Raw genomic sequence first — 72089 nt, 5'->3', positions numbered from 1 at the left:
GTCAATTTACAGTGAAATTACTCTTTAAGTTACTTGCCTATTTTTCAATTTATGGTCGATGCAGTTCCATGCAGGCAAATTGCTGCACAGCATAACACAAGTTTGGCAGATGTGGTACTGACAATATTGTTCAAAATGCACAATTTAGAAACACTGAAATGCATTTTTTTGAGTGTGTGGTTAATGCATACAGAGTACCAAGGTCAACACCAGTTTAGAGTTTCTGCATGATGTAACATGTAAGTATGTAGCAGGTACACTTTATTTGAATGTGCTTATTCCACTGTATCAAAGAGTAACAAGTGTGTACTAACACAACTGTTACATATACTAAGTTGTGAAACAGCACAAGTGGTACAAGACCAAAGACCGAAGACACTGGTTATCGCAGTTAATTTATAAGAGTTGAGGTATCCCGACCCAGGTACACTTTATTTTAATGTGCTTATTTCACTGTATCAAAGAGTAACACGTGTGTACTAACACAACTGTTATACTATGTTGTGTAACAGCACATGTGGTACATTATTGAAGACACTGGTTATTGCAGTTAATGTGTAAGAACTGTGGTATCCCAGCAGGTACACTTTATTTTAATGTGCTCATTCCACTGTATCAAAGAGTAACAACGGTGTATTAACACAACTGTTACATAGACTAAGTTGTGAAACAGCATACATGTTCCAAGACTCAAGAGGCAGGAGGAAGATTGATGGAAAAGTTTGCCCAGGCAACATGGGTTGTGGTTTCACCCATTTTTCTTGCAGATGTACCCCTTCCCCAAAGAGAGTGGCCACTTTGACAAAGTATTGTAACAAGCATTTCTTATTACAAGTATAACAAGGACCTGTAAGTACACCAAAATACACTAAGTAATTACAATGTAAGTACATGTTATTACTAGGGCCGGACTCGATTAAAAAAAAAAATCGAATTAGAGGCTTTGTAATTAATTAATCGCAATTAATCGCAATTTAATCGCATATAAATATTTGATCTGAGAACAGTGAGAAGCATTTTCTTTTCACATGGATTTTAGTATACCATTGAATGACTGAATACATAAGCTTAAGCATTCAAGGTGGTACTTAACCAAGACCAACAGACTAGGGATGCAAATTATCGATGAATTCATTAATCGATATTTGATACATACAGATTAATGGTCTTTCCTTCCAATGCACTATGATGATTACTGTAGTATTTAACTAGGCTACTTAAATCACAGTAGCATAAACTGATTTGTTGAACTCAGCCTGATGTAAACATTAATAAAACTCAGTAACCAATCACACTGGCAGCTCCATGTTGTCCCTGTGTGATGTTCAGGGACAGGTCAGGACAGTCTGAAGACAGACAGCTCTGAGGGTGAAGTCCTATCACAATGAGATGAGATGCACCTGTGACAGTGACAGGTAATAATAATAATAATAATAATAATAATAATAATAATAATAATAATAATAATAATAATAATAATAATAATAATAATAATAATAAATTGTATTTATAGAGCGCATTTTCACCTGAAGAACAAGTCTCAAAGCGCTTACAATAAAAATTATATAGCGCTGCAGCTGAGCAATTAGCGCTATATAGCGCATTTAGCGTGCGCCCTTGTCTGTGTATCTATGTGCAGGCAGAGATCAGAGATGGTGTTTTAAATGACCATGCTATCGTTTCACCAGCTCTCATCTCTGCCAGTCGGGAACTGCCCATTGGTCCGACCTCCCATTGGTTCGACCTCCCGTTACTCCGACAAAATACCCACTGGTCCGACCTCCCATTGGTTCGACCTCCCATTAATCCGACAAAATCAACCACAAGTCGGACCAATAGGAGGTCGAACCAATGGGTGGTCCCGTTAGTTCGACCTGTCATCGCTACTTTCTGACAAGCTCTTCCATTGATACGAGCATGCAGCTTTCTCTCTCTCTGTCTCTCTCTCTATCTCTCTCTCTGTGTGAGAGAGCAAAATAACGAGAATTACTGAAAGAGAGAGAGCTCTCAGGAACACACAGAAACGCACATCACACACACACGTGGCCCAGAAAGGAGCCAGATCATGTCAGATCGCGCACAACCATCATAAATTCTGATCAAGATGTGTAAACTGATAATCAAAGCCCCCCCTCCCAGAGTACAGAGTAAAAGAAATACACTTTTTTTTATCTCCCCCCCTCCGCTCGAGCGTGGCTGAACCTGGCCGGTTTGAGCTCACTTCACGGGCGCGAGCATGCTGCAGCCGCCGCTCCTGCTGACAGCAGACAGGCTAGAAGCACAATGAGCGTTATATATTATTAATATGAAGTGCTTGTTTTGCACATGATCCGTTTGATCCCAGAAAGGAAAAAAGGATCAATGTGCAGCCTCCGTTTCCTTTCTGATTGCGTCTGTCTGTCTGTTCGGAGTGGTAGAGAGAGAGAGAAAGAAGCCAATCCACCTGTCTGTATACCTGTCTGTAATGTAAGTTTGATTTGATATGAGTGTCATGGTTTAATTATGGACACTAATGAGCGCACAGCAGTGCGTAAAAGTCGTGCGTAATGACAGCTCCTCGTTGGTGAAACACAATAAACTGCACCTCTTCTTCCACGTGTGTCTTATTGACAGGTGGAGCCTATATGAATAATTATATACATAGATGCATAGTGAACGGTAGGAATGGAGAGTTGGACTAATGCTAACTAGTCCAGTTCGAACCAATGAGGACCTCCCATTAGTTCGAACTCTCATTACTCCGATTGTCGGACCAATGGGAGGTCGAACTAATGGGAAGTCGGACTAATGGGAGGTCGGACCAGTGCCATGGACCCTGCCAGTCAGCCTCTCAAACTGCTGCCTCTCTCGCGTGCGGGCGCACCGCACGTAGACACACGTGAGAAAAAAATATATAATAATAAAAAAAATTTTAATAAGTGCGATTAAAATGTGTTAATTTTTTTAACGCGTTAATTTTTGTGTAATTAATTAATCGTAATTAACGCGATAAAGTCCCGGCCCTAGTTATTACATACAGTTACATAGGTAATTACACTGTAATTTATTAGGTAGATACACAGGAACAAGGACCCCTTAAAATAAAGTGTTACCAAAATTAGTAATGTATAATAATTTCCTAGGTTGACCATTTGCATATAAGCCTACATTTTCCACAAATACTTTTTAGTGTACACATCCAATAACATTTTCATCGTTGATGCCACGTTGATTAGGCTGTACTACATAGATTACTCCAGGCCTATGTGGAGTGTGTGTGGCGCTGTAGCGCTGCCACACACACACATAAACACTTCACACAGAGAAGAAGACGGAGAGTCCCTGTTGAAATTCAATAGACGAAGAAGTCCCCCGCTGTCTTCAAACTCAAACATGGATTAAATGTTGACAGAGTAAATATGACCATCAGTGATGATTAAACAGACGTGATTCAGCCGCAGCGTCTGAGCGACCTGACGGTAGTCGGCCGTTGTTGTTGTTACGTCCATAGACTGTCAGTGTGTAGCTGCTGTAGCTGTGTGTGTCTCAGGTTACAGGTAGAGCGGTGGGGGGCATGACATCATCGTTTCAGAAAAAATCAGTTTTGGGTGTCCAGACGAAAACACTGGGGCGGCGTTTTCAGATTTTCCCACTCTGGGACATGTTTAAAAAAAATACCGTTTTCACCCCGATAAAGTATTTATCCGGATTCAAAAAGGCCGTATCCGTCTGGACCGGGGCCCTGAGTGAGTGACAGCGCTGTACGCTGTACTCAGATATGTGTGGCGGCCTGGGAAAACCCTTCACATGGTGGGATTTTGACTTTTTCAGTTTTTGATATTTCCATAAACTAGAAGTTCTCAGCTATTCAGAATTGTTTGAATAACTGAGATAGCCCTTTCAGATCAAAAGTTACGGGCATATTAATCTATTATGACCCAAAAACTTAAAAGTGAGAAAAATGGCTTTAAACCTGAGGATTCCGGAACCAGTTTAGCTCTTTTCACCTAGTTGTTACTACATAGTAATAACCTTATACATCCTATTTTGAACTACCAAGTGTTATATATCATTTTTATCAGCACAAACAGGTGCTATAAGCTATGTAATCAGAAATCACTTTAGGGGACTTTATGTATACCAAAATGGCCACAAAGCTGAACTACCAAACAGATTGCTATTCTGCAATATTCTACAATCAGTCAGATGTCACAACACTTGACCTGTGTGTGTGTGTGTGTGTGTGTGTGTGTGTGTGTGTGTGTGTGTGTGTGTGTGTGTGTGTGTGTGTGTGTGTGTGTGTGTGTGTGTGTGCGCGCGCGTGTGCGTGTGCGTCAAATGATTATGGCACACAAAACAGGTTTAACAGTCGGTCTCTGCTAGAAGTCCCGCCTCTAACCTGAATATCGATCTCCGATTGGCTCTGTCGTTTCTCGCTAACGTACATGTGATTGGCTGTCCCCGCTGTCACTCTGTCTGCTTGTAAAAATTACCTGCTCTTTGGTCGGACGGGACAGGAGGTCACAGTGCTTGAATCTGCAACCGCGAATGTAAGTTGTCAACATGTTCAGCATCTGTTCTGCCTGTGTCACGTTAGCTAGACGGATTTTAACATCAGTGGTGTAATTTACATGAACATTTGTGTTTGTGTCCGTCTGTCTGTCTGTCTGTATGTTTGCGTGCGTGCGTGCGTGCGTGTGCGCTCTGCCTGTGTGTCTGTGCTTGGTAATAAGGATGTCAAAGAAAAGGAAAATGGACATAAGACACTTCTTTATAAGTTAAAATGTAAGTTACTTCAATGGTTTCTAACTGTAGAGCCTCAACAATACAGATAATGAATAAAAGCCAATATTTAAAGGTGTTCAGAAATGGCCGTTTGACCTGTTTTCGCGTGATCCCAGTTGTCGCACGAGTTTACCTGAGTAAGGAAAACGAATTTGATTGGTCGTTATCGTTACCAGATTCCAGATGCTCATGTAATTCTATACATCCATATTTTTACACGTAAGTGTGTGAAAGTAAAAGCCTTTTTTACTCAGGCAATAACTGTACCATCAAGCCCTATGATCATTGTATCCCTAATGTATCTGTTCATGTCATGATGCATCAGCATATTTTTGTCAGGTGGCAGACAGTAGAGAGGCTGGAGGAGATGGAGAAGGAGAGACCAGAGGAGGTAGAGGAGAACAGATGAAGGAGGAGAGGCAGGGAGGGGTAGAGAAAGAGGAGATGGAGGAGAGAGGCTGGAAATTCACAGGTGAGGTTGAATAATGATGGATGTGTTAGTCATGATGATGCACAGTTGACTTCAGCAGAACAGACGTGACAATTCAAATATGATAAATCACAATGAAACATTTTAATAATTATTTAACCATTCATTAATTAACCATTGAACATTTAACAATTTAACAATGTAACCATTCAGTTGAACCACTGAACCACTAAACCATTGAATTCACATAACAATCAGATCAGGCAGGTCAATACAAAACAATACAACAGCAAAACAGGATATGAATTTCATTTACATTAAATAGCATAACAATATCATTTTACATTTCATTCATCTACTCTTAGTTTAGTTAATTTATGTTATGTTTTATTTTTTATGTAAGAAACAATCAATATATAATAATAATAATAATTTACTATACAGTGCTGGGGTGTAAGGGAAGCCCATTCATTCATCCATCAGTTAATTCTCTACTCTTCATCTTGGTATGAAGCCCTAGGTTTCGGTACAGTTGGACGAGGGCAGGTGATATCTTGGGATTCCTCAGCAGTGAAGGGCCGGATCTCCTCATACAGGTACCACTGCCGCTTCGCATCCAGCCCTTTGGGAATGATGATGGAAGGCATTTCAGAGGAGAGGGACACTCCATCTCTGAGCAGATTCTGCTGTGTCACGTCGCTGTCACTGAACTCCTTGATGTTCAACGTGCCTGAGCCTTCAGTAAAGTGGAAGTGGTGGTTCCGCTTGATCCCCACCACTTTCTTGAAGTAAACACAGAGGAATCTCATCCAGTCGAAGGTTGGTACAATGACCTCCCCACCCTCAGTGCCACAGCTTTGTGCTACATTGACATGTGAGGATTGCTCAACCACATGTGCAATGTCACTGATGCAGTCCACCTTCGTTTTTCTGAAGAGGCGCTTCACCAAGCCAAAGCACCAGTCACAGCTGAACTTGGTGTGTCCAGTCATCAAGAAGGACAGTGTGATGTGTTTGTGTTGTCCAGTCAGAACCCGCCACATCAGGTACCACATCATGCAGGAGTTTTTGTTTTGTCCGCTGCAGTTGTCTGCATGGAGATGCACATGGGTTTCTCCTAGCCCATAGTTTTCAAAGAAGTAGTGCAGCATTGATACCACACAGTTGGCACCCTTGCCTGTCTGGCAGCTCTCATCCAGGAGAAAGTTCACCTGCTTGGGGAACGCCTCACATGCAACCCCAAAAAGGCCACACTTCCGGGGACATTTGAAATATACAGGACCAGGCTGCAAAGGATTGGATGGGAAATGAACTTGCTGTGCAAAATCAAAACTGTAGTGCATTTTCCCAGAGAAACTGCAGGGTGGGTGTGGACCAATATTGGCACCAGGAGGCATATATTCCTTGACCTCTTTACATACATTCTGGTAAAGGGATCTTTCCATGGTAGCCCTCCGCAAGTGTTCCTCCATCTCATGCACAGCCTCGCTCTTCTCACTGTCAGGAAAATTTGCTGCACGGGCCAGTTTTGCCACTCCTGACTGACAATACCAGCTGAGATCAGTGGCCGGACGCATGGTGGTGACAAATGGCACTAACTGCTGCCATAGCTTCGTGAATGTTCTGTATGACACAACTCGTTTGCCACCACCTGCAGCAGCACAGCAGTACTGAGTGTAGCACAGTTTGCTGCAGTTGGTCGGCAGGAGTTTGAGGTCAGATTTCCAGTGCCTCGGTGTGCGCCCAGGAAGGATTATGGCATTGACCTCAGCGTAGTTTATAATGAAGTCCACAACAGCTCTGGTGTCATCAAACTTTAAAGCGTTGGGAGGGAGCCTCTTCTTCGACTTGTGGACCCTAGCTTCCACTCCAGATGCCTTGTAGTGCTTGATCAAAGCATTAAGCTTGTCCTGCCCAATACCGTGAATGTACCTGAAGACTTCCCTGCATATCCTGTATCCGTGGTGGTAGTAATCTGTGCGTTGGGCTTTGCGCTCTGTTTGCTTTTTTTTTTATCGCACAGTCTCTATAGACAGATGCATGCCACAGCAAAGTTTGGCCAGGATTGCAATGTCAAGCTCCTCATGAGACAAACCCAAATATTGCAGGCGGACATGAAGTAGCTCTTCCTGGGTAAATTGTGTGTGACAGGACTGGCCCTCATTCAGGTTGCAACAGCAGTTGCATTTAGCGTTGGAATTGCCCACATCTCCACGATCAGCAGGGAAGATCTGATCAGCCAGGTTCTCAATAGGGTGTGACTCTGTGAAAATCAAATTAAACGTTTTTATTTTATTTATTTTTTCATTTTAGCTATGTTTGCCTAGTTGTTAATACATAGTAATAACGCTACAATCCAGTGTATCCAGAACAAACAGTTGCTGTAAACTATGTGATCTGTGTGTGTGTGTGTGTGTGTGTATGAGAGAGAGAGAGAGAGAGAGAGAGAGAGAGAGAGAGAGAGAGAGAGAGAGAGAGAGAGAGAGAGAGAGAGAGAGAGAGAGAGAGAGAGAGAGAGAGCTACAGTGTTTCTGTATGTCTTCTCTTATTTTCAGGACCCAAACAACAACAGTATGAAGCTTGTTGAGCTTGATTGTCCCTAACTTAATTATCTTTTCCTGTATTCACTATGATTGCTAACAAGATATAGGCCTATAGTACCTGTTGAACAGACGTGACAATTAAAATATGATAAATCACAATGAAACATTGTAGTCGATTATTTAACCATGTAATGTGTGTAGTGTATGTCCTAGGCCTACTCAATATAACTATAAATAAACAGTTTGTTTGCCAAGCATCTTGACACAGATTCAATTAGTTAGTAGCCTAATGTTTGGCTAGCTAAGCTCTATAGGCAGTAGGATAAGTGGACGTCATCATCATTATTATATTATTTTAAACTTGAAAAATGGTCTCACCTTGCTCTTCATCATTTGTGATGTTCCCTTCATCCTCTTCGGGCGCTACATTGACATCCAGATGGGATCTCTTGGGAGAAGGACTGTAACGGTTTTCCCCACCACTGTCAGACTCACTATCATCTTCATCTCGCACAGATTGAGTTGTAAAATAATTATCAATCATTTCTTTCAACTGATCTGCCCTGGCTATATTAGACATATTAATAGCTGCCAATTCGTTAAGCCAACTCGCTATATCCTGTGACGCTGCCATCTCTTTTTTTTCCCTCTCACCGGTCGATGTTTTTTTTCTTCTCTCTCTCTCTCTCACCCACTTTGACAGCTAGACACTAACTGTCAAATTTTCGCGGGGTTGGTCATCCCCGAGGAAAAAACAACACGTCACAGCCCACTTTCTCCTGTCTCTCTACGTCCTCCATCCCTATTGGATATGTGGATAGTAAACAGGAAGTTTATGTGAGGGTATCTTTTCCACCCGGCATTTCATGAATGAAATGATGTAGGCAATCATTTTCCTAGTAGCGGATGGCCAGCTGACCAGATCGACAGCTACGTGTAACGTTACTTCAGTCATAGTAAGTTACGATTCATAGCCTACTGTTTAATGCACTGTCTGCGCTGTACATGCTACCGGGAGTTGCCTACCGGTTTGTGGTTTGTTTGCTTGCGTGTGCAAAGGGCAAAGCGGTCAGGTGTTTTCTTAGTCTGTTCGTCTTTTCAGTAAGGGTATGTGAGGGACTACGGAAGCGCATTACATTCAAAGGAAAAAAAATAGACAGTAATAAAGACTTTATTAGATATGCAAGTTATGTTGTGAGCACCAGTAAACCGGGAATAACACAGCCAGCCTGCCCCCTGTTATAACTAAGCTGTTGATATGTAGCTGAGTCATAGCAGCTTCTGACACCACATGGCCACACATTTTTAAATGAAATTTTAATGAGTAATTATGAGTATCTACTGTTTTAATGCTGTTTTATTGTTTTATATATTTTATTTTGGATTCTGATTCTAATTTTATTTTTACATAGGGTCTTTAAGGATCTGTGAAGATGCTTACAAATGGAAATGCAGCGGCACTATGTTGAGAGCATGTGTTGTGAGGAGGACACAGCATGATGTGTTGAGGACAGCTCCAGTTGACTGACTCTGTGTGTTTGCATATGTGTCCTTCCTCTCTGCTCCCAGCCGTTAAGAGGCCAGTGTTGATCAGTGTGTGTCCAGGCCTTTCACAGCCACTGACACCACAGCAGCACAATGATGATGTCTGGGACTCTACTGCTGGCCACCCTGGGGCTCCTTGTTCAGGGTGAGACTCTCTGCTGAAAACTTTGCTTCAGGATGGAACCAGCTTCACCACAATCATCTTCTGCTATGATGGAGAAACACTCCAACCAGCAGCATTCACCTTCTTCCATCTATTCTCCATCTTCAACAAATCATCCTCTTCTGTTTGGATCTTGATCTTTCTCCAAGATGGATTTGTCTCAATAACTCTTCTCCTCTTTTTCATGCTTTACAGGTTCATCAGGAGAAATCACTGTGACTCAGACTCCTGGATCTCAGTCTGTTGTTCCAGGTCAGACTGTCTCTATCAGATGTCAAACCAGTTCAAGTGTTAGTTATGGCCTCCACTGGTACCTTCAGAAACCTGGAGAAGCTCCTAAACTCCTGATTTATGCTGCTGATGACCGTTACTCTGGAGTTTCAGATCGTTTTAGTGGAAGTGGACGTGGGACTGACTTCACTCTGAGCATCAGTAGAGTTCAGGCTGAAGACTCAGGAGTTTACTACTGTCAGCAGAGTGGCAGCTTCCCATTCACACAGTGAAAAAGCGTCGTACAAAAACCTCCCTCAGCTGCAGAGGAACTGATCTGACTCAACAGCTGCACTGAAACTACAACAACACAAGTTGAACTCAAACATAGTTAATAATGATCCACTCTGAACATTTGAAAATCACATATTTAACTAAACACTATTTACTGTTAATACACTGATTCTAATCAAGTTTGAACCAATCTGCTCAACATCAACAAAAAGCTCAGATGAAGTTTGATGACATGAACACTGAAAGAAAGAAGATTGATTTTCCTGTCAACATGGACTCATTTGTTGATGAAATTCATTCTGACATTTGATTGGCCTACAATTAAATATCATATAGAAATGAATATATTTACATATAAAATGAGCTATTATTTGACTCTTAGACATTTGAGTCATGCTGTGTTTTGTATTTCACACAACAAGGAATGTTTCAGACACTTTTTGATTTCTTTCATTGATTCTAATAGTTTCTGCATCTTTGTGGATCAGCTCATCAGCTCATCAACATGTGTCAATATTTAGGATTGAGAAAACTCTGCAGCAACAATAGAGGAGACACATGAAGGCATAGTATTGATACTGATCAATCAATCAATAATGACAAGTTGTGAGTTTATACACACCACAGGACAAACTTACAGTATATATGGACATATATTTGACATCATCTCAGACTTTCTCTGTCAACTCATCACACAGGAATAAGAAGTCGTCATGGAAACGTTGAATGAAAACACATGAAAACAAGTGATGTGATGATGAGATTTTTATTGTGTGTAAAGACAGAAACAACATTGAAACAGTGAGAGAAGCTGCTAAATCTTGTTAGTGAAACATGTGAAATGAGAGAGAGAGAGCAGCAGAGGAAAAGCAGCAGCAGAGTCCCAGTGATCAGCTCAGGACTGGGAACACTGGTCTCTCCTCAGTGTCTCTGAGAGCCCAGTCTGGGAGCCCTGGGTGGCCTCACAGGTCACAGAGCCCAGCTTCCTCCACTGGTCTGCAGGGAGCCTCAGGGTGCTGCTCCAGCTGTAGAGGCCGTCCTTCCCCAGCACCCCGGGGCTCCTGCTCTCCTCCCAGCTGCTGCTGCTGCTGCTGCCGCTGCTGCTGCCGTCCACCTTCCAGACCAGACTCCAGTCTGAGGGGAAGCCCTTGTTGGCCAGGCACATGAGCGTGGCCTTCCCCTGCTGCTGCAGCTCCTCACTGGAGGGGGGCAGCACCGTCAGGGTGGGACGGGTATCACCTAGGAGACACAGACCACAACCTGTCAATCCAACAGCAGCAACTTGGACACCTTTACTGTGAGAGAGCTGCTTTTGTCCTTGAAGGAGTTTCTGTCAGATGTTTTTCTGCTCCACCAGTCACTCACTCACACATTGTTTCACTTCCCTTCAAGAAGCCTGTCATGCACATCAGCACAGAGACAATCATCATACAGTTTGACCTGAAACATATCAAACTAGACTAGAAATACATCAATCTTATTTAGGAAACAATCAGACATTTTCTGTCAGTTTGATTTTCAGGTGCAAACATTTGTCAAATCATTTGACAACGATCAAATGTTCCTCGAGTGGAAAATACTCCTCATTGAACAAACTCTTAAAATGAGTTAAATGAACAATGGAAACTGTGAATCACACGTTTCAAAAGGATCTCAAAACTAATACTACTACTACTAAACAATATATTAAAAAACAAATGATGTTTGACCATTTCTACAGTTCAACTTCAATTCAATCATGGCAGGCATACAACAAGAAAACTTGAGAAAAGAGATTTACATTTAACTCCATGATTAAGAAGGAGAAATAAAAACACAAATATGAAAACTATACTTAAAGCAGAAGTAAGCGATATTTTTGTGTTAATATAAGTCTTAAATAGTTCTATCTTCCGACAGCAATCACTTACATAGAGTGTTTGGACTGAAACACGGGTCTCTCAGTCCCTCTGCTCTGCTCTGAGCCGAGGAGAAAACTTTTCTCGTATCCTACAGTTTTTATCCAATGAGGAGAGAGAACGGCATGCAGGGCTGTGTGTGCAGCCAAGGGATGCGCCTGAATGCGGTGACGTAGGGACGAGGACTGTTATGGTGCATTCAAGGCAACTCTAACTCGTGTTTTTCCGACCTGTGAAGTCGTACCAGTTCGATCTGGTACGAGTTCACGGGTCGGAAGTTACGAGTGGCCGTTATAGTGACTTTCACAGGTAAAACAGGTCGGAAAAACACGAGTGGGTTGCCTGAAACGCTACAAAGTCGTAAGTCGTGACTTGAAGCTGTAATTTACGGTTTCAAAAGCCTGCCTGGAACACAGCATTAGCCAAAACGACCGGATCGCTTACTTCTGCTTTAATAAAATAAAAGATTGTATTTTCTAAAAACAAAAAAAAAGAAATAATCTTTTTAGTATTTTTGCAGAAACTTACTTCCAACATCCAGTCTGGTTCCTCCACCAAAAGTCCACCACAGTGATACAAAGTCATTGAGCCGTCGTACAAAAACCTCTGACTGTAGAGACACGGCTCTCTGACTCTGTCACACTGAACTACTCTTATCTACAAGATTTTATCATCAAACTTTAACATCAATGTTTTGTATCTGTTTCTTTATCGTTTATCCTCTTTATGTTGCAAAATTTGAAGTCATCAGATGTTTTTAAAGGAATGAATATTTTTGGATCCTAAAACTGAAATGTTTTCACTTTCCAAAAAATCAGGAAAGTATGTACTTTTCTTAGCTATTTTAGGATTGAACAAATTAAATTAAATTACATTTAAAAAAACTATGAAATATTGACTTACTTCCAACATCCAGTCTGGTTCCTCCACCGAACGTGTACCACAGTGATACAAAGTCATTGAGCCGTCGTACAAAAACCTCTGACTGTAGAAACACGGCTCTCTGACTCTGAAACAAACAAACTCACCATAATTAGTCTGTTTGTAACATTTTGGCAGCTGATGTGAGAAATGACAACAACACAGTAGAAAAAGGACAACATGTATTGTCAATTTTTAATATTTGTTCATTTTAAGAAAAATCAACATTTTCAAAAATGTTTGATGACATGAGAAAAATATGATCGGAATTAAAGAAGCTCAAGCAGGTAAAACCTAAAGAGCATTTCAAAAAACACTTCCTGATCAATACACTGATCAGCTGATTGATCCATTGATAATCATGATGATGAGACTGATCCCAGTCCCTGTTGGAGTCAGTCAGAGCATTTCCATAGAGAGCCACTTTGCATCAGCAGCACCATGCTCCAGTGCTCTGGGAGAGTTTATAGTCCTGAGAGTTGAAGACTGGATGACTGACAGCTGTCCTTCATGACAACACAAGACACAGAAATCCTCCTCATCAAAAACATGACTTTGGTCTCCGTCCTCATCTGGACTCTCCTCTGCTGCTGCTTCACAGGTAAAGTCCAGAGAATCCAACTCCTCTATCAACATCTGTCCCTCTGAAATGAAGCCCACAAAACCAGGACTCTGTTTGATGTTTCTGTCTCTGTGTCCTCAGAGTCCAGAGGTCAGGTCACAGTGACTCAGTCTGGAGCAGTGAGCTCTGCTGTCGGAGCCTCAGCCACCATCACCTGTAGAACCAGTCCTGCTGTATATAGAGCTGGTAGTATCCATGTCTTAGCCTGGTACCAGCAGAAAGAAGGAGAAGCTCCTAAACTGCTCATTTACTATGCAACTTCTAGACAATCAGGGATTCCAGGTCGTTTTACAGGCAGTGGATCATACTCTGACTTCACTCTGAGCATCAGTGGAGTCCAGGCTGAAGATGCAGCAGTTTACTACTGTCAGAGTCTTCATGTTATCAACAGTCAGAATGTGTTGACACAGTGAAAAAGCGTCGTACAAAAACCTCCCTCAGTCAAAGTGAACAGAAACTGAAGTGACTGCTGCAGCTGGAAGATACTGCAGAGACTGATACAGTTCACTGAGGACACACACACACACACACACACACACACACACACACACACACACACACACACACACACAGCAGTTTCTCTTCCTCCATTAGCCACCAGACCTTCTCTAAAGACTCTAAGGGCGTATTCACACCAGGCTCGTTTGGTCCGCTTGAAACAGACTTTTCCTCTGGTGCGGACCTTTTGAGGAGGTGTAAATACAAACCAGCGGACTCTGGGTCTCGGTTCACTTGTTTGATCTGCACCAGAGTCTGAAACGAACCCTGGTGCGTTTTGTGTACGGTGTGAATGCCAAACCGAACCTTTCCCGAACCAAATGCAAAATCCAAGCGCCTTTTTGGATTCAACAGGCTTCCGTTGTTGTCAGAAAATGTGGAAATGATCAACAATGAGCCGTGGGTCAACATGGAGCTCAGATAGACACGCTGCCTCCTTGATATCTGGTCAGTGGAAAACATTTATCAGATGCTGGAGAGGACGCACCCGTCACCGTTAAGGATGCACATTCTTAATATTTTTTTTTAACTGATAACAGAAAGTCGTTCTCCGATTAATAACCGTCAACAGAAATAAATGTGACTAGGCTTAAATGCCGATCAGCAACGCGGCATCCTGAGAGAATGATTATGTTTTTTTGTTTTGTTTTTTGCTGTGTCGTCCTTTTTTTCTTTCTTTTTTTTAGCGCACCATCCTTCAGACGCACATGCAGACGTCTGTGTGTTTGTTGTCTGACCATCCTTCACAGGGACGGCTGCATAACGGCCACATAGCCTCCAAGTGATGAAGAAGCACAGGACAGGTGCAACTGGAAATACTACCAAATTGAAAGGGCAGCAAGAAACGCAGTCATGACCTCTTTTCATGGAAGATCCCGCTGATCATTTTTATCCAATGATTGAGCGACTGTGGGATACACGTGCTGTTGTTTACAAAGTTGATCTGCTTGTGAAAAAATGCAATGTGAATACAAACCACACCAAGTAAAAAAATTTTAGTCCGCACCAAAGCAAGTGAACTACCGGACTTTCCTGGTGTGAATACGCCCTAAGTCTTTCATTAGAGTAGAATCATTCAAATCAATGAACCAATTGTTCTTTATCATTCTGATGAACATAGTTTTTACATCACAGTCCAAACTTCCCTCCAACTTTCTTCTCCTGCTCAGGTGAGCAGCCATTTTATCCTGAGCCAGAAGAAAGTTGAGGAGTTTTTTTTTTTTTTTTTTTTTATTAAGCACAAACAATATCATTTAAAACATCATAGCTGGGATGTATAAAGGGGAGGTATGAAACCCAAAACGGCGTATATAAAAACATATTCAAAAACCAAATTTGTTACAGTTTAAAAACAATAATATAGGAAAATAAATAAACAATAATAAGGAGTTGACCTTTGACCCATTAGTTTCTTTCTGTAGCTGCAGCCCAAGATGAAGATGTGTTGAGTAAAAACCTCTCCATACATAGAAAACAGCCTGTGTAAAAACACAAGCAGAGGCTGCAGCCTGCTGCAGTCCAGGAGACAATGGTAGAGTCTGTCTGAGGGGACAGAATGGACACCTTCCATCAACACTGGGCTTTCAAACACACACTAAAACATTGACAGCAAGCGGCCCATGTTAGACTCTCCACTGTAGCCTCCAAGCCTTTTAGTTCACATTGCTTTGTACCGTGCTCTCCATGAAGGCTCCACTCCTGGATGGAGAGCCAGGTGGAGCCTCCATGGTGAGTCAGCCCCACCTTTCAGCTTGTCTCTGTCCATCACTTTGACCAGGAGGTTGGACATGACTTTTCCTGCTGTGTTAGAGAGACGTATGGGTCCTGACACACCGTGCTCTAAAAACCAACCACAACAGTCTTTAAGATCCAGAGCCAGGCTCTCTACAGGAAAAGGATCTGTGTCACTGTACATGAACAGCTAGACCTAAATCTGTTTTGTTGTCTTGTTGTCAGGTGACATACATACATGCACGCATCTGAACCTTCAGATCGTGGATTAGAAGCTAATGATAACATTTGTTATTTTTTTTGTTACATTGTTCAATCATGGCATTGTTTATTGTGTCTAGTCGTTTAATCTTTGACACATTTTGATACGTCTTGTATTTGTTGTATCTTATGTTTCCTCTGTGTGTGATGGAAGGATGTGCGTCAGAGCCACTCCCCACCTCTAACGAATTTTCTCTCTTTATTATGGAATACTATAAATATTATATCGTCAATGTTTATTTATCTCTGTGATATATTCGATATGTTTATTATTTATTTTCGATAGTAGGTGTATAGTTTGTTGGAAGATATCTCTTTGATTGGGAGTTGGTGCGTCACTCAGCCACTCCCTAAGATGGCTCTCAGCCACTATCGAATGTTTGCCTGATGAAGGTCATGTAGACCGAAACGTTGCAGCAATAAATATTCTATGAAGCAAGTTATTCAGTGTGCGGGACTCCACTTTCTTTTCATAAACTCTGACCCTACCAACAGCACAGTGACATGAATTTATTGGTAGAAAAATGAATCATGACTATATATCAGAGTGGACTCATTCATCAACATGAACATATCTAGTTGTATCATCTGCATACAGAGGAACCCTAACCCTGCTGTACCATTGACCTACACAGTCCAAACTATCAACAGCTGTGTTGATCCACTGACTGTCTCAGTAACAGCTTCTGATCTCTCAGAACCAGCTCAACTGGCTGCTGTGCTCTCCAATAGGCTGAGTAGAGAAGCTGTGGGATGTTCAAGACTCAACGTTCAACAACACAAATGTTGTTGCTTTGTGATCAGCTCCAAAGATCCAACAGAGACTTTGTGACAGTTGTGTTTGAAATGGAGCAGCACTATGTTGAGAGCATGTGTTGTGAGGAGGACACAGCATGATGTGTTGAGGACAGCTCCAGTTGACTGACTCTGTGTGTTTGCATATGTGTCCTTCCTCTCTGCTCCCAGCCGTTAAGAGGCCAGTGTTGATCAGTGTGTGTCCAGGCCTTTCACAGCCACTGACACCACAGCAGCACAATGATGATGTCTGGGACTCTACTGCTGGCCACCCTGGGGCTCCTTGTTCAGGGTGAGACTCTCTGCTGAAAACTTTGCTTCAGGATGGAACCAGCTTCACCACAATCATCTTCTGCTATGATGGAGAAACACTCCAACCAGCAGCATTCACCTTCTTCCATCTATTCTCCATCTTCAACAAATCATCCTCTTCTGTTTGGATCTTGATCTTTCTCCAAGATGGATTTGTCTCAATAACTCTTCTCCTCTTTTTCATGCTTTACAGGTTCATCAGGAGAAATCATCCTGACTCAGACTCCTGGATCTCAGTCTGTTGTTCCAGGTCAGACTGTCTCTATCAGATGTCAAACCAGTTCAAGTGTTGGTAGCTACCTCCACTGGTACCTTCAGAAACCTGGAGGAGCTCCTAAACTCCTGATTTATAGAGCTACAAGCCGTCAGTCTGGAGTTTCAGATCGTTTTAGTGGAAGTGGACGTGGGACTGACTTCACTCTGAGCATCAGTAGAGTTCAGGCTGAAGACTCAGGAGTTTACTACTGTCAGCAGGGTTACAGCGGGTTCACACAGTGAAAAAGCGTCGTACAAAAACCTCCCTCAGCTGCAGAGGAACTGATCTGACTCAACAGCTGCACTGAAACTACAACAACACAAGTTGAACTCAAACATAGTTAATAATGATCCACTCTGAACATTTGAAAATCACATATTTAACTAAACACTATTTACTGTTAATACACTGATTCAAATCAAGTTTGAACCAATCTGCTCAACATCAACAAAAAGCTCAGATGAAGTTTGATGACATGAACACTGAAAGAAAGAAGATTGATTTTCCTGTCAACATGGACTCATTTGTTGATGAAATTCATTCTGACATTTGATTGGCCTACAATTAAATATCATATAGAAATGAATATATTTACATATAAAATGAGCTATTATTGACTCTTAGACATTTGAGTCATGCTGTGTTTTGTATTTCACACAACAAGGAATGTTTCAGACACTTTGTGATTTCTTTCATTTTTTCTAATAGTTTCTGCATCTTTGTGGATCAGCTCATCAACATGTGTCAATATTTAGGATTGAGAAAACTCTGCAGCAACAATAGAGGAGACACATGAAGGCATAGTATTGATACTGATCAATCAATCAATAATGACAAGTTGTGAGTTTATACACACCACAGGACAAATTTACAGTATATATGGACATATATTTGACATCATCTCAGACTTTCTCTGTCAACTCATCACACAGGAATAATAAGTCGTCATGGAAACGTTGAATGAAAACACATGAAAACAAGTGATGTGATGATGAGATTTTTATTGTGTGTAAAGACAGAAACAACATTGAAACAGTGAGAGAAGCTGCTAAATCTTGTTAGTGAAACATGTGAAATGAGAGAGAGAGAGCAGCAGAGGAAAAGCAGCAGCAGAGTCCCAGTGATCAGCTCAGGACTGGGAACACTGGTCTCTCCTCAGTGTCTCTGAGAGCCCAGTCTGGGAGCCCTGGGTGGCCTCACAGGTCACAGAGCCCAGCTTCCTCCACTGGTCTGCAGGGAGCCTCAGGGTGCTGCTCCAGCTGTAGAGGCCGTCCTTCCCCAGCACCCCGGGGCTCCTGCTCTCCTCCCAGCTGCTGCTGCTGCTGCTGCTGCTGCTGCTGCCGTCCACCTTCCAGACCAGACTCCAGTCTGAGGGGAAGCCCTTGTTGGCCAGGCACATGAGCGTGGCCTTCCCCTGCTGCTGCAGCTCCTCACTGGAGGGGGGCAGCACCGTCAGGGTGGGGGCCACATCACCTAGGAGACACACACACCACATCAAGAAAGTTTTGGTTCAGTTTTTCACTTCCCTTTCTCAGCACAGTAACCATAGCAACCGACAGGCATCACTGCTGAACCATGGCAACAGACAGGTTTCAGTACTAAAGATAAAAAGGTCAAAGTTCCTCTCATGTCTTCATGTTTCATCTGGATTTTTACACTTCAAATATCTATGAACAAATGTCAGAAATGTCAGATTGAAATAGTTTTACAGCGTCTGAAATATTATTGATGTAAAACACTAAAGACTGAGATGGAATCTGTTGACTTTGTTGATTCAAGGACATTATGAGCCACAAACAAGTGAGCAGCACATTTCAACATCACACATCTCTGAATCCAAAAGAAGCAGCTTCATGTGTTCAACAGGAGAAATGAAGAATCAAACAGAGAGTTGAAAGTCATCTGGATCAGCCCAGTGGAAATTGACATCTCCTCCAAATGTTCACACACAAATCACAAGCTGAAGTGATGAGACAATATTGAAGAGTTGATGAGAAACTTCCTTCCAACATCCAGTCTGGTTCCTCCACCGAACGTGTACCACAGTGATACAAAGTGACTGAGCCGTCGTACAAAAACCTCTGACTGTAGAGACACGGCTCTCTGACTCTGACAACAACACACTCTACTTAGCACTTCCTCTTTTTAAAATCTTAATATCTGACAAATATTTTTCTAAATAATAATTGTGTTTAAATATTTATATTTTTCAATGAATTCCACATCAAAGTTGATCTTCTAGCATCAAATACAAACAGACAAAAGGAGGTTTTACAATCAATTTAATTGCAGATTTTAATTCAAATCCATATAAAGTCACATATTTCCAATCAATACACTGATAATCTGATTGATCCATTGATAATCATGATGATGAGACTGATCCCAGTCCCTGTTGGAGTCAGTCAGAGCATTTCCATAGAGAGCCACTTTGCATCAGCAGCACCATGCTCCAGTGCTCTGGGAGAGTTTATAGTCCTGAGAGTTGAAGACTGGATGACTGACAGCTGTCCTTCATGACAACACAAGACACAGAAATCCTCCTCATCAAAAACATGACTTTGGTCTCCGTCCTCATCTGGACTCTCCTCTGCTGCTGCTTCACAGGTAAAGTCCAGAGAATCCAACTCCTCTATCAACATCTGTCCCTCTGAAATGAAGCCCACAAAACCAGGACTCTGTTTGATGTTTCTGTCTCTGTGTCCTCAGAGTCCAGAGGTCAGGTCACAGTGACTCAGTCTGGAGCAGTGAGCTCTGCTGTCGGAGCCTCAGCCACCATCACCTGTAGAGTCAGTCGTCAGGTTGCGAGCTGTAGCAGTGCTTATTGTTTAGCCTGGTACCAGCTGAAAGAAGGAGAAGCTCCTAAACTACTCATTTACTACACAAATCGAAGACAATCAGGGATTCCAGGTCGTTTTACAGGCAGTGGATCTGGGACTGACTTCACTCTGAGCATCAGTGGAGTCCAGGCTGAAGATGCAGCAGTTTACTACTGTCAGAGTTATCACAGTGGGAATGTGTTCACACAGTGAAAAAGCGTCGTACAAAAACCTCCCTCAGTCAAAGTGAACAGAAACTGAACTGATGCTGCAGCTGGAAGATACTGCAGAGACTGATACAGTTCACTGAGGACACACACAGTTGATGTCTTCATGTTGTAGCAGAACTTTTCTTTTCTTTCTCACATGTTTCTACATTGACACTATTTGATGAAACACATTCCACTTGTCTCTGGTCTCTGAAGCAGCTGTCCACAACAACAAACACATTACATCCATTACACTCTCACTGACAAAGTCAACACAGTCAACAAGTCAATACAAAACACACTTGTCCTCACATATTTACATGTTTTCTTTCATGAAACATTTCAGTTTCCCAGGTTAAACTCTGAACCTACCAACAGCACAGTCACATGAATTTATACATGATAGAAAAATGAAGCATGACTATATATCAGAGTGGACTCATTCAGCAACATGAACATATCTAGTTGTATCATCTGCATACAGAGGAACCCTAACCCTGCTGTACCATTGACCTACACAGTCCAAACTATCAACAGCTGTGTTGATCCACTGACTGTCTCAGTAACAGCTTCTGATGCTCTCAGAACCAGCTCAACTGGCTGCTGTGCTCTCCAATAGGCTGAGTAGAGAAGCTGTGGGATGTTCAAGACTCAACGTTCAACAACACAAATGTTGTTGCTTTGTGATCAGCTCCAAAGATCCAACAGAGACTTTGTGACAGTTGTGTTTGAAATGGAGCAGCACTATGTTGAGAGCATGTGTAGTGAGGAGGACACAGCATGATGTGTTGAGGACAGCTCCACTTGACTGACTCTGTGTGTTTGCATATGTGTCCTTCCTCTCTGCTCCCAGCCGTTAAGAGGCCAGTGTTGATCAGTGTGTGTCCAGGCCTTTCACAGCCACTGACACCACAGCAGCACAATGATGATGTCTGGGACTCTACTGCTGGCCACCCTGGGGCTCCTTGTTCAGGGTGAGACTCTCTGCTGAAAACTTTGCTTCAGGATGGAACCAGCTTCACCACAATCATCTTCTGCTATGATGGAGAAACACTCCAACCAGCAGCATTCACCTTCTTCCATCTATTCTCCATCTTCAACAAATCATCCTCTTCTGTTTGGATCTTGATCTTTCTCCAAGATGGATTTGTCTCAATAACTCTTCTCCTCTTTTTCATGCTTTACAGGTTCATCAGGAGAAATCACTGTGACTCAGACTCCTGGATCTCAGTCTGTTGTTCCAGGTCAGACTGTCTCTATCAGATGTCAAACCAGTTCAAGTGTTAGTAGCTTCCTCAGCTGGTACCTTCAGAAACCTGGAGAAGCTCCTAAACTCCTGATTTATAGAGCTACAAGCCGTCAGTCTGGAGTTTCAGATCGTTTTAGTGGAAGTGGACGTGGGACTGACTTCACTCTGAGCATCAGTAGAGTTCAGGCTGAAGACTCAGGAGTTTACTACTGTCAGCAGGGTAACAGCGGGTTCACACAGTGAAAAAGCGTCGTACAAAAACCTCCCTCAGCTGCAGAGGAACTGATCTGACTCAACAGCTGCACTGAAACTACAACAACACAAGTTGAACTCAAACATAGTTAATAATGATCCACTCTGAACATTTGAAAATCACATATTTAACTAAACACTATTTACTGTTAATACACTGATTCAAATCAAGTTTGAACCAATCTGCTCAACATCAACAAAAAGCTCAGATGAAGTTTGATGACATGAACACTGAAAGAAAGAAGATTGATTTTCCTGTCAACATGGACTCATTTGTTGATGAAATTCATTCTGACATTTGATTGGCCTACAATTAAATATCATATAGAAATAAATATATTTACATATAAAATGAGCTATTATTTGACTCTTAGACATTTGAGTCATGCTGTGTTTTGTATTTCACACAACAAGGAATGTTTCAGACACTTTTTGATTTCTTTCATTTTTTCTAATAGTTTCTGCATCTTTGTGGATCAGCTCATCAGCTCATCAACATGTGTCAATATTTAGGATTGAGAAAACTCTGCAGCAACAATAGAGGAGACACATGAAGACATAGTATTGATACTGATCAATCAATCAATAATGACAAGTTGTGAGTTTATACACACCACAGGACAAACTTACAGTATATATGGACATATATCTGACATCATCTCAGACTTTCTCTGTCAACTCATCACACAGGAATAAGAAGTCGTCATGGAAACGTTGAATGAAAACACATGAAAACAAGTGATGTGATGATGATATTTTTATTGTGTGTAAAGACAGAAACAACATTGAAACAGTGAGAGAAGCTGCTAAATCTTGTTAGTGAAACATGTGAAATGAGAGAGAGAGAGCAGCAGAGGAAAAGCAGCAGCAGAGTCCCAGTGATCAGCTCAGGACTGGGAACACTGGTCTCTCCTCAGTGTCTCTGAGAGCCCAGTCTGGGAGCCCTGGGTGGCCTCACAGGTCACAGAGCCCAGCTTCCTCCACTGGTCTGCAGGGAGCCTCAGGGTGCTGCTCCAGCTGTAGAGGCCGTCCTTCCCCAGCACCCCGGGGCTCCTGCTCTCCTCCCAGCTGCTGCTGCTGCTGCTGCTGCTGCTGCTGCTGCCGTCCACCTTCCAGACCAGACTCCAGTCTGAGGGGAAGCCCTTGTTGGCCAGGCACATGAGCGTGGCCTTCCCCTGCTGCTGCAGCTCCTCACTGGAGGGGGGCAGCACCGTCAGGGTGGGGGCCACATCACCTAGGAGACACACACACCACATCAACAAAGTTTTGGTTCAGTTTTTCACTTCCCTCTCTCAGCACAGTAACCATAGCAACCGACAGGCATCACTGCTGAACCATGGCAACAGACAGGTTTCAGTACTAAAGATAAAAAGGTCAAAGTTCCTCTCATGTCTTCATGTTTCATCTGGATTTTTACACTTCAAATATCTATGAACAAATGTCAGAAATGTCAGATTGAAATAGTTTTACAGCGTCTGAAATATTATTGATGTAAAACACTAAAGACTGAGATGGAATCTGTTGACTTTGTTGATTCAAGGACATTATGAGCCACAAACAAGTGAGCAGCACATTTCAACATCACACATCTCTGAATCCAAAAGAAGCAGCTTCATGTGTTCAACAGGAGAAATGAAGAATCAAACAGAGAATTGAAAGTCATCTGGATCAGCCCAGTGGAAATTGACATCTCCTCCAAATGTTCACACACACAAATCACAAGCTGAAGTGATGAGACAATATTGAAGAGTTGATGAGAAACTTCCTTCCAACATCCAGTCTGGTTCCTCCAGCAAAAGTCCAGCACAGTGATACAAAGTGACTGAGTGCTGCTCCAAAAAGCTCTCAGTGTAGAGAGACACGGCTCGGACTCTGTCTGACTCAACTCCAACTACAAGTCCTCAACTTTCTGTCCTCCAAACATCTGATGACATGATTTCTATTCTGGACCAAACACTGACAATGTTCTCATTCATCATTTACGCTTTAAAGACTCAACTCTAGTTTCTGATGTGGCCACAACATTTCAGGGAAAAAGATCAAGTCAATGAAGACGTCAAATCACACATTTTAGTTTCTAGATCCAAATCAAAGTGTGACAGACTAAATATTCTTAGTCACATAATAAAATACATCAAAAATTCTACTTACTTCCAACATCCAGTCTGGTTCCTCCACCGAACGTGTACCACAGTGATACAAAGTGACTGAGCCGTCGTACAAAAACCTCTGACTGTAGAGACACGGCTCTCTGACTCTGACAACAACACACTCTACTTAACACTTCCTCTTTTTAATAACTTTATATCTGACAATTAATCATATTTTTCTAAATAATAATTATGTTTAAATATTTATATTTTTCAGTTGATTTCAAATTAAAGTTGATCTTTCTAGCATCAAATACAAACAGACAAAAGGAGGTTTTACAATCAATTTAATTGCAGATTTTAATTCAAGTCCATATAAATTGAAATATTTCCAATCAATACACTGATCAACTGATTGATCCATTGATAACCATGATGATGAGACTGATCCCAGTCCCTGTTGGAGTCAGTCAGAGCATTTCCATAGAGAGCCACTTTGCATCAGCAGCACCATGCTCCAGTGCTCTGGGAGAGTTTATAGTCCTGAGAGTTGAAGACTGGATGACTGACAGCTGTCCTTCATGACAACACAAGACACAGAAATCCTCCTCATCAAAAACATGACTTTGGTCTCCGTCCTCATCTGGACTCTCCTCTGCTGCTGCTTCACAGGTAAAGTCCAGAGAATCCAACTCCTCTATCAACATCTGTCCCTCTGAAATGAAGCCCACAAAACCAGGACTCTGTTTGATGTTTCTGTCTCTGTGTCCTCAGAGTCCAGAGGTCAGGTCACAGTGACTCAGTCTGGAGCAGTGAGCTCTGCTGCCGGAGCCTCAGCCACCATCACCTGTATATTATGATGGTGCTGACCACATCTTATCCTGGTACCAGCAGAAAGAAGGAGAAGCTCCTAAACTGCTCATTTACTGGGCAAATCGTAGACAATCAGGGATTCCAGGTCGTTTTACAGGCAGTGGATCTGGGACTGACTTCACTCTGAGCATCAGTGGAGTCCAGGCTGAAGATGTAGCAGTTTACTACTGTCAGAGTTATCACTACATCAACAGTCAGTATGTGTTCACACAGTGAAAAAGCGTCGTACAAAAACCTCCCTCAGTCAAAGTGAACAGAAACTGAACTGATGCTGCAGCTGGAAGATACTGCAGAGACTGATACAGTTCACTGAGGACACACACACACACACACACACACACACACACACACACACACACACACACACACACACACACACACACACACGATGTCTTCATGTGTTGTAGCCAGTGTTGGGTAGTAACGCATTATTAGTAACGCCGTTACTTTTTTCAGTAACTAATAACGTAACGCGTTGTTCTTTTAAAATCAGTAACTCCGTTTCCGTTACCAAACGCTGCATTACACCGTTCCTTTCCATTCCTTTTGGTGAGGTTCTACAGCGGCACACACTTCCCATTACATTTCAGCGATTTTGAAGTTTCATTGAATTGAAAGAAAGACAGAGCACAGACACTAAGCACTTGGTGGCCGCCCTCTAGTGTCCCACACGTAATCAAACACGCTCCAGGAAGAGGACTGGACCGGTCAGGGCAGGGCAGGGCCAGAGCGATTCTCTGGGCATGGCATGACGGCGAGCTAAGGTAACTTTGTTAACGCAGCATCCGAGACCGAAGCTGTGTCCCAGTTCAGGCTGCAGCCTCTCAACTGGGACACAGCTCGAGAGTCACAGCGAGACACACAAGCACACACTCCACCTAGCAGCAGCGGTTGGAGTGCGACAGACGGACTCGAATTATGACTCCTGAAACAGTAAACACAGCTGATCGATCGATAAAAAACATACCACTGGAGTGAATTTACTTCCGTCACTGAAAACAGTCTACTCGAGATTTTTTTGCAGTTAGGTCAAGCTGCTGCTGACATTATGCAGCATGATGATGATGGTAAAATTTTACAGATAAAAACACGTGTTTCTTCATCAGCATCGGTACAGAACTGAAATGACGGCTAGAGGGGAATTCAATCAACCTTTATTTAATGGGAGCATTGGAAAAAAAAACCTTTTAAAGTAACGAAAAAGTTACTTTCTCAGTAACGCATTACTTTTTGGTTTAAGTAACTGAGTTACTAACTGAGTTACTTTTTTATGAAGTAACTAGTAACTGTAACTAGTTACTATTTTTCAGTAACTTGCACAACACTGGTTGTAGCAGAACTTTTCTTTTCTGTCACAGTCCAAACTATCAACAGCTGTGTTGATCCACTGACTGTCTCAGTAACAGCTTCTGATGCTCTCAGAACCAGCTCAACTGGCTGCTGTGCTCTCCAATAGGCTGAGTAGAGAAGCTGTGGGATGTTCAAGACTCAACGTTCAACAACACAAATGTTGTTGCTTTGTGATCAGCTCCAAAGATCCAACAGAGACTTTGTAACAGTTGTGTTTGAAATGGAGCAGCGCTATGTTGAGAGCATAAGTTGAGAGGAGGACCAGAGCCAGATCAGTACCCCCAGGGGCCCCTGGGCACATTAAATTAATCTTTTTAAGGTACTTGCAGATGTAACAATACCCAAGTGTTTTATGTCTAAATATTCAGAACAACATCAGCTTTAAGTACACTGAGGCCCATTTTTGTCCTACTGCACTGTGTAAAGAAAGATCTAGGCAAAATGCTGGAAATGTTAAGTCTGCTTCAAATCCCTTGTGAAAACACACCTTCAATCATGAGGAAGAACTGTTTTTGTGCTTCAAGTAGGTTAACCAAAGTCCTAGCTTCACAAAAGCAGTATAATATATGAATATAGATAAGTGTAGAAAACAAGTCTAAAACAACATTTTGTAATATTGGTTTTTGAGCATGTTGGTTGTCATTCTATCACCAAATGTCTCAAATGTGAGATAAAAGAGGCTGAATAATGACTTAACATTAGTACATATCAAGCTTCATGAGAGGTGTGTAAATGAGAAATTAGCATATTTTTTTCTCCGAACAAAATATTTACTCAACAAACAGAAAACACACAAAATATACAATATTTATATAATGTAGCCTACATCAGCCGTCAAAGAGTGTCTGTGCTCTTGGTGCTGTTTGAAAGGTAAAGGAAAAAAAAGAGTATGAAGAACTCAATAGGTCTGTATACAGGGCTGGAGCTGTGGCCCTGCTGTCTGAGCAGGCTGACGTGTGAACTCTCTCATCTTTTTTTCATAATCTTCCTCATCGAATGAGTCTAACGTTCAGCCTCTGAAGCTCTGACATCCTCATCATCTCTCTCTAACGATTCTGTGGTTTTGAAGCTTCACCGTTGATGTTGATTGACAGGTTTGGTCTCCTCTCCTTTGGTGTCTCTCACCATGCCAGTCACTGTTGATAAATCATAGCACTAAAACTGTGACATGAAGGACGTAAGTGATCCCAGAGAGCCAATTGACCCTTCGCCAACCCCTCCCACAAACGGCTATTGTCCAATCCTATGTTAGCAACCGTAACTATAGGCCTGGCAAGCTTTCCGCAGTGAGTCATTACCTTTGCTTTTGTGGACGAATTTTGAGACTAGGACGAAAAACATTTGTTTGTAGAGAAGGATGTTGTTGTTGTTGCTGCTGCTGCTACTACGGCGGCGGCGGCGGCAGCAGCAGCAATATAGAGATGTTCAGATACGAGCAGACTTTTTTTTCGACTTGAGCAAGTGTAAATATGGGGATAACCATATGTTCACCTCCGAAATGACAGCTGTACTTTTAGGGCTTTTACCAGGCAGGGACTGCTTTCACTGACTGATAAAGCGGTGGGAGAAAACAAAACATCAGCGAAAGCTGTATGTGGTTCACAATCGCCCAAAAACTTGCAGTTTGACAACCAATGAAATGACCTAAGTCTTGGTGGGTTGATGGACGGTAAAATGACCAGCCCTTACTGCTGCTCTGTACATTGTCCAGTCGTGTCGTTGAACAGATGTTTTATCCTCCTGCGCGAGTCACGTCACTGAAAACTATGAATGATCTTTGTGACTTCTTCTCTCTATTATCTCAGAACAGTTTATCCAGACATTTTCTGATATTTCCTTTGAAATTGATACCAAATACTGCCAGGAGCATGGCTGGGAGTGAAAGCTTGCCCGGCGTAGCAACAGTAACCAAGGGGGCGGGGTATATTGACGTCCATGTGGCTCATGATTAGACGTCCAAATAACGGACATAGTTTGCATGTTATGTAGATGTCCAGAATGGACGCAATATAGACATCTTCTGCACATCCATTAGACTTCCAATGTTTAGGGGGACGGTACCGCTTTAAAAAAAAGAAAAGAAAAAAGAGGATGGCGCTACGCTCTCCAGCTACTCTAGCCGAGGAGCATGATCATTCTCCTGCTTTAAAATGAAAAAATACCATGAATAAGACTGCTTCGTAAGCTTGGGCTGCACAAAGAAAAGTGATATTTTCATTTTCTGCGATATATAAGTCTATTGTGATAAAAAAAAAAGGAGGAAAAAAAAGTAACTTTCGGGGGGGTGCGTGGCGCAGTGGTTAGAGCGGCCGCCCCATGTAGAGGCTGCAGTCCTCAACGCAGGCTTCCCCGGTTCGAATCCCGCGTCGGGCAGACCTTTCCTGCATATCATTCCCCCTCTCTCTGCCTCCCCCTTTCCTGTCTATCTCACTATGTGCTATCCAATAAAAGGCCAAAAATCCTGTGCTCCAGGATTTAGCTATGAGTCATCACCATGTACGGGGCCAACTACAAGCTCAGTGATGTGTTTCAGATCCATGAGGATGAACCATGCAGGCTCATCCTCAGGTACACGTGATCTCACCAAAACAGGCAAAAACCTGAGCAAGCTCCAATTTTCATGGGCGTTTCCACCCACTGATTTTCAGCTGGAGAGACTCTGTGACACAACATGAGGTTTGTTTGTCCTGTTGTAGGGAAACTTCAAAATAGCAGTGTTCAGTTCAGCTAATGTGAAGTATTTGTTTGAAATGAGCATCAGGGCAGTATCAGGAGGATAACCAGAGATGACATGAAGATGAGATGCATTCCCTTGTACCTGTATCTTTGACTGGTCTTCAGGGAGACGATCCAGAAACATTGGCACATTGTAAATTCTGACCCCAAACTAAAAAACGTGTTCACTGAGCCACCAAAATTGGTGTTTAAACGCCCCAACAACATCAGAGACAGCCTGGTCAGATCTGACTTCAACACCCATAACACATCTAACCCCCTTAACCTGCCGGATGGCAATTACAAATGTGGGGGCTGTACCCAATGTGTTTACACACAGCGATGTAAAACCTTCACCCACCCACATACCGGTCGCAACATCTCTATCCAGGGGGCCATCACATGCAGTACCACACATAGGCTGTTTTTTATGTACTGACTGGGACATTTTCTTTGAGGGCAATGACATTAATTCTGCCACTGACTCTATCTCTGCCTATATTTCTTTTTGTATTGACTCAATCATACCCCAAAAGACTGTCAAAAGGTTCCCGAACAACAAGCCTTATGTGACCAGGGGTATTAAGGAATGCATTCTCAGGAAGAAGCAAGCCTTCAAACTAAATGATAAGGCAGGAGTCAGGGCTGCTCAAAAAGACCTCAACCAGCAGCTGCGAATATCTCGGTCGCAGCATAAGGAGCAGGCAGAACAGCAGCTGTCCTCCTCAAACACAAAAAAACTGTGGGACTGCATCCGGGGTATGACCAATATGGACACTAAAAAGAAGGCCCCATATGCTCTTAATGAATCTGTTAGAGCCAATGAGTTAAATGATTTTTACCTGCGCTTTGAGAACTCAGACAGTGTACATGAATGTCGTGCTGTTTTAGAAAATGTCTCCTGTAATCGCGATGTGCACAGGATTGTTATTGACCCTCTTTCTGTTAACAAAGTGTTTAAATCTATGAATGCGAAAAAAGCAGTGGGGCCAGATAATCTGTCAGCACTTTTCCTTAAAACCTTTGCTGATGAACTTTCACCTGTCTGGCACCGGCTCTTCCAGCTTTCCATAGACACTCACATTGTACCAGATCTCTGGAAAAAATCAATTATAATACCAGTTCCCAAATCATCATGTCCCCAGGTTAACAATGATTATCGACCCATCGCTCTCACGTCCAACGTTATGAAATCTCTGGAGAGACTTTTATTAGAGGTACTGCAGGCAGATGTGGCGCAATCCCTTGACCATCTACAGTTCGCCTACTCAAAAAAACGCAGTACGAGCGATGCTATTGCCACTTTAATGCATTTTTCTTTAAAACATTTGGAGAGCCCAGCAGCTTACGCCAGGCTGCTTTTTATTGATTTTAGTTCGGCTTTCAACTCGATCCAAACACACATTCTTCTTAAGAAACTGGTGAAGCTGGATGTGAACCCTTTTTTAATCAAATGGTATCATTCTTTTCTCTCCTCGCGGTCCCAGCAGGTGAAATTTAATTCTGTCCTTTCTAATCTTTCCTTAAGCAGTACAGGGGCCCCCCAGGGGTGCGTCAGTTCACCTTTTCTTTTTACGCTGTATACTAATGATTGTGGTAGTTCTCAGCCTAACCAACTTGTGCTGAAGTACTCAGACGACACTGTAATCCTCAGTCTGCTCACCAACAACTTAGACAACCACAAAGCTGCTGTTGATAAGTTTGTTGTTTGGTGTGATACTCACAAACTGTATATCAATACATGTAAAACTGTTGAAATGATTCTTGACACACGATCTGTAGGTGACAGTTGCCCTGTCGCCATACATGGTAACGACATCAGACAAGTCGACTCGGTAAAGTATTTGGGCGTGCATATAGATAGTGATCTCACCTGGCACACACATGTGGCAGGTGTGTGTGCCAGGATCCATCAGCGCCTTCACTTTCTTAGGCGACTCCGCCTGTTCGGCGTTAGCTCTAACATCATGAACATCTTCTATTGCGCTGCCATTGAGTCCATCCTGAGATACGGCATTACGTCCTGGTTCGGTAATCTCACAGTAAAAGCCAAATCTCAAATACTCAATCTGGTCAAGACGACTAGCAAAATCTTGGGTTCCCCTGTCCCACGCTCGCCTCAAGATCTGTTTGAACAGGCCACCATTAGGCTGACAAACTCTATTCTAGCAGATCCTACGCACGCTCTTCTCCCTGAATATGAGCTCTTAAATTCAGGTAGAAGATACCGAGTCCCTTTGTGCAGGCACAATCGCCTCAAAAACTCGTTCATCCCTCTGTCCATTAAATTTATGAATGAGCAGTTAGTGTGATGTTATGTATGAATGTTTGCGTGTTGTTTGCAGGCACAATCGCCTCAAAAACTCGTTCATTCATCCATCTGTCCATTAAATTTATGAATGAGCAGCTCGTGTGATGATATGTATGAATGTTTGCGTGTTGTTTGCAGGCATAATCGCCTCAAAATTCGTTCATCCCTCTGTCCATTAACTTTATGAATGAGCAGTTTGTGTGATGATATGTATGTATGTTTGCGTGTCCACACATCTGCCACTAGTACTTTTCTGAGGCATATTGCACTTTAATGATTTTATTGTATGTTTTTAGTACTTCTCTGCTGCTTCTCCCCTGTACTGTTATTGTCTTTGTTGTGACGCAGCACTGCTCTCTGTCCGAGAGAAATTTCTCCTTCGGGAGACCAATAAATGATTTTGACTTTGACTTTGACACATGTGATTTATATGATCCGGTGTCCATGTGGCCTTTCTTACATTGGAAAAACATCGAGGGAATTGCGTACCAGGATCAGTGAACACAGAAGCAAGATCAGATCAGGGGTCTCATTTATAAAACTGTGCGTGGGATTGTTACTAAAAGGGTACGTACGCCCAAAAGCCAAGTTTTGCGTGCGCCAGTAAATATTCAGACTTATAAAACCCTGCGTACGCACACTTGCAAGTAAACTTCCCTTTATAGATCACAGAGTTCCTACAAGTGTGCGCAGCTGAATCCGCTTCACGTTCCGCCCTGTACACGCCCTGTTTTAACCCTAGATGGTCAATGCAAACCACCACATGAATGTGATCTGCATGTCAATGAGCCTGACGTGCTCTTGTTCTGTCGCTGTTGTGAATTAGCTGCAGGTGTGAAAGTGACAACGTGACGTGTTGCTGCAGCTGTTAACGGCGTCAGCGGCTCAGAGCGCACGCGGTGTTGTTTTGGTGCGCTGCCCTCTCTAATGCTGGACCCAGTTCGGCACATTTACAACAACAGTTTTAATCTGAAACGAGTTATTAACCATTCATCATGGTCTCCCTCTCCCTCCTTTCTCCTCCAGCGGTGCCCGGGTGCAGAATTACGCACGGGGCTCACCGCTGTATTATTTACAGTAATTAGACTGATCGATAAAACTTTGAATAATTAGCAGAATCAGTTACATTCTGAGGAATGATCAAACATGACACTTCTCTTGATAACAAGAAAACAGAATGTAACAATTGTGGGAACGATTAGCTACTGGATTTTTTTTTCCCAGAGTTTGAGATTTAATTGACTCTCGATCATGTTCACACAGTAGGAACATATAGTTATTTACACCATGTATTTATCCCATGCAGCCGTGCCGTCCTCTCTTCCTCCTGCGCTCTGGGAGTGGACAATATGACGGAGAGATGGTGGTGATTAAATATAGAGAAGGAATTTAGATTTTTAATTTCAAGTTAGATTCTAAGAAGATGTTTCTGAAACATCAGTCCGATGCAAAATAAGGGCGCTGTTGAATTAAATCACCGTGGCAACATGGATCTAACGCATACGGGTTGAAATTAAATGTGTGACGGCCGATAATAAAAACATAATCGTTCTTCTCAATCATCATTGCCTGAGTCTGACTTCAGTTCACCACCACACCGTCTGTGTCGCCAATTCCCCTTTTCCTCCAAACCATGCGTACGCATGGGTCAGAGTTTGCTTAGAGCTGCGCACATTCTCCCGTCAAGTTTGTTTTTTATAGATCACAACCTTGGCGTGAAAAGTCACGTACGCCACTTTCAGCCCCGTTTTGTGCGTACGCAACGGTTATAAATGAGACCCCAGGTGACGAGCGCAGTCCTGTGGCCGCCCATTTTAAGCAGGCAGGCCACAGTGTCAGCGCACTGCGTTACCTGGGAATAGAGAGGATCCAGAAACAACGTAGATGTGGTGACATTGAAAGAAAACTCCTTCAAAGGGAGACCTACTGGATCTACTCCCTCAATACCATGTCACCTGATGGCCTCAATGAGGACTTAGACATTAGGCCCTTTTTGTGAACTGGTATTTGGTGTCAAAAAATCTCCATATTAGTGTTCTTTAGACTTTGTGTATTTTTTATTGCTGATTATTGATTATAATCTCATGTTTCTTGTGTACACTTTTTTTAACACTTGACCTGTGTGTCTGTGTATATTGTGTATTGTGTTTGTTAAGATTTATTGTACTTTCTTGACCTCTGGGCACACTAAGTGGCCTATAATTGGCTCACCTGAAGCCCATCCAACTAATGACAGAGGTGTGGTGTCATCAGGCCTTCAGCCTATATATGTATATGCCTGCCACTTGTCACGCCATTTGCCTGAGGAAGACCACATCGGTCGAAACGTTGTAAGCAAGTAGGCTATCCAATAAATGGGAGCTTAAATCAGTGTGCGGATATACCCTTTTTTCTTTGCAATTATCCTGACTGTCCGGCACCTGGCCTCAAATAGGCATTGGATGTGCGCACAACCACCCTGCTTTTTCTTTGACTGGTCTGACATGGGTCTGATGGAGCTCCTTGGTTCTCAGACTAAAAGCACTAGATGCAACAGAATGGAGTTGAATATCACTGCTGCTTCCTGTACAAAATCTGCAACAGTCTTCCTCTGAAAACCTGTATACTGAACCTTGAAGTGACTGACCTAACAGTGGGACGTAAACACCAAGCTCCTCAAGAGTTTTTAGATCCTGTAGAAGAGGTTCAAAGATTTTATCATAACCATAGGTGCTCACATCATCGGTTTTGCACAATACTGACAATAGATAGATGACGAAGCAGAATGAGACCCCAGGGGCAAGTTAGCCAATACCCAATATACAGTTCCCCAAAAAATTCATCCTGCTTCCTCTTGTTCTGGATCAGTACTTGACTCTGACTCTGAGCTGCCTCTGGTCTCATCCAGGATCACAACAACACCGTTGTCCTGGTCACTGTCCACAAGCTCATCCTCACTCTGCTCTGGTAGAACAGCAAACTCTGCCCTCTTCTCCTTCCCTCTGCCATAGAAGGAGCTGGGTTGTTTTTATGAAGGAAATGGTATCATATGTTACAGTTAGTCTAAAAGAGTGCTTAAATTATAAAATATAAATAAATGTAATGTTTTTCATTTTTAGATAGCCTACAATCAAAAGTTCCAAACAGTCTCAGAGTAGTCTCATGCTATGTAACTCAACGAGGCCCATTAGTCCACCTGCGCTGTGCTTCACTTACACCTGGTCTGCAAAGCGCCCCATGTGTAGTGAGGAGGACACAGCATGATGTGTTGAGGACAGCTCCAGTTGACTGACTCTGTGTGTTTGCATATGTGTCCTTCCTCTCTGCTCCCAGCCGTTAAGAGGCCAGTGTTGATCAGTGTGTGTCCAGGCCTTTCACAGCCACTGACACCACAGCAGCACAATGATGATGTCTGGGACTCTACTGCTGGCCACCCTGGGGCTCCTTGTTCAGGGTGAGACTCTCTGCTGAAAACTTTGCTTCAGGATGGAACCAGCTTCACCACAATCATCTTCTGCTATGATGGAGAAACACTCCAACCAGCAGCATTCACCTTCTTCCATCTATTCTCCATCTTCAACAAATCATCCTCTTCTGTTTGGATCTTGATCTTTCTCCAAGATGGATTTGTCTCAATAACTCTTCTCCTCTTTTTCATGCTTTACAGGTTCATCAGGACAAATCACCGTGACTCAGACTCCTGGATCTCAGTCTGTTGTTCCAGGTCAGACTGTCTCTATCAGATGTCAAACCAGTTCATCTGTTAGTAACGTCCTCAGCTGGTACCTTCAGAAACCTGGAGAAGCTCCTAAACTCCTGATTTATAGAGCTACAAACCGTCAGTCTGGAGTTTCAGATCGTTTTAGTGGAAGTGGATCTGGGTCTGACTTCACTCTGAGCATCAGTAGAGTTCAGGCTGAAGACTCAGGAGTTTACTACTGTCAGCAGGGTGGTTACACACCGTTCACACAGTGAAAAAGCGTCGTACAAAAACCTCCCTCAGCTGCAGAGGAACTGATCTGACTCAACAGCTGCACTGAAACTACAACAACACAAGTTGAACTCAAACATAGTTAATAATGATCCACTCTGAACATTTGAAAATCACATATTCAACTAAACACTATTTACTGTTAATACACTGATTCAAATCAAGTTTGAACCAATCTGCTCAACATCAACAAAAAGCTCAGATGAAGTTTGATGACATGAACACTGAAAGAAAGAAGATTGATTTTCCTGTCAACATGGACTCATTTGTTGATGAAATTCATTCTGACATTTGATTGGCCTACAATGAAATATCATATAGAAATGAATATATTTACATATAAAATGAGCTATTATTTGACTCTTAGACATTTGAGTCATGCTGTGTTTTGTGTTTCACACAACAAGGAATGTTTCAGACACTTTTTGATTTCTTTCATTTGTTCTAATAGTTTCTGCATCTTTGTGGATCAGCTCATCAGCTCATCAACATGTGTCAATATTTAGGATTGAGAAAACTCTGCAGCAACAATAGAGGAGACACATGAAGGCATAGTATTGATACTGATCAATCAATCAATAATGACAAGTTGTGAGTTTATACACACCACAGGACAAACTTACAGTATATATGGACATATATTTGACATCATCTCAGACTTTCTCTGTCAACTCATCACACAGGAATAATAAGTCGTCATGGAAACGTTGAATGAAAACACATGAAAACAAGTGATGTGATGATGATATTTTTATTGTGTGTAAAGACAGAAACAACATTGAAACAGTGAGAGAAGCTGCTAAATCTTGTTAGTGAAACATGTGAAATGAGAGAGAGAGAGCAGCAGAGGAAAAGCAGCAGCAGAGTCCCAGTGATCAGCTCAGGACTGGGAACACTGGTCTCTCCTCAGTGTCTCTGAGAGCCCAGTCTGGGAGCCCTGGGTGGCCTCACAGGTCACAGAGCCCAGCTTCCTCCACTGGTCTGCAGGGAGCCTCAGGGTGCTGCTCCAGCTGTAGAGGCCGTCCTTCCCCAGCACCCCGGGGCTCCTGCTCTCCTCCCAGCTGCTGCTGCTGCTGCTGCTGCTGCTGCTGCCGTCCACCTTCCAGACCAGACTCCAGTCTGAGGGGAAGCCCTTGTTGGCCAGGCACATGAGCGTGGCCTTCCCCTGCTGCTGCAGCTCCTCACTGGAGGGGGGCAGCACCGTCAGGGTGGGGGCCACATCACCTAGGAGACACACACACCACATCAAGAAAGTTTTGGTTCAGTTTTTCACTTCCCTCTCTCAGCAGAGTAACCATAGCAACCGACAGGCATCACTGCTGAACCATGGCAACAGACAGGTTTCAGTACTAAAGATAAAAAGGTCAAAGTTCCTCTCATGTCTTCATGTTTCATCTGGATTTTTACACTTCAAATATCTATGAACAAATGTCAGAAATGTCAGATTGAAATAGTTTTACAGCGTCTGAAATATTATTGATGTAAAACACTAAAGACTGAGATGGAATCTGTTGACTTTGTTGATTCAAGGACATTATGAGCCACAAACAAGTGAGCAGCACATTTCAACATCACACATCTCTGAATCCAAAAGAAGCAGCTTCATGTGTTCAACAGGAGAAATGAAGAATCAAACAGAGAGTTGAAAGTCATCTGGATCAGCCCAGTGGAAATTGACATCTCCTCCAAATGTTCACACACACAAATCACAAGCTGAAGTGATGAGACAATATTGAAGAGTTGATGAGAAACTTCCTTCCAACATCCAGTCTGGTTCCTCCAGCAAAAGTCCAGCACAGTGATACAAAGTGACTGAGTGCTGCTCCAAAAAGCTCTCAGTGTAGAGAGACACGGCTCGGACTCTGTCTGACTCAACTCCAACTACAAGTCCTCAACTTTCTGTCCTCCAAACATCTGATGACATGATTTCTATTCTGGACCAAACACTGACAATGTTCTCATTCATCATTTACGCTTTAAAGACTCAACTCTAGTTTCTGATGTGGCCACAACATTTCAGGGAAAAACATCAAGTCAATGAAGACGTCAAATCACACATTTTAGTTTCTAGATCCAAATCAAAGTGTGACAGACTAAATATTCTTAGTCACATAATAAAATACATCAAAAATTCAACTTACTTCCAACATCCAGTCTGGTTCCTCCACCGAACGTGTACCACAGTGATACAAAGTGACTGAGCCGTCGTACAAAAACCTCTGACTGTAGAGACACGGCTCTCTGACTCTGACAACAACACACTCTACTTAACACTTCCTCTTTTTTAATAACTTTATATCTGACAATTAATCATATTTTTCTAAATAATAAATATTCTTATATATTTATATTTTTCAGTGGATTTCAAATTAAAGTTGATCTTTCTAGCATCAAATATAAACAGACACAAGGAGGTTTTACAATCAATCAACCTACGTCGCATCAAATTTAGTTTCTTGTCATATCAGTCCTACTGTTGAGCCAGTACATTTTGAATGTCTTTTCATCGATATAATTTTTCAGGAAAACAAACGGTTAACAATTGGTAATATTTACAGGCCTCCCTCTGCTCCTGCTGATTCTACCATGTGCATTTTATCTACCATTAATTCTCTTGGGAGCCATAATGAATTAATTATTCTGGGTGACTTCAACAGTAACTGGCTTCATCGCTCCTCTCATAAGGACAGAAACTTATTTGATAGTGTACATCTCACACAACTTATTAATGAACCCACTAGAGTTGACCTTAGATCCTCATCTCTGCTTGACTGGATCCTTGTCTCTAATCCTGACAGAATAGCTAAGTCTGGAGTCATGTCTGATTGTTTAAGTGACCATTCTATTATATTCTGTGTCTGGAAAATAAAAGTTCCACGCTCTCCTCCTAAATTTATTACATTCAGACAATGTAAACATATTAATGAAGATAATTTCATCCATGATTTGACTACTATTAATTGGGATAGATTTAAGTTAATTCCTTATGTTGAGGAAGCATGGAATTTCTTTTACTCCGAAATAAACTCCGTTATTGAGAAACACGCTCCGATGAAGACTGTCAGAGTCAAAGGTATGCACCTTCCTTGGATTAGTTCAGAACTCCTTAATCTTTTTAAGCAGAGGGATAAAGCATGGGCTAAATATCGTGCATCTAAGGACTCTACCGACTGGGACGCTTACAGATCACTTAGGAATGAATGTACAGTCAAAACCAGGAACGCAAAGTCTAATTATTACAAAGAAAGCCTGTCACAAAATGTTCACAATCCAAGACAGTTCTGGAAACGACTGAACCTCGTTCTCAACAGAAATAACAAAAATGTTTTATCCCTGATTAATTTTAATAATGAATCTATCTCTGACCCATCACTTATTCCTCATGCTTTTAATCATCATTTTTCTTCCATCTGTAATTCCTTTCACTTTGATTCCTATTGGACTGCCAGCCCCTCATTTAGTACCTTCTCTGACCATTCATTTTCCTTTAAAAAGATCTTGCCCAATGATGTTTTTCTTGCTTTACGTCAATTGAGAGATAACACTAGTGCTGGTCCTGATGGCCTTGAAGCTAAATTTATCAAACTTGCCGCACATGTCCTGATGTATCCCCTTGCTGACCTGTTTAATTTGTCTCTGTCCACCTGTTCAATCCCCTCGATCTGGAAATGTGCCAAGGTTACTCCCGTTTTTAAAGGAGGTGATCCATCTGATGTAAATAATTATCGCCCTATCTCTATTATTTGCACAATCGCAAAAACTTTTGAAAAACTTATTTTTAACCAGCTGTCTCAGTACTTAAACTCAAATAATATTCTATCACCTTTTCAGTCAGGATTCAGACAAAAATTTTCCACTACCACAGCCTTGTTGAAATTTACAAATGATGTGTTCACCTCCTTTGATAAGGGTAATCTTACTGGTGCAATTTTCATTGATTTATCTAAGGCATTTGATCTGGTTGACCACTATTTGCTACTTGACAAACTCTTTGCAATTGGTCTTGATCAAAATGCTCTTCTCTGGTTTAATGCTTATCTCCATAATCGTCGTCAATGTGTTGTTTTTCAATGTCATCAGTCTGACTTTTTAACTATTGATAAGGGTGTTCCACAAGGCTCCATACTGGGTCCGCTTCTTTTTTCTGTATTTATTAATGATCTGCCTAAAATTTGCTCCAACTGTCATACCCACTTATATGCCGATGACACTGTTATATACACCTCTAAATCAGATATAGCACAGATCCAGAACTCTCTACAGTCCGATTTCGATATGGTTCAATACTGGCTCTGCAAGAACAAACTTGTACTGAACAAAAAGAAGTCATGCAGTATGATTTTTAGTACACGTCATCTCCAATCCCAGTCAGTTGATTTTCATATTTATTTTTCTGATGGATCCCCTGTTGACAAAGTTGACACATTTATATCTTGGACTTTGGATTGATCCTGAACTCTCATTTAAACCTCACATTGATTACATTGTTAAAAAAGCATATGGTTGTCTCGCTTCACTTTACCGTTCAATCAACTGTTTCACATTTCATGTCAGAAAAAGGTTAATCACACAATTGATACTACCACTTGTTGATTATGTTGATGTTGTTTATCAAAACACCTCTGACACTCACCTTAAATCTCTGACTATATTATTTAATTCCTTATGTAGATTTGTTTTGAGATGTCCTTTTAGAACACATCATTGTCTCATGTTTGATTCTCTGAACTGGCTTCAACCCAAATTAAGAAGGCAATCTCATTGGTTCTATTTTCTTTTCAAATGTATTTATTTTAATTGTCCTCCTTATTTAAAAGAACTTATGATTCCATACAACTCGCCATATCCACTTAGACATACTAACTTCCCTTATTTCTTTGTTCCTAGATTCTCTAAAGAGGTTGGTAAAAGGTCATTCCAATATAAAGCCCCATTTGATTGGAATAATCTCCCTCCTTCTTTGCGTTCTATTACCTCTTTTCATTGTTTCAGGAGGTCACTATATCTATATCTTAAAACAAACTGCTCATGTTTTTAGTTAATTACTTAATTGATTCTTCCATTGTTATTCTTTCTCTCTCCATTTTTGTTATTTCGTTATTCCTACTATGTTATTTAATATTTCTATTCTGTTAAATTTATGGGGGTAGGCGGTGGTAGGTGGGAGTGTGTGAGCAAGATGTCTGTATTCGTTGTGTTGTATTGTCATGTAATGTATGTCTACAATGTAATGTAGTGTATTGTTGATGTTGTGTGTTCTATGTATATGATTGTTCAGGGACCCCCTTGAAAATGAGATGCTACATCTCAAGGGGCTATCCTTTAATAAATTCAAATTCAAATTCATTTCCTCTGGCAGATTTGTTTAATCTATCTTTGACCACTTGTGAAACTCCCTGATCTTGGAAATGCGCCAGAGTAACCCCGTTACATAAAGGTGGCGACCATCAGGATATTAATAACTATAGACCCATCTCAATTATCAACAGTATCGCCAAAGTATTTGAAAAACTTATTTTTAATCAATTATCAAATTATCTTAATGATTATAACATCCTATCCCCACACCAATCTGGCTTTCGACCCAACTTCTCGACGACCACTGCTCTCACAAAATTCTCCAATGACATATCCTCTTTTGACAATAATTTGCCCACTGGTGCTATATTCATTGATTTATCAAAAGCGTTCGACATGGTTGATCACTATCTCCATTTAGATAAGTTGTATGCTATTGGTCTTTCAACAGAATCAGTTTTATTTTTTAATTCCTTTCTTCACAATAGAAGCCAGTGCGTGTCTTTTCAGAACACCCAGTCAGACTATAAGTTAATATCAAAAGGTGTGCCCCAAGGTTCATCTTTGGGTCCTCTTTTATTTTCTATTTTTGTCAATGATCTCCCACAAATCTGCTCTGACTGTCAAATTCATCTTTATGCTGACGATACTGTAATTTACTCCTTCAAACTCGATACTTCACAAATTCAGCACTCCTTGCAATATAATTTTAATTTAGTTCAGAAATGGTTCTCATCCAACAAACTTCTTTTGAACAAGAAAAAATCACATAGTATGCTTTTCAGTACCAGATCTGATTTATTATCCAAAGACTGGTCCTTATTTTTTCTTGATGGAGCCCCACTAGAAAAGGTAGATCAATTTAAATGCTTGGGCCTCCTGCTTGATTCTCAGTTATCCTTTAAACCACACATTGATTTAATTACAAAGAAAATTTACTGTCGTCTGAAATTACTGTATCGGTCCATTGATTCTTTTACAGTACAGGTTCGTAAAAGAATCGTATCACAATTATTATTTCCTATTCTTGATTATGCAGACATCATTTATCAGAACACTACAGAATCTAATCTCCGTCCTCTCACTGTGCTGTATAACAGCCTCTGTAGATTCGTCCTGAGATGTCCCTACAGAACTCATCATTGCACTCTTTATGAATCTTTGAACTGGTTAACCCCAAAAGCCAGAAGAGTTCTTCATTGGTTATTATTTATTTTTAAATGCATTCACTTTAATTTTCCTTTATATTTAAAACAATTTATGATTCCTTATAGTACACAATACAGTCTTAGACATACAGATCATCTCTTTTTCCGTATTCCCAGAATATCTAAAGAATCTGGTCGCCGTTCGTTTCAGTTTAAAGCTCCGTCTGACTGGAACAGTCTCCCATGCCAGCTTAGGTCTTCCACTTCTCTATTTAGCTTCAAAACATCACTTCTAATTCATTTGCAAACTCCCTGTTCTTGTTTCTGATGATGTTTACCATTCATTTTATTTATTATTATTATTACCATTATTTCCTATTACTTATCTTTCCTCTCTCTCGTGCAAACTGTAAAATTTTTCTTTTTTGTGTGTGTGATTCTCTTATCTGATTATTTTTTATTATAATATTATTATTATTTTATTTATTTCTTTATTTTTCCCATTTGTAAGCTTAGATATCACAAATTGACTATTATTCTGATATCTGGCCGTTTGTGGATTAGCTGGGGTTAGGAGAGCCGTGTGTGTGTGTGTGTGTGTGTGTGTGTGTGTGTGTGTGTGTGTGTGTGTGTGTGTGTGTGTGTGTGTGTGTGTGTGTGTGTGTGTGTGTGTGTGTGTGTGTGTGTGTGTGTGTGTGTGTGTGTGTGTGTGTGTGTGTGTGTGTGTGTGTGTGTGTGTGTGTGTGTGTGTGTGTGTCCTGTAATGTGTTTCAATGTATTTGTTTTTCTTTTATTTCTTTACTTGACATTGTATCATTGTATCTTTTTGTGGAAGGACCCCCTCGAAAATGAGATGATTCATCTCAAGGGGCTATCCTGTATAAATAAATTCAAATTCAAATTTTAAAATCCTCATATGACACAACATCTAAAGTTCTGATCAGTCTCCATGAGGATGGTTGAATGAGTGAGTTGTTCCAGCAGTGAGGAGGACACAGCATGATGTGTTGAGGACAGCTCCAGTTGACTGACTCTGTGTGTTTGCATATGTGTCCTTCCTCTCTGCTCCCAGCCGTTAAGAGGCCAGTGTTGATCAGTGTGTGTCCAGGCCTTTCACAGCCACTGACACCACAGCAGCACAATGATGATGTCTGGGACTCTACTGCTGGCCACCCTGGGGCTCCTTGTTCAGGGTGAGACTCTCTGCTGAAAACTTTGCTTCAGGATGGAACCAGCTTCACCACAATCATCTTCTGCTATGATGGAGAAACACTCCAACCAGCAGCATTCACCTTCTTCCATCTATTCTCCATCTTCAACAAATCATCCTCTTCTGTTTGGATCTTGATCTTTCTCCAAGATGGATTTGTCTCAATAACTCTTCTCCTCTTTTTCATGCTTTACAGGTTCATCAGGAGAAGTCGCTGTGACTCAGACTCCTGGATCTCAGTCTGTTGTTCCAGGTCAGACTGTCTCTATCAGATGTCAAACCAGTTCATCTGTTAGTAACGTCCTCAGCTGGTACCTTCAGAAACCTGGAGAAGCTCCTAAACTCCTCATTTATCATGCTACAAGCCGTCAGTCTGGAGTTTTAGTGGAAGTGGATCTACTTACTCTGACTACACTCTGAGCATCAGTAGAGTTCAGGCTGAAGACTCAGGAGTTTACTACTGTCAGCCAGAGGTGGCAAGTAACGAAGTACAAAATAATACTTCGTTACTGTACTTAAGTAGATTTTTCAGGTATCTGTACTTTACTTGAGTATTTATTTTTCTGACGACTTTTTACTTTTACTCCCTACATTTATACGCAAAAATATGTACTTTCTACTCCTTACATTGTAAAAACAGGCTCGTTACTTTTTTTTTTTGACACGACGTAAAAGCACCGGTAAAAGACGAACTAGAGAGGGACAGAGGGAGAAGAAGAGGGACGGAGGAGGGAGGGGGGGCGGTAGAGAGAGAACCGGGTTACCAACTTGTACTGTAGCAGCGACATGGAGGCAGCAGCATGGAGGAAGGAAGCTTTGGCTTAAAAATTCTTCTTCTTATTATTATTATTATTTAGTGAGAGTCTGTGGCGGCCCAAACGTTGGGAAACACCGCCTCTGGTCAGTTCAATCTTGATTATTCTGTCTGAACTTTTTTTGTTTAACAAAATTATCAAATGATGTAGGTTTCATTAACGGCAAAAAATCATTTTTACTTTTTACTTTTACTTTGAAAGTACATTTCAGAGCCTGTACTTTCTTACTTTTACTTGAGTAAAGGAGTTGAATCAGTACTTCTACTTTTACCAGAGTATTTTTTTATACATGTATCTGTACTTCTACTTAAGTACAGAATATGAGTACTTTTGCCACCTCTGCTGTCAGCAGGGTATCACACCGTTCACACAGTGAAAAAGCGTCGTACAAAAACCTCCCTCAGCTGCAGAGGAACTGATCTGACTCAACAGCTGCACTGAAACTACAACAACACAAGTTGAACTCAAACATAGTTAATAATGATCCACTCTGAACATTTGAAAATCACATATTTAACTAAACACTATTTACTGTTAATACACTGATTCAAATCCAGTTTGAACCAATCTGCTCAACATCAACAAAAAGCTCAGATGAAGTTTGATGACATGAACACTGAAAGAAAGAAGATTGATTTTCCTGTCAACATGGACTCATTTGTTGATGAAATTCATTCTGACATTTGATTGGCCTACAATTAAATATCATATAGAAATGAATATATTTACATATAAAATGAGCTATTATTTGACTCTTAGACATTTGAGTCATGCTGTGTTTTGTATTTCACACAACAAGGAATGTTTCAGACACTTTTTGATTTCTTTCATTTGTTCTAATAGTTTCTGCATCTTTGTGGATCAGCTCATCAGCTCATCAACATGTGTCAATATTTAGGATTGAGAAAACTCTGCAGCAACAATAGAGGAGACACATGAAGGCATAGTATTGATACTGATCAATCAATCAATCAATAATGACAAGTTGTGAGTTTATACACACCACAGGACAAACTTACAGTATATATGGACATATATTTGACATCATCTCAGACTTTCTCTGTCAACTCATCACACAGGAATAATAAGTCGTCGTGGAAACGTTGAATGAAAACACATGAAAACAAGTGATGTGATGATGATATTTTTATTGTGTGTAAAGACAGAAACAACATTGAAACAGTGAGAGAAGCTGCTAAATCTTGTTAGTGAAACATGTGAAATGAGAGAGAGAGAGCAGCAGAGGAAAAGCAGCAGCAGAGTCCCAGTGATCAGCTCAGGACTGGGAACACTGGTCTCTCCTCAGTGTCTCTGAGAGCCCAGTCTGGGAGCCCTGGGTGGCCTCACAGGTCACAGAGCCCAGCTTCCTCCACTGGTCTGCAGGGAGCCTCAGGGTGCTGCTCCAGCTGTAGAGGCCGTCCTTCCCCAGCACCCCGGGGCTCCTGCTCTCCTCCCAGCTGCTGCTGCTGCTGCTGCTGCTGCTGCCGTCCACCTTCCAGACCAGACTCCAGTCTGAGGGGAAGCCCTTGTTGGCCAGGCACATGAGCGTGGCCTTCCCCTGCTGCTGCAGCTCCTCACTGGAGGGGGGCAGCACCGTCAGGGTGGGGGCCACATCACCTAGGAGACACACACACCACATCAACAAAGTTTTGGTTCAGTTTTTCACTTCCCTCTCTCAGCACAGTAACCATAGCAACCGACAGGCATCACTGCTGAACCATGGCAACAGACAGGTTTCAGTACTAAAGATAAAAAGGTCAAAGTTCCTCTCATGTCTTCATGTTTCATCTGGATTTTTACACTTCAAATATCTATGAACAAATGTCAGAAATGTCAGATTGAAATAGTTTTACAGCGTCTGAAATATTATTGATGTAAAACACTAAAGACTGAGATGGAATCTGTTGACTTTGTTGATTCAAGGACATTATGAGCCACAAACAAGTGAGCAGCACATTTCAACATCACACATCTCTGAATCCAAAAGAAGCAGCTTCATGTGTTCAACAGGAGAAATGAAGAATCAAACAGAGAGTTGAAAGTCATCTGGATCAGCCCAGTGGAAATTGACATCTCCTCCAAATGTTCACACACACAAATCACAAGCTGAAGTGATGAGACAATATTGAAGAGTTGATGAGAAACTTCCTTCCAACATCCAGTCTGGTTCCTCCAGCAAAAGTCCAGCACAGTGATACAAAGTGACTGAGTGCTGCTCCAAAAAGCTCTCAGTGTAGAGAGACACGGCTCGGACTCTGTCTGACTCAACTCCAACTACAAGTCCTCAACTTTCTGTCCTCCAAACATCTGATGACATGATTTCTATTCTGGACCAAACACTGACAATGTTCTCATTCATCATTTACGCTTTAAAGACTCAACTCTAGTTTCTGATGTGGCCACAACATTTCAGGGAAAAAGATCAAGTCAATGAAGACGTCAAATCACACATTTTAGTTTCTAGATCCAAATCAAAGTGTGACAGACTAAATATTCTTAGTCACATAATAAAATACATGAAAAATTCTACTTACTTCCAACATCCAGTCTGGTTCCTCCACCGAACGTGTACCACAGTGATACAAAGTGACTGAGCCGTCGTACAAAAACCTCTGACTGTAGAGACACGGCTCTCTGACTCTGACAACAACACACTCTACTTAACACTTCCTCTTTTTAATAACTTTATATCTGACAATTAATCATATTTTTCTAAATAATAATTATGTTTAAATATTTATATTTTTCAGTTGATTTCAAATTAAAGTTGATCTTTCTAGCATCAAATACAAACAGACAAAAGGAGGTTTTACAATCAATTTAATTGCAGATTTTAATTCAAGTCCATATAAATTGAAATATTTCCAATCAATACACTGATCAGCTGATTGATCCATTGATAACCATGATGATGAGACTGATCCCAGTCCCTGTTGGAGTCAGTCAGAGCATTTCCATAGAGAGCCACTTTGCATCAGCAGCACCATGCTCCAGTGCTCTGGGAGAGTTTATAGTCCTGAGAGTTGAAGACTGGATGACTGACAGCTGTCCTTCATGACAACACAAGACACAGAAATCCTCCTCATCAAAAACATGACTTTGGTCTCCGTCCTCATCTGGACTCTCCTCTGCTGCTGCTTCACAGGTAAAGTCCAGAGAATCCAACTCCTCTATCAACATCTGTCCCTCTGAAATGAAGCCCACAAAACCAGGACTCTGTTTGATGTTTCTGTCTCTGTGTCCTCAGAGTCCAGAGGTCAGGTCACAGTGACTCAGTCTGGAGCAGTGAGCTCTGCTGTCGGAGCCTCAGCCACCATCAACTGTAGAACCAGTCCTGCTGTATTTAAATCTGGTAATACCCATGTCTTAGCCTGGTACCAGCAGAAAGAAGGAGAAACTCCTAAACTGCTCATTTACTATGCAACTTCTAGACAATCAGGGATTCCAGGTCGTTTTACAGGCAGTGGATCTGGGACTGACTTCACTCTGAGCATCAGTGGAGTCCAGGCTGAAGATGCAGCAGTTTACTACTGTCAGAGTTATCACTATATCAACAGTCAGCGTGTGTTCACACAGTGAAAAAGCGTCGTACAAAAACCTCCCTCAGTCAAAGTGAACAGAAACTGAACTGATGCTGCAGCTGGAAGATACTGCAGAGACTGATACAGTTCACTGAGGACACACACACACACACACACACACACACACACACACACACACACACACACACACACACACACACACACACACACACACACACACACACACACACACAGCAGTGATCATAATGATGATGAGAAAAGAAAATGCATTAATCACCAAAATGTCATGTTGATGGAAGGATTCAGACTGGAACAAAGTTTTTGACTACAAAGAGTGCTGCTCTAGGTGAGCTACATGTTAGTCTCATCCCATCAACATGATGTGTTCAGACCTGTCCTCGGTCGCATCTTCACGCATTTCATTTGTTACCGTGTATTTGAGTGTTCTGAGTATAAAAACAATATTCTAAAATATTTTACAACACATTTATATATGTACTGTCTGTGTTAATACTTGAATAATGGAATAAGTATCATACTGTGGAGCTTTCTACATTATTATCGTTGATTATCATTGATATCGTTACACCCCTGTTAGTTACTGTCAGCCATAGTCTGATCCTTACCTCTCCTCAGATACAGATACTTGAGATCATTCATCCCATTAGCTGCCAAATATTTGAATCAGCTGTAGCTGACGATTTGGTGTAACTTGTAGGTAATACCTTTTATGATGTATTTTGGTATTTCTCGTATTGCTATGTATTACAGTAATTATATGATGTATTTCTATTTATTTATTATTATTTTATGTGTGTTACCTGATGTGTCTATTGAGCCAACTGCTGCTGTACACCGAATTGCCCCTTGGGGATATTAAAGCTCATCAATCAATCAATCAATCAATCAATCAATCAATCAATCAATCAATCAATCAATCAATCAATCAATCAATCAATCAATCAATCAATCAATCAATCAATCAATAACCTAAACCATAACCTCTTTGTTATTCTCTTTCAACACCTAGGCCACTGAAATTCAAGGAAAACATGAATGCAATTAAAATGTGGGTTGTAAGTTGTAATATTCTTCATTGTTGTTACAACTAACCAGACTCTACCTTACCTTCCAGCTAACAAGTAAAACATTAGCACTGATAACCTGCATGGCAGATACCTACATAGAAGAAAGTAGAGGTTCCACATAATGTGGTAACTTTAATGTCATTTATTGGTTCAAAGCTTGGCAACGTGTTTCACCACACAGGCTTCATCAAGCTCATCACAGTCGGTCCATATCAGCTGGTTTTTATAGGCGTTGTCAAGTCAGTTCCAACAGCTTTTAAATATCCCTGTGTGCTTGGCCACCTAATATGTGCTTACACACTATAAGCAAATGTACATTCCACATGGCAAAACGTCACCAAAGTGTGTGTGTAGCCAAGAGCACTCAGCCAAGTGTGGAGAACTAAGACAGGTCCAGAGTGTCTCCATCAGGTTTCCTCCTGATCTTCTTCAGTCCTCCTCCCACCTGAAAGAGATGAACGTTTCCTCACACGAAGAGAAGAGTTCCAGTGAAGGAACCCATTGAGACAAGAAGAAGGTATCTAAAGTTAATATATTACTAGACATGAGTCACAGTATCAGTGGCTTCTCTTTAAAATCCTCATATGACACAACATCTAAAGCTCTGATCAGTCTCCATGAGGATGGTTGAATGAGTGAGTTGTTCCAGCAGTGAGGAGGACACAGCATGATGTGTTGAGGACAGCTCCAGTTGACTGACTCTGTGTGTTTGCATATGTGTCCTTCCTCTCTGCTCCCAGCCGTTAAGAGGCCAGTGTTGATCGGTGTGTGTCCAGGCCTTTCACAGCCACTGACACCACAGCAGCACAATGACGATGTCTGGGACTCTACTGCTGGCCACCCTGGGGCTCCTTGTTCAGGGTGAGACTCTCTGCTGAAAACTTTGCTTCAGGATGGAACCAGCTTCACCACAATCATCTTCTGCTATGATGGAGAAACACTCCAACCAGCAGCATTCACCTTCTTCCATCTATTCTCAATCTTCAACAAATCATCCTCTTCTGTTTGGATCTTGATCTTTCTCCAAGATGGATTTGTCTCAATAACTCTTCTCCTCTTTTTCATGCTTTACAGGTTCATCAGGAGAAGTCACTGTGACTCAGACTCCTGGATCTCAGTCTGTTGTTCCAGGTCAGACTGTCTCTATCAGATGTCAAACCAGTTCAACTGTTGCTAACAACCTCCACTGGTACCTTCAGAAACCAGGAGAAGCTCCTAAACTCCTGATTTATGGAGCTACAACCCGTCAGTCTGGATTTTCAGATCGTTTTAGTGGAAATGGATATGGGTCTGACTTCACTCTGAGCATCAGTAGAGTTCAGGCTGAAGACTCAGGAGTTTACTACTGTCAGCAGGGTTACAACAAGTTGACACAGTGAAAAAGCGTCGTACAAAAACCTCCCTCAGCTGCAGAGGAACTGATCTGACTCAACAGCTGCACTGAAACTACAACAACACAAGTTGAACTCAAACATAGTTAATAATGATCCACTCTGAACATTTGAAAATCACATATTTAACTAAACACTATTTACTGTTAATACACTGATTCAAATCAAGTTTGAACCAATCTGCTCAACATCAACAAAAAGCTCAGATGAAGTTTGATGACATGAACACTGAAAGAAAGAAGATTGATTTTCTTGTCAACATGGACTCATTTGTTGATGAAATTCATTCTGACATTTGATTGGCCTACAATGAAATATCATATAGAAATGAATATATTTACATATAAAATGAGCTATTATTTGACTCTTAGACATTTGAGTCATGCTGTGTTTTGTATTTCACACAACAAGGAATGTTTCAGACACTTTTTGATTTCTTTCATTTGTTCTAATAGTTTCTGCATCTTTGTGGATCAGCTCATCAGCTCATCAACATGTGTCAATATTTAGGATTGAGAAAACTCTGCAGCAACAATAGAGGAGACACATGAAGGCATAGTATTGATACTGATCAATCAATCAATCAATAATGACAAGTTGTGAGTTTATACACACCACAGGACAAACTTACAGTATATATGGACATATATTTGACATCATCTCAGACTTTCTCTGTCAACTCATCACACAGGAAGAATAAGTCGTCATGGAAACGTTGAATGAAAACACATGAAAACAAGTGATGTGATGATGATATTTTTATTGTGTGTAAAGACAGAAACAACATTGAAACAGTGAGAGAAGCTGCTAAATCTTGTTAGTGAAACATGTGAAATGAGAGAGAGAGAGCAGCAGAGGAAAAGCAGCAGCAGAGTCCCAGTGATCAGCTCAGGACTGGGAACACTGGTCTCTCCTCAGTGTCTCTGAGAGCCCAGTCTGGGAGCCCTGGGTGGCCTCACAGGTCACAGAGCCCAGCTTCCTCCACTGGTCTGCAGGGAGCCTCAGGGTGCTGCTCCAGCTGTAGAGGCCGTCCTTCCCCAGCACCCCGGGGCTCCTGCTCTCCTCCCAGCTGCTGCTGCTGCTGCTGCTGCTGCTGCTGCCGTCCACCTTCCAGACCAGACTCCAGTCTGAGGGGAAGCCCTTGTTGGCCAGGCACATGAGCGTGGCCTTCCCCTGCTGCTGCAGCTCCTCACTGGAGGGGGGCAGCACCGTCAGGGTGGGGGCCACATCACCTAGGAGACACACACACCACATCAAGAAAGTTTTGGTTCAGTTTTTCACTTCCCTCTCTCGGCACAGTAACCATAGCAACCGACAGGCATCACTGCTGAACCATGGCAACAGACAGGTTTCAGTACTAAAGATAAAAAGGTCAAAGTTCCTCTCATGTCTTCATGTTTCATCTGGATTTTTACACTTCAAATATCTATGAACAAATGTCAGAAATGTCAGATTGAAATAGTTTTACAGCGTCTGAAATATTATTGATGTAAAACACTAAAGACTGAGATGGAATCTGTTGACTTTGTTGATTCAAGGACATTATGAGCCACAAACAAGTGAGCAGCACATTTCAACATCACACATCTCTGAATCCAAAAGAAGCAGCTTCATGTGTTCAACAGGAGAAATGAAGAATCAAACAGAGAGTTGAAAGTCATCTGGATCAGCCCAGTGGAAATTGACATCTCCTCCAAATGTTCACACACACAAATCACAAGCTGAAGTGATGAGACAATATTGAAGAGTTGATGAGAAACTTCCTTCCAACATCCAGTCTGGTTCCTCCAGCAAAAGTCCAGCACAGTGATACAAAGTGACTGAGTGCTGCTCCAAAAAGCTCTCAGTGTAGAGAGACACGGCTCGGACTCTGTCTGACTCAACTCCAACTACAAGTCCTCAACTTTCTGTCCTCCAAACATCTGATGACATGATTTCTATTCTGGACCAAACACTGACAATGTTCTCATTCATCATTTACGCTTTAAAGACTCAACTCTAGTTTCTGATGTGGCCACAACATTTCAGGGAAAAATATCAAGTCAATGAAGACGTCAAATCACACATTTTAGTTTCTAGATCCAAATCAAAGTGTGACAGACTAAATATTCTTAGTCACATAATAAAATACACGAAAAATTCAACTTACTTCCAACATCCAGTCTGGTTCCTCCACCGAACGTGTACCACAGTGATACAAAGTGACTGAGCCGTCGTACAAAAACCTCTGACTGTAGAGACACGGCTCTCTGACTCTGACAACAACACACTCTACTTAGCACTTCCTCTTTTTAATAACTTTATATCTGACAATAAATATTTTTCTAAATAATAATTATTCTTATATATTTATATTTTTCAGTGAATTTCACATCAAAGTTGATGTTTGTATCATCATCAAATACAAACAGACAAAATTAGGTTTTACAATCAATTTAATTGCAGATTTTAATTCAAATCCATATAAAGTCACATATTTCCAATCAATACACTGATCAGCTGACTGATCCATTGATAATCATGATGATGAGACTGATCCCAGTCCCTGTTGGAGTCAGTCAGAGCATTTCCATAGAGAGCCACTTTGCATCAGCAGCACCATGCTCCAGTGCTCTGGGAGAGTTTATAGTCCTGAGAGTTGAAGACTGGATGACTGACAGCTGTCCTTCATGACAACACAAGACACAGAAATCCTCCTCATCAAAAACATGACTTTGGTCTCCGTCCTCATCTGGACTCTCCTCTGCTTCACTCAGGGTGAGGACAATCATTTTTCTGTCATGTGAAAATCATTTGGAGTGAAGCTGCGTTTCACCTCAACATCTCATGTCCAGTGTTTCTTCTCTCTCCTCAGGGTCTGTTGGACAAAATGTTGTTGTGACTCAGCCAGCAGCAGCCAAGTCAGTGCAGCCTGGACAAACTGTCTCCATTGACTGTAAGGCCAGTCCAACAGTTCGTCATCACTCTGGTTCACAATACCACCTGGCCTGGTACCAACAGAAAACTGGAGAAACTCCTAAACTTCTGATCTATAGAACATCCGACAGATTTTCAGGAATCTCCTCCAGATTCAGTGGAAATGGAGCAGGGAATGGAGTTGACTTCACTCTGAGCATCAGTGGAGTCCAGGCTGAAGATGCAGCAGTTTACTACTGTCAGAGTTATCACTGGTTGAACAATCAGTATGTGTTCACACAGTGAAAAAGCGTCGTACAAAAACCTCCCTCAGTCAAAGTGAACAGAAACTGAACTGACTGCTGCAGCTGGAAGATACTGCAGAGACTGATACAGTTCACTGAGGACACACACACACACACACTATGAGGTGAAATCAAAGTCAAAACAACCGGAAAGACGCGCAGCGACGTGTGTGTGCACGCATGGTTACTTTGTTACGGGTGCGTGCATGCGTGCGTTGTTACGCGCAGGTTGTATTTCACGCGTGACAAAAGCTGCGTACGTATGAAGCAGCGTGTGCACGTCTGTCAGTCACTGTTTGACAAATTATGTTACGCGTTCACACGTACGTGCGGTCGCAGATGTTGTTGCTGCGCAGCAGGAAGTTGATCTGCACCGTGCGCACCACTCCGCGTAACTTGACGTGTAATGTAGTTGGCCTTTTCATTTTAGTCAACCAGGGGAGGCAGCAGTGAGCCAGACTTTGCCTGCCGGACGAAATGAAGAAGGAGCAGAAGGAGGAGAAAAAGGAGAAGGAAAAGGAGAAAGGAAAAGACCCATGAGATAATTATATTATAGACAGGAGGAGGCTCAGTGATGTCATGTCTTTTTATGCTCCATGGTTGACACTGATTCTGCATGGATATTTCAATTTCAACCTTCCTGATGGCTCGACAGTTTTGTTACAGTATCTATATAATTATTAATAAAGTGTAAAAAAAAAAAAAAAAAAAAAAAAAAACTCAGCCGGGACAGTGTTGCAGCCTCTGTGCAGCTATTCAGGTGCACAAACCTAACGCACATCTCCAGTTGGGTCCGTGTACGTTTCGTTAGTTTGATTTTTCCTTTAAACCGAACTGTCATAAAACGAAAGTAAGCTGGTAATTTGGTTTTCCGTTTCAAACCAAAAACAAAAAAAACAAAATTCAGGCTGGTTTTTTGGTTTTTGGTTTTAAAACGAAAAAACGAGGAAACCAAAATCAAATTACGGTCAAATTTTGATTGTCTTTTTGTTTTTGATCTTAAACAACACATTAACGCTGATTACAGACCGGAAGTGTCGGAACTTCAAAATAAAAGCCCAGTGAATTGCGTTATAGCCACAGACTGTAGATGAATGGCCTATAAAAAAAAAAATTCTTTGTAAATGTTGTGTTTTGAGCACATGGATACATTTTCACAGCTGTGTTTATTTTTACACATGAGTGACAAGCTGATCGTTAATTAGTTCATCTTCCTCATCTCCTCGCTGCGCTGGGTCTCTGTCCCAGGCTGCGGCAGATAGTTTTTAATTTAATTTTTTTTTTTTTTTGTATGGCTTGAACGCCATTATATGAGACCCGGCTATTAATTTAATAGCTGCTGATTGTTTTGTTATTTGAGGAATGTAGCTATACGATCGGGAACTGCCCATTGGTCCGACCTCCCATTGGTTCGACCTCCCGTTACTCCGACAAAATACCCACTGGTCAGACCTCCCATTGGTTCGACCTCCCGTTACTCCGACAAAATCAACCACAAGTCGGACCAATAGGAGGTCGGACCAGTGGGTGGTCCCGTTAGTTCGAACTGTCATTCATCGCTACTTTCTGACAAGCTCTTCCATTGATAGGAGCATGCAGCTTTCTCTCTCTCTCTCTCTCTGTGAGAGAGAGCAAAATAACGAGAATTACTGAAAGAGAGAGAGCTCTCAGGAACACACAGAAACGCACATCTCACACACACACACGCGGCCCAGAAAGGAGCCAGATCATGTCAGATCGCGCACAACCATCATAAATGCTGATCAAGATGTGTAAACTGATAATCAAAGCCCCCCCTCCCAGAGTACAGAGTAAAATAAATGCACTTTTTTTTCTCTCTCTCCCTCAGCTCGAGCGCGGCTGAACCTGGCCGGCTTGAGCTCACTTCACGGGCGCGAGCCTGCTGAAGCCGCCGCTCCTGCTGACAGCAGACTGAGAGAAAAAAAAAAAGAAGTAAATTTCGCTTTGGTTAGGTTCAGGCGGTTACATGCTGCTATTCCGACATTGACTTCTAATTGTCGGAATAGCGGCATTAACATTATTTTTTAAGCGTCCCACTATTCCGACATTTTTTTTTTCATTGTCGGAGTAGCGGCACTTTACTATTTTTCAAACATTCCGCTTTTCCGACATTGATTGATTACGTTATAGTCAGACGTCTCCATCTGAGACACTGTTTCTCATACACAAATACATAGGCCTATAAGAGAGAAGAAAAGACAAACCCACCAAGTTTAAAAACCGGCAGCAGCGCACACTGATCTGATCTGCAGCTACTGAGACTGTTATTATTCTGTCACCTGAGTTAACAAGGTGCACGTGTGTTTGGAGCTGACGAGAGAATAAAGAGCGAGACAACGCGGCCTTGAGGAGGAACTGTGAAGGACTCAGCTGTAATGGAAAATGACCTAAGCCGAGTCCAGTAGAGCTGTAACTGTAAAAGACAGACAAAACATAGGTAAAAGAAGAAAAAAAGATTTTCTGGGATAAACGGGCAGATTACATAAGATTATTCTTCTTTCTGCTCCCTTTTGTTGAGATTTGGGAGGTTTTTGTTTTTATTGTAGCTTATTAAAATGCAAGATCATTTTTCTGACTGATTTATTGCCCGATGCTCGCTTTCTTTCCCCCGCCCTCCGCCCGTTGTCTTTGTTGTTGCTCCACAGAGCACATGGCTAATTAATATGCACATGTTGACCATATATGGTTGTGTAGGCATTCCGGGGGCGGAATATGCGGTGTGTTCAAGTGCGCACCATTCTTGGATCCAGTTTGATTTAGAGAAATTGCGGAGAGTTGTGCACGCACAGTTTGATAGATCTGAAAAAGGTGTAAATATTTTGGGTGTCTTTTCGCCTTAGGCCTAAGCAAAACATTTAGTAGCAGCAGTTTTACACTGCTTACTTACAGTTTTGATAAATGAGGCCCCAGGCCCTAAGCCCAGAGCCCAGACGCTCACAGTTGAACTTTTCCGCGGCTCATCCGCGGCGCTGTCCGTGGTGCTGAAGGTGACAGGTTAACTTGACAAACAAACTGCAGCATAGTTCTGTTTGTTTATCATGTGTGTCAGTTTTGTTTGCGACTTGATAGTTGAGTTGTTGAGATTAAGAACATCACTCCCTCATCAAACCAGTGATAGACATGCTGAAAAGAAAAAAAGAGAGAGAGACGCGCTTGGGTATCGCAGCTGTGTAAAAAAAAAAAAAAAAAGATCACGTGCCGGAATAGCGATACCAAAAAGTGTCTGAATAGCGGCATGTCTAGATAGAGGGATGTCGTAATAGCGGGATGTCTAAATAGAGACATGTCGGAATAGCGGGCGGACCCCGGTTCAGGCAATGAAGAAAGGAGTTGGTTAAGTTTAGTAAAACCACCAGGTAGAGGCTAGACAGGTTGGAAGCACAATGAGCGTTATATGTTATTAATATGAAGTGCTTGTTTTGCAGTTAATTATGCACATGATCCGTTTGATCCCAGAAAGGAAAAAAGGATCAATGCGCAACCTCCGTTTCCTTTCTGATTGCGTCCGTCTGTCTGTTCGGAGTGGGAGAGAGAGAGAGAGAGAGAGAACCCTGTCTGTATACCTGTCTGTAATGTAAGTTTGATTTGATATGAATGTCAAGGTTTAATTATGGACACTAATGAGCGCGCAGCAGTGCGTAAAAGTCGTGCGTAATGACAGCTCCTCGTTGGTGAAACACAATAAACTGCACCTCTTCTTCCACGTCTTATTGACAGGTGGAGCCTATATGAATAATTATATAAATGCATAGTGAATGGTAAAAACGGAGAGTTGGACTAATGCTAATAACTAGTCCAGTTCGAACTAATGAGGACCTCCCATTAGTTCGAACTCTCATTACTCCGATTGTCGGACCAATGGGAGGTCGAACTAATGGGAGGTCGGACTAATGGGAGGTCGGACCAGTGCCATGGACCCATACGATCTGCTGCAGTAACGTTCGCCACCTTGTGGAATAATTCTGCATGGGGCTGCTGGGTGATAGACCAGCTCTTCTCAGAGACTCAACCCGACCCTGAGATCTCCAACCCCGGGCATATTTGGCAGGTGGCAGCGGCCCCCTTATGGTTCTTACTCTTTTCAGTCACATGAGATCCAGTCCCAGACCTCGGCTACAGTCCGGGATTTCATCAGGCTCCCTTTCCGGCACAGGGCACTCTAAGGCCCAATCCCATTTCACCCCTTGGCCCTACCAATTACCCCTACCACTCCGTTTTGCGCGTTCACGTGTAGGGGTAGGGTGTCCCAATTCCCGTTAGGACAGAGGGGTAGGGGCAAGTGGTAGGGCTATATACCCCTCCAAACGGAGATTTTTCAGAGGCACACTCCAAACGGAGGGGTATGAAAAGTTTCCCAGAATGCATCTTGCGGCAGCCGGCAGCGGTGGCTGTAAAACGAAAAGCTGTTTTATTTCTTGCTGTAGCGCTGTTATTACGTCACTTTATTAAGTTTTAATATTTTTTCTTGCGAGAAAGTAACTGTTTAGGTCCCAAATGTGTGGTTAGTTTATCCAAATGACGGCTGGTTAGAAGTTTGCTCCGACGATTTGTCGGAGAAGTGAAGCTCCTCACAGAGGCAGCAGCCGGCCTGCAGCGCTGCTCCGCCGGCCAAACTACGTCCTCGTCCCGGTCCCGCCGGGAGAGAAGGCGGTCGTTAATTAACTTATCCGCGGGTTTTTAGAGGTTTACCACCAGCATGTTAAATTCTTTTTTGCATTTAAATGTTGGTCTCATTGATGAAATCTGACAATTGTGGCAGTAGCATTAGTTTATTTGGATGAAAAGTGAAGCTTCATGTATCAGACAGAGGAGCAGGCAGCGCTGCCTCTGGGCTCTGTAGGCTACGTACAGAAATCACCACATTTATGGGTTAGGGTTAGTTTAGGGTATGTTTTACAATGAACCGATCAGTCTGCATTAAGTTTTATCTTATTTTATTAAGTTATATGGTACACGCTATTTGATTTCTGGCAAAAGATCGCCGCATCAGCTTACGTAAAAGCCAGTGAGACTACGTGATGACGTATGTGACTGTTGAAGGGGTGTCCCAATTCGGAGGGGTTGACTTTCTACCCCTTGTAGCTCCGTTTCGAGGGGCAAGGGGTAGGGGTAAAAAAGAGAAATGGGATTGGGCCTAATTGGCAGCTTAGATGAGGGGAATCGCTGTGCGTAATGGTCGCGCGTAATGACAGCTCCTCGCCGGTGAAACACAATAAACTGCGCTACTTCTTGCATGTTTGTCTCATGGCACCGAGGAGCCTACACAGAGGTACACAGACAGGTGGATCAGGCTGCAAAGAAGTCCGCTGTGAAAATGATCTGACTGAATGGAAGCAAAGCGAAGCGCTACAGCGCAGCGGAGACAGAGACCCAGCGCAGCGAGGAGAACAGTACATGAGGAAGATGAGTTAACGATCAGACATTTCCGGTCTGTCATCGGCGTTAATGTGTTGTTTAAGATCAAAAACAAAAAGACAATCAAAATTTGAGCGTAATTTGATTTTGGTTTCCTCGTTTTTCCGTTTCAAAACAACAAAAAACAACTTTGTTTTTCTGTTATTCTGTTTTAAAACAAAAACAGAATAACGTGGAAAATTAAGTCCTTGACTTTTCTATTGTTTTGTTATTATGATATTTGGAAACTTCGCTCCACAGCGGCCAGGTCCCGGAGCAACTCTCTCCACACCCCCCGCTTGCGTCCGGCATATGGACCACGGTCCACAGCGGCTCCGACGCAAGGTGTGGAGAGAGTGGCTCTGGCCGGCCGCTGTGGCCAGCTGGGACACGGATTATTCTCTCTGTCTTCATTGAACAAATAAATCATGTCATGCAACAGCCTATATATCTGTATCTCGTATTGGATCGATTGCACCATCTACTGGATGAAAATAGAACACAGAACAACTGCACTACGCGTCACGTTACGCGTAGTGGTGGCAGATCAACTTCCGGCTGCGCAGCAATAGATTCTGCGACCGCACGCGCGTGTGAACGCGTAACAACATTAGTCAAACAGTGACAGACAGACGTGCACGATCTGCTTCATACTAACGCAGCTTCTTGTCACGCGTGACACAGTTTCCGCGTACGGGTGAGCGCCTGACAAAAATGTTCAATCAGCTTCACGCGAGCGTTAATGCGTGCGTTCGCTGAAAAATGCATGAATGTTACACGTGGTCACTACGCGTAGTGTGATTACAGGCGTGCAGCAGTCATCACGCGTGAACGTGCGCGTGAACGGGGGGCCATTATAAGTCAATGAGGAAACTACATTACACGTCAGGCGCCGTCTGCTGCACAGGCGTCAAAGCACGCGGGTGTGACACGTCCAGTTGATAGGTGCGCACACACACAGCAGTGATCATAAAGGGGTGTTCACACCAAACGCGATGCTGCGTTGTTGTGCGTCGAGATTACATGTAAAGTCAATGCACAGACGCGATTAGCCGCGAAAATCGCGTCAACGCGCGAGTTGAAAATATTGAACTTTTGCGGCAACATCGCTTGACGCCGTGACGCGACAGCCTATCAGCGTTGAGATTCTGACACAACAATACACTGCTACCGACTGCTACTCACCGGAGACAGATGGACAGGCACTCTGCAGCTGAAAAGAAGCGCCTGTAACCAGGGCTGTAGCCAGGATTTCAAAATTAGTGAGGTCCAGAATTTGACAATGTCCCTAGACCCCCCCCACGAGCCCACACACGCGCACGCACGCACACACACAAGCTTTATAGTTAAGTAAGTATAGTTAAGTAAACGTTTATATACTGTACATAATCAGACTGTGAAGTGATGGTAGGTTACTTTGTGCTGGTCTAGTAAGGACAGAATAGAGACCCCTTTTTGCATTTTTTGCACAAATCATACCAAAATGTTACCTACAAAAACAAGTACACTGCCCATGGTAGTGTTGTAATTTAAAGAACACACAGAGGGATCTGTTGACCAAGAAAAGGGTTTTTATTAGGCTAATAAAAGTGTGTGTGTGTGTGTGTGTGTGTGTGTGTGTGTGTGTGTGTGTGTGTGTGTGTGTGTGTGTGTGTGTGTGTTCCTCACTGCTCCTCTGTCCAGCCAGTCTTCTGTGTGCTCCTCACTGCTCCTCTGTCCAGTCAGTCTTCTGTGTGCTCCTCACTGCTCCAGTGTCCAGTCAGCCAGTCTTCTGTGTGCTCCTCACTGCTCCTCTGTCCAGTCAGTCTTCTGTGTGCTCCTCACTGCTCCTCTGTCCAGTCAGCCAGTCTTCTGTGTGCTCCTCACTGCTCCTCTGTCCAGTCAGCCAGTCTTCTGTGTGCTCCTCACTGCTCCTCTGTCCAGTCGGTTCATCCTCCATGTGCTCCTCTCTTTGCATTGGCCCTCTGAAATCACATAGAATACACAAACATAAGTTAAAATGATATAGTTGTAGTATAATGATATTATAGTATAATGAAAATTCTATAGTAGTATAGTCATCATGATATAATTATATAGTTGTATCTGATCTGAATACTAACAACAAGAATTACATTTTGGAGTTGAAGGCTAAGTGGATCCTCCTGTGGCCAGAAGCATCCCACCGTCTCAGTACTCTCTCCCTGTCAATCTTAACTTTCCAGTGGACATGCATTAGAGCCAGACCAGTGAGTCTCTCATCTGACATGCTGGCTCTCAGCCATGTCTTCAGCCTTCTCATTGCTGAGAAGGACCTTTCACAAGCACATGTTGTGACTGGGATTGTGAGGAATATTCTCAACATACACTCTATGTTTGGAAAGAAGACCATGTTTGTAGTCTGGAGGGTGTCCAGTGCTGTGGATGGCAGTGGCTCGGTGCTGGACTGGAATTTGTATTTCCACCGTTTAAGCTCTTGATCCACAGTTGCAGCATCAGGTAGGTCTTGTTGGTACCACTGGAGGAGCTCTGCTTCCTTTTCTTCAGTGAGCTTTTTCAGATCTGCTGGCACCAGGTACGCTGCCACCATGGCTGGCTCATTTCTTTTAGCAAATCTGCTTTCCAGCTCACTGATGATGTGCTCAACAAAAGGATAAAATAGATTTACCCTGTAGTGGTCTTCCACTGATTCAGAGGGAATGTTTGCCCTGAAATTCTGTTTGACAGAGATTCTGCGTTTGCTTGGCACCACATCAATAGATTTAGCCAGGTCAGTTGCCTTTTGAAAGCAGACACTGAAAACTTGCTCACATCTTTGTTGAGCTATGACATCACTGACATTTCTGGCCTCCTGATATGCGAAAACTATGTCCAGGTTAGTAGCCTGCAGTTGCTTTGTCAGGGGCTGCATAAAACCGAGGACATAGTTATCACAGCAGTGATGATTGTTTCAAATGATTCCATACTTTGCCGGAGGTTATAGGCTTTCCCAGAGATGGAGGTGTGCTCTGTTTCCATGGTCCTCAAAGTGGAATGGACAGCACTAAACTTCTCCACAAAGGCACACATTGTTGTCGCTCTAGTGCCCCACCTGGTGTCGGACATCAAAGGGATCCCTGATGTGCACTGCTCTTTCAGGGCAGTTTTTCTTGCCCCTGTGGCTGAAAAGAAGGCAGCAATTTTTTCAACCACAGTCATGGTGTTCCTCACTACAGGGATATCGGCACATCCATGCACCACTACCAAATTAAGTGCATGGCTCCTGCAGTGGGTGTACACGGCTCTTGGATACTGCTCCTGGATCCTGGCTTGGACCCCACTGACTCTTCCACTCATCGTAGAAGCTCCATCATAACCCTGACCCCTCAGTAAATTAGCCTCAAGACCCATTTCTCTGAGCTGCCTGAGAATGGCTTGACTGATGGTGGCCGCGTCTTGCTTGGGGAGGGGACAGAAACCCAGGAAGTCCTCCCTTATTTCAGCTCTCATTTCCTTGTTGCTGACATAGCGTATGCACATTGACATTTGCTGAGTGCCACTGATGTCCACTGATTCATCAGCAAGGACAGAGAAGTACTTGGCCTCCTTTACCTCTTTTATTAAGGTCTCTCTAATGTCAAGAGCACAGCATTCTATTAGCTCATTTTGAACTGCAGGTGATAGATACATGGCATTTTTAGGAGCAGTTTGAAGATGTTTTTTTAGGGTAGAATCAAATTCTGATTTCCAATCTACAAAGTGGCGGAAATTCCCTGTCTCACTCCCCCCCTCCCAGCTCCCCCGAAAAGCCACATTTCTTTGGCCAAGGCACACAATCACATCTAGAATAGATAGGAGTGTCTGACGATTTCTTCTCACCTTCTCCTCATAATTTGTGCTGATTGTTGAGCTTATGTCTTTTTTTTTTCCTTCAGCTATGGAGGTGAAGTTTTCTGCCATTTCTGTGGCTTTTTGATGTCCAATGGACAAGCTGTGCTTTGGGAGGATACCTCTTTTTTCCCCAATGGCATTTTTCCAGTCAGTGAAGCCCTTTGTAATGAAACAGAGGTTTGAGCCCTTAACATTATTGAAGGCAAGGCAATGAGCACAATACGCAGCATCTTCATTAGCTGAGTACCGAAGCCATTCATATTTCTTTTCCCACAAGACATTATATTTCAGGTGCTTTCCTCCAAAATCCCGCTGGGGATAGCTATAATGTCCTGTGGCCACCCACCTATTTTGAAGCAACCATGTTTTGTCTGTGTCAGTTAATGTAAGACCCTGCATTATTTTATCCTTGTATTTAACAGGATCTAAAGGATCCAAGATTGTTTCATGCACAATCACTTGACTGTTCTTACCACACTGTTCTGGTCCGCTCTGTTCTGGTCCGCTTTGCGCTGGTCTGCTCTGTCCTGGTCTGCTCTGTTCTTGTCTGCTCTGTCCTGGTCCGCTCTGTTCTGGTCCGCTCTGTTCTGGTCCGCTCTGTCCTGGTCTGCTCTGTCCTGGTCTGCTCTGTTCTGCTCTGTCCTGGTCTGCTCTGTCCTGGTCCGCTCTGTTCTGGTCCGCTCTGTCCTGGTCTGCTCTGTTCTGGTCCGCTCTGTCCTGGTCCGCTCTGTTCTGCTCCGCTCTGTTCTGGTCCGCTCTGTCCTGGTCCGCTCTGTTCTGGTCCGCTCTGTTCTGGTCTGCTCCAGTGGCGTGCACAGGGGGGGGGCAGGGGGGGCAGTCGCCCCCCCTCGTGGCCCAATTGTTGAAAAACGCGTGCTAAAGTGCCCCCTGGGAGCCAAAACGCGCGTTAAAGTGCCCTCTTGGAAGCCAAAACACGTACTAAAGTGTCCTCATGGGGGGCAAAACGTGTGTTAAAGTGCCCTCTAGGAGCTAAAATGTGTGCTCAAGTGCCCTCATGGGGGCCAAAACGTGTGCTAAAGTGCCCTCTAGGAGCCAAAACGTGTGCTAAAGTGCCCTCTAGGAGCCAAAACGTGTGCTAAAGTGCCCTCTAGGAGCCACAATGCGTGCTAAAGTGCCCTCTAGGAGCTGAAACGCGTGCTTAAGTGCCCTCTTGGGAGCCAAAACGCGTGCTTAAGTGCCCTCTAGGAGCCAAAACGTGTGCTAAAGTGCCCTCATGGTAGCCAAAACGTGTGCTAAAGTGCCCTCTAGGAGCCAAAACACATGTTAAAGTGACCTCTTGGAAGCCAAAACATGTTAAAGTGCCCTTGGAAGCCAAAACGTGTGCTAAAGTGCCCTCTTGGGAGCCAAAACACGTGTTAAAACAGGCCACATCGATGTTTTTTAGTCTTAAGGTATTGATATTATAAAACAGGCCAAATCAACGTTTAAAAAGGCCAAATTTTTTTCGCCGCCGACCAGTCTCACTCTTGTCATTTTCTGAAACTTGGCAGCCCTGAAAGTGCCCTCTAGGAGCCACATCTAGGAACCAAAACGTGTGCTTAAAGCAGATATCAGCTTCACGGCCGTTTCGGCTAATGCTGCGTTCAAGGCAGGCTTTTGAAACCGTAAGTTACAGCTTCAAGTCACAACTACGACTTGGTAGCATTCCAGGTAACCCGTAGCTCGTGTTTTTACCATCCTGTTGTCTGTGAAAGTTCCCTATAACGGCCACTCGTAACTTCCGACCCGTGAACTCGTACCAGATCGAACTGGTATGACTTCACAGGAAGGAAAAACACAAAGTACGAGTTTCTTTGAACGCACCATGAGTTAGCAGCCCCCGCCCTTGTCAGGCATCAATTGGTCCTCGTGCTACGTCACCACATTCACGCGCATCCCTTGGCTGCACACACAGCCCTTCATGCCGTTCTCTCTCCTCATTGGATAACACTTGTATCCCACAAGGAAAATTTTCTCCTCGGGTTACAGCAGAGCAGAGTGACGGAGAGACTCGTGTTTAGGCTGAAATACTTCATGTAAGTGATTGCTGACGGAAAATAGGACTATTTAGGACTTATATTAACAAAAACATTCCACTGATATCTGCTTTAAGTGCCCCCTTGGAAGCCAAAATGCGTGCTAAAGTGCTCTCTAGGAGCCAAAACGTGTGCTAAAGTGCCCTCTTGGGGGCCAAAACATGTGTTAAAACAGGCCAAATCGACGTTTTTTTAGTCTTAAGGTATCGATATTAAAACAGGCCAAATCGATGTTAAAAAAGGCCAAAAAAATTTCGCCGCCAAATGCACCAAGTCACTACAGTCTCACTCTTGTCATTTTCTGAAACTTGGCAGCCCTGAAAGTGCCCTCTAGGAGCCACATCTAGGAGCCAAAACATGTGCTAAAGTGGCCTCTTGGGAGCTAAAACACGTGTTAAAGTGCCTTCAGGGAAGCCAAAATGCGTGCTAAAGTGCCCTCTTCAGTGGCGAGGACGCGCTATTAGGTGCCCCTTTTTTTCCTTTTCGGCCCTGCCCTTCAAAAAGTTTGTGCACGCCACTGGTCTGCTCTGTTCTGGTCCGCTCTGTTCTGATCTGCTCTGTCCTGGTCCGCTCTGTCCTGGTCTGCTCTGTTCTGGTCTGCTCTGTCCTGGTCTGCTCTGTTCTGGTCTGCTCTGTCCTGGTCTGCTCTGTTCTGGTCTGTCTCCGTCCTCATTGTCACATGGCCTTGGTTTTTTTTAAACAAATGAATCCAATGTATTCTGCAGAAGTTTTTTTCTTTTTGACATTGTTCTTCACTTTCTGACTTGTTTTTTTTCTGTAGGGGGACATTAAAGAGGTTGATTAGACCTTGGTTGAATTAGGTATATTTATCATCATACATAGGCAAGGCAAGGCATCTTTATTTATATAGCGCATTTCATACCAAGGCAACTCAATGTGCTTTACACAAAGACAGAACATTTAAAGAATAAAATGAAATAAAAGAGAAGCATAAAAAATAATAAAAACAAACACTTAAAACAGAGTTAAAAACAAGAGCAAATAAAAGTAAAATAAAAGAAGATAGATTTTTAAAATTCTTAAAAGGAATTTAGCCATAGGCACATGAAAAGAGAAATGTTTTTAACCTGGATTTAAAAGTGCTCACAGTTGGAGCTGATCTTAGTTCTGCTGGTAGTTTATAGCCTGTGCTGTGTGTGTGTGTGTGTGTGTGTGTGTGTGTGTGTGTGTGTGTGTGTGTGTGTGTGTGTGTGTGTGTGTGTGTGCGTGCGTGCGTGTAAAGAAAAAACTCGTGCTGAGTCTCTGTTGCCATGGTAACGAACTTGAGCGTCGACCTAGGTAGTTAATTGATCTATATCGATGGTTTTACCGGAATGTTTTTATCCGTTTTGACATTGGCTTATAGGCTAAGGCTACCCAGCCTGGCTCAAACCGTAATGTTGTTCATTTATTCCTGAAATATGCCACTGGCTCGGACTAAAATGGGGCGGGACGGGACGGGCCTGGCTATTCAACCCCCGTCTCCCTCATCCTCTTTTTTAATTACACCTGTGTCGACTAGGACCGAAAATAGCGGATCTGACTACATGCAAGTTAACCTACTGTTGGAGGATCGCATCGGTCATCGGCTTAATTTATAGCGGGCTGCTTGGTCGTAAAATAATAATAATAAAGTTGTCACTCACCTCAGCTCGCAGTTATCTTCCTCCTGTTAACTGAAAATGTCCCGCGTTTTCCACTTCCTGCTTGCGTGCGGTTTCAAAATAAAAGTCCGATGTGTTACAATAACATGTTACCACGCTGTTCGGGGCTTCTTTTATTTTTTTCTCTCAGAAATTTTTACCGAGGTCTGGACCTCGGTGACCTCATAGCTGGCTACGGCCATGCCTGTAACTTTAGTTGGTGTCCTGCCTGGACAGGGTGTCCGCGGGGTTTTAAAAAGTATTAAAAAGTGATAAATCAAAAAAGCAAAATTTAATGGCCTTAAAAAGTGATAAATTTGGTCCAAAGGTATTAATTTTAAAGAATAGGTATTATTTTTTTTCTTTTGGACAATGACTGGTTTTATTTTGATGAAATAGGCGTAATAAAATAAATAAAGCATTACTTGCTTGCGCCGCTACTTCAAAAAGAAAAGGAATGATATTGACGTCATATCAATTCATTGTATTCATTGGCCGCTAGAAATCTAAAATCGTCTTCGCGCGCATAGTTGTCAGGCGGATAGAAGTGCTAGTGAATCTCTTCGGATTTTAGCGTGTGGCAAAACGTTTCGAATATGGGAAAATGCAAGTTTGCAGAAGACTTAAATTGAGATGACAGGCGCCTTGATGTAGCCTATGTGTGTGTCAATGTAGATGCACGTCACGCGCCGCACATCCGATGTGCTCTTTTTTCATGCATTCGCGGCTCACAGCTCCATGAACCTTCTACCGCCAGCCCGGTGTTTAGTCGGACCGGGTCCGGGTCTGCTCCGTTTGAAAGGGCAGGAAGCCCCGAAGCGCTACAGATACAGACACCTGCAGCAGCTGCAGCTTCTACTGAGAGCTGAGGTCAGATGGAACGCACGTGAGACACAGACCGACGGTGCAGATGTGCGGACATTGTTGAAACTTTTCACACTGATGTAAAAAAAAACATATATATGGCCTACCACTGTGTTCTGTGACAGTAGAGACAGAACCAGGTATTTATTTAAAGAGTTAGTGAGGTGAGTTGGGTGAGGGAGGGAGGGAGGTGAGGAAGGAAGACAGAGCGAGGCAAACTGGGTGAGGGAGGGAGGGAGGGAGGGAGGGGGTGGAGTGAGGTAGGTGAGTGAGTGGGGGGGGGGGGGGGGGGGGGGGGGGTCAGGTGAGGGTGGACGCGATGACGCAAATTTACACAAAATAGTCACGCGTCAAAACACGAGCGATAGCGCGACGGATTCTCATTTGTCGCGCGAAAAAATCGCGTTCATCGCGTTTGGTGTGAACACAGCTTAATGATGATGAGAAAGGAAAATGCATTAATCACCAAAATTTCATGTTGATGGAAGGATTCAGACTAGAACAAAGTTTTTGACTACAGAGAGTGCTGCTCTAGGTGAGCTACATGTTAGTCTCATCCCATCAAAAAGATGTGTATTTGAGTGTTCTGAGTATAAAAACAATATTCTAAAATATTTTACAACACATTTATATTTGTACTGTCTGTAGTTTTAATACTTGAATAATGGAATAAGTATCATACTATGGAACTTTCTACATTATTATTGTTGATTATCACTGATATTGTTACACCCCTATTAGTTATTGTCAGCCATAGTCTGGTCCTAACCTAAACCATAACCTCTTTGTTATTCTCTTTCAACACCTAGGCCACTGAAATTCAAGGAAAACATAAATGCAATTAAAATGTGGGTTGGAGGAAGTTGTAATATTCTTCATTGTTGTTACAACTAACCAGACTCTACCTTACCTTCCAGCTAACAAGTAAAACATTAGCACTGATAACCTGCATGGCAGATACCTACATAGAAGAAAGTAGAGGTTCCACATAATGTGGTAACTTTAATGTAATTTATTGGATAAAAGCTTGGCAACGTGTTTCACCACTCAAGCTCATCACAGTCAGTCCATAGCTGGTTTTTATAGGCACTTGTCAAGTCAGTCCCAACAGCTTTTAAATATCCCTGTGTGCTTGGCCACCTAATATGTGCTTACACACTATAAGCAGTATACATTCCACGTGGCAAAACGTCACCAAAGTGTGTGTGTGTAGCCAAGCGCACTCAGCCAAGTGTGGAGAACTAAGACAGGTCCAGAGTGTCTCCATCAGGTTTCCTCCTGATCTTCTTCAGTCCACCTCCCACCTGAAAGAGATGAACGTTTCCTCAACGTGACATATTAAAACTTAAGCAAATGAACACTGTGAGACAAGAAGAAGGTATCTAAAGTTAATACTAGACATGAGTCACAGTATCAGTGGCTGCACTTTAAAATCCTCATATTACACAACATCTAAAGTTGTGATCAGTCTCCATGAGGATGGTTGAATGAGTGAGTTGTTCCAGCAGTGAGGAGGACACAGCATGATGTGTTGAGGACAGCTCCACTTGACTGACTCTGTGTGTTTGCATATGTGTCCTTCCTCTCTGCTCCCAGCCGTTAAGAGGCCAGTGTTGATCAGTGTGTGTCCAGGCCTTTCACAGCCACTGACACCACAGCAGCACAATGATGATGTCTGGGACTCTACTGCTGGCCACCCTGGGGCTCCTTGTTCAGGGTGAGACTCTCTGCTGAAAACTTTGCTTCAGGATGGAACCAGCTTCACCACAATCATCTTCTGCTATGATGGAGAAACACTCCAACCAGCAGCATTCACCTTCTTCCATCTATTCTCCATCTTCAACAAATCATCCTCTTCTGTTTGGATCTTGATCTTTCTCCAAGATGGATTTGTCTCAATAACTCTTCTCCTCTTTTTCATGCTTTACAGGTTCATCAGGACAAATCATCCTGACTCAGACTCCTGGATCTCAGTCTGTTGTTCCAGGTCAGACTGTCTCTATCAGATGTCAAACCAGTTCAAATATTGGTTATAACCTCCACTGGTACCTTCAGAAACCTGGAGAAGCTCCTAAACTCCTGATTTATGCAGCTACAGGCCGTCAGTCTGGAGTTTCAGATCGTTTTAGTGGAAGTGGATCTGGGTCTGACTACACTCTGAGCATCAGTAGAGTTCAGGCTGAAGACTCAGGAGTTTACTACTGTCAGCAGAGTCTCAACAGACCGTTCACACAGTGAAAAAGCGTCGTACAAAAACCTCCCTCAGCTGCAGAGGAACTGATCTGACTCAATAGCTGCACTGAAACTACAAAAAAAAGCCCTGAAGAATCCCATTAGGGGAAACTTTAGAAAAAGACCCAAATATAGCCCAGTCATACGCCTATTAATTATTTTTCTCACGCGAATAGGGTAACATTTTAAACCTTTAGATATCTCCATGAAAATTGATTTCCTACATTAAGACAAACAAAAAATGTATTAGAAGTTTTTTGAAATTCTTTGTTACCATGAGCAAATTTTCATAAATTTGCATAAATTCCACCGTTTTGATGGCACATGTATATATATAAAGGTGCTGTGGTGGTACCAGCTTGAAAATTGGAATAAGTTGTCTTCAGAGGTTCATAAAGGGACCTGTGTTTACTTTCACTTTCGTCAGCGTAACTACGTATGTTTGAGTTCAGCTTGTGTTGTTGTAGTTTCAGTGCAGCTGTTGAGTCAGATCAGTTCCTCTGCAGCTGAGGGAGGTTTTTGTACGACGCTTTTTCACTGTGTGAACGGTGTGGTGTTACCCTGCTGACAGTAGTAAACTCCTGAGTCTTCAGCCTGAACTCTACTGATGCTCAGAGTGAAGTCAGTCCAGTGTGTAATTACACTTCCACTAAAACGATCTGAAACTCCAGACTGACGGTTTGTTGCATAATAAATCAGGAGTTTAGGAGCTTCTCCTGGTTTCTGAAGGTACCAGTGGAGGTTGTTACCAACACTTGAACTGGTTTGACATCTGATAGAGACAGTCTGACCTGGAACAACAGACTGAGATCCAGGAGTCTGAGTCACAGTGATTTGTCCTGATGAAGCTGTAAAACATGAAAAAGAGGAGAAGAGTTATTGAGACAAATCCATCTTGGAGAAAGATCAAGATCCAAACAGAAGAGGATGATTTGTTGAAGATGGAGAATAGATGGAAGAAGGTGAATGCTGCTGGTTGGAGTGTTTCTCCATCATAGCAGAAGATGATTGTGGTGAAGCTGGTTCCATCCTGAAGCAAAGTTTTCAGCAGAGAGTCTCACCCTGAACAAGGAGCCCCAGGGTGGCCAGCAGTAGAGTCCCAGACATCATCATTGTGCTGCTGTGGTGTCAGTGGCTGTGAAAGGCCTGGACACACACTGATCAACACTGGCCTCTTAACGGCTGGGAGCAGAGAGGAAGGACACATATGCAAACACACAGAGTCAGTCAACTGGAGCTGTCCTCAACACATCATGCTGTGTCCTCCTCACTGCTGGAACAACTCACTCATTCAACCATCCTCATGGAGACTGATCAGAGCTTTAGGTGTTGTGTAATATAAGGAATTTAAAGTGCAGCCACTGATACTGTCGACACATGTATAGTAATATATAAACAGCACATGTTCCTCTTGTCTCACAGTGTTCAACAGTCATCAGCTCATCAGTGTCTGATGATTTTTTCCTAATTTTCTAAACATATGTAACCCAGGCCGTGCGAGCTCATGCCACTCCACACGCGGACTCTGCGTTGTGTTTGTGTAGGTGTTGGGGGTGTGGAAGGAGGGACGAGTCGGACACACGGATGGTTGCTGGATTTATGGCTCGGACCACGCCGCCGTTTATTTCTCTCATTCATCAACTCAAGTTGTCGGTTCAACCCTTACGGTAGAGAAACAAACATTTTTCATAAGTAAAAAAGAAAGAAAAGAAAGGTTCACAGTAAGACTACAGTCTCTGAAATACCTGGACGCTAATGCTACACTGCTACGCGTGAAACTACGGCCGACATTCTAACACAAAACACACGGATAAAGGTAAGTATTTGACTCTAAATGTCTTGCCGGACAACACACATACTTCTGCATAAGGTATTTACAGTTTTTCTCGATTGTTTACACACAATTTTTGGTACTTGAGACACAATGGCCTCAACATCTAACTCATGCACCAACTCCCTTGACCAAATCTGCTAAACTACAAGCACAATTCCTGCTTTACACTCAATTTGCAGTTCTATAACACACTTTTTTCAAAACACTACACACAATTCTCTGCATTTGGCACAATTTTCATGAAGAAAATCTCTTGTTTTCACGAGTAACACACTGTTATTCAAAATTCTAAAGTTAGTTTCCCTACTATGCACACTGACTCATCACATGGGTAAACACCTGTCACACAGTTTTACAATTAGCAATCAGAGCTTTAGCAAAAAAGGGTAACATAGCAGGCAGTGATGGACTGACACCAAAAAGAGAGACACCAAACAGAGAGAGGCCACACAACACAAACACACACACACACACACATATATAGCAGTGATCATAATGATGATGACAAAAGAAAATGCATTGATCACCAAAATTGCATGTTGATGGAAGGATCCGAACCAAGACTAGAACAAAGTCTTTGACTACAAAGAGTACTGCTCTACTAGGTGAGCTACATGTTACAGTAGTCTCATCTTGTCAAAATTATGTGTTCAGTCTTTCAAAATTGTTCGGCCGTAAACCAGCTGACCCCGACCAGCTCTTTTTTTTTCTTTTGTGGTCAGATCAGCATGGCTGCATAGTCACACGACCACCTCGGTCACGTCTTCACGCATTTCATTTGTTAAGGTGTATTTGAGTGTTCTGAGTATCAAAACAATATTCTAAAATTTTACAACACATTTATGTACTGTCTGTAGTTACAGTAAAAAAAAAAGCCTGAGTCATTATGATGAATGGAGTAGAAGTGTTTTCCATTCATCATAGTGTTTTACACTGAGCACATCAGTGTTCAACTGGTTCTTATAAATGTCTAGTCATATGATGGTTTGTGTGTGTCATTTGAGACTAAAATAGCATTTTGAGGATAAATAACATTGTTTTGAATGTAAAGTTTCATTTTGCAGGAGAAGTTAGGGGTTTTGCCCATTGTGTGTGTTTTTGGATTTGTGTGTAGAGTTCAGAGAGTATGAGGCATGCTCTCAGAAAATGTGTGTAAACAATCGAGAAAAACTGTAAACATAGCAGTCCAACAGAGTACACAAGCAACCGTTAATAATTTAGGATAATTCACATTTACACAGAGCACCGTTTATGCGGCTTACCTTACGGTAGAGAAACAAACATTTGACCAAAATGGCGCTCGTGCGGGCGAATCCCTGCAAAAAACGGTGGCCTGTAAGGCCAAAAGGCCATAATTGCTAAACCGCTGAGGGCCAAAAACAACATAATAGCGCCATCTATGGTCGCAAAAAGGCAACTACCCTACACATACATGTGCTACTG

The 72089-nt window shown here is 42.5% G+C and overlaps 3 gene segments (V, D, J or C); all 3 read right to left on the bottom strand.

Annotated features, from left to right (window-relative positions):
- Nucleotides 1–22514: 22514 nt before the first annotated feature.
- LOC310992294 (Ig kappa-b4 chain C region-like) lies at nucleotides 22515–25276 on the bottom strand. The segment is given in 3 exons: nucleotides 25247–25276; nucleotides 23924–24029; nucleotides 22515–23006 (listed from the first exon to the last, which is right to left on the bottom strand).
- A 10540-nt stretch (nucleotides 25277–35816) lies between these two features.
- Nucleotides 35817–47754, bottom strand: LOC310992293 (Ig kappa-b4 chain C region-like). The segment is given in 4 exons: nucleotides 47721–47754; nucleotides 45045–45169; nucleotides 37223–37328; nucleotides 35817–36305 (listed from the first exon to the last, which is right to left on the bottom strand).
- A 2562-nt stretch (nucleotides 47755–50316) lies between these two features.
- LOC310992292 (Ig kappa-b4 chain C region-like) lies at nucleotides 50317–65919 on the bottom strand. The segment is given in 3 exons: nucleotides 65878–65919; nucleotides 51723–51828; nucleotides 50317–50805 (listed from the first exon to the last, which is right to left on the bottom strand).
- Nucleotides 65920–72089: the final 6170 nt, after the last annotated feature.

The sequence above is a fragment of the Trachurus trachurus genome (genome assembly GCF_905171665.1).
Source record: "Trachurus trachurus genome assembly, chromosome: 10".
Taxonomy (NCBI): domain Eukaryota; kingdom Metazoa; phylum Chordata; class Actinopteri; order Carangiformes; family Carangidae; genus Trachurus; species Trachurus trachurus.
This window is presented reverse-complemented; position numbering and strand designations above follow the sequence as displayed.